The following is a 72,089-nucleotide window of genomic DNA, read 5'->3' on the forward strand; positions in this document are numbered from 1 at the left end:
TTACTCTTCCTTGTTGTTGTTACTGGATCTCTTGCAAGGTCAGATGGGATGCAGGGCTTTACTCCCCATGTTTTGTATCTGTGACCACAAAATATGCCTGACTGAATATTTACTGTTAATTCACATTGAAGCAAGCCAGTAGAATTGTGATTTCTGAAATATTGTTTCTTGAAAAAAAACTAGCAATATTAGCTGCCATGTAGCCTTCCTATTTCTGCTGCAGACATTAACTTTACAGTCCCAATGGTACAAATAAAAATAATTTAAAATGTAAGTATAACCAGTGGAAGTGCTTGTTACACTAAGACAGAGCATGCCAGACCATCCTCCTCCATCCTCTGCTGGACAGTTCTGCCTCATCATCTTAGTCCAGTTTTAAAAGGTCAGACTTCTATTCCAGAAGGGGTTTGCTCACAAAATAAACATTAAGGTGTAGGCAAATTAAGTATCAGGTCAAATATGTCTGTGAAGAGGGACAATATAAGGAGTTTTATGGTTTGTTCTTTGTAGTGTTTTTGAGGTTTTTTTATGAAAAAGGCATAGTACAGCTTTTAAATTTGACGAGACCCCAGGAGAGAAGGACTAACCTCAGTGCCGGAACCATAATCTTGTACAAATTTTAAGGAAAGAATAGTTAAGAAAATACTACATAGAGTCAGAAATCACAGGTCCATCTGTGGCATGCAAATACCTTCAGGTAGCTCTGCAGCATGTCCCCACCATCAGTTTGACACATTCTCTGTTTTGCCCATTCCCTAATTTTCCCATTCCCTGCCTCCCAACTTCCGCAGTGCGTCCTCTCAGGCTCCCCTTTGGAGTGAGAGAAACACCTCCCACCAGAGAAATTAACTTGTGTCATTGCTGACTGACATATTTATTTAGCAGAAAGGTAGCTCAGTTCAACAGAGAAATATATTGGATCTAAAGTTCTACTGAAAAACTGCTGCTTGAACAAAAACAAATGAGCTATCCCACAGGTCAGCAGATAATCTGTCACTCACTTATTCTTCACAGTGTCCCAGGAAGGTCATAAATCGCCAGGATATCAGTTCAGTACTGTATTCCCCCAGCCTCCACTTTCTGCTGGCTATTGGCTTTTTTCCATCCATTTCAACCCAGTGAAGACACAAGGAAAAGTGAGCATTGTGAAATTTTACACTCCTCTTCCCAGTCCCACCTCCTTCCCAGAGCTAAGTTGCATGACTGATTTTACAGCTTTCTCATGCCAGAACAGCACCTGGGAACATGTCAGGCTGGATTTTGAGGTAAAGATCCATCCCAAAATATTTCCAGGTTTTAATTCTTCAGGGGAAGGAACCATCTTCTTGTTCTGTGTTAGTATCTAACACCTTGCACAATGGGGGATTTAGGGTGGTTGCATAGTGCTTCAGTGCAAATGATAATAATGTGCCTGTGGAAATATAGTTCCTTCAGCTACTTTTTATATAGCATTCTTCAGTGTGCCTCTTTGGCTTACACCATACTTGCAAGTAGCTGGTGCATAGGAATAAACAGATATAGAGAATAATTGGTGCTAAGGACCTTGTGTCCGCAATGCCTATCTTTTTGGGGGTTACCTCAAACTAATTCCAGTGTAGTCCCATAGACTTAATGCACATTAACAAATGGAATTCATTAGGTGTGACTGCAGAACACAACTTCTATATTTGTCTCCTCTGAAAGAAATCCAGTTTGCGCTTCCTGAGCCCGTTCTTGCAGTGCACGCCACAACCCTCTCAACACACTGGTGTGAAATGCAGCTGATGCCCTCTCTGAAGCCCCTTGTGTTTGCTAGATCCTGTGTGTGACTGAGGCTCCTCCATGGGTGCTGTTTGCAGAGAAGCAGTGCGCTAATCTGCTGTGCCAACTAAATTCTGCAATGTATAGCTAGGATGCAAATCATTTGCAGATAATCAACAAAAAAAAGAGGGAGAGAGAAACATATGCCTCTCTTAAAGAATTCTTTTTTTTTTTTTTTTTTACACAAACAGCTTTCTCAGTGAGTTTGTCTGATATAACCCTCAGGGAACTTGAAGTCTGTAGCAATGTTACACTTGACTGTAAATTCAGATCATTTTCACAAAGTGGGGAGTTTTAGGTGGTCTTTCAAAATGAAGTTTCAATATTTTTTTCCAGAGTTGTGTTTGCAGGTGATGGCCCTTTACCTACTAACTTCTTCTGTCCCAGCATACACAGCTCAGAGTCAAAAATGCTGTCAGTACCTGCAGTTTCATTTGCAAAGCCTGTCTGAAGTGGGTAACTGCTTCATACGTTTGGGTGTGTTTAAATTACATATCAGGATACAGATTAAAGATGGCAAATGGCCTCTTGCCAAGATACTTTAAAAGTCAGATCATATTTGTGAGAGACAATTATAAGGGGCCCAATTTCCAGAAAATGTGACACTACTGGCAGTCATTTTTGGAACCTCAGAGTTCTCTTCTCCTCTAAAACAAAAAGCCATGGCCCATTTTTTTATTTGAACAAGTATTTGAATAAGAACAGCTGAAACTAAAAGGTATGCCATATCTCATTTCTCATTAAACTGACCACTTGATTTTAATTACCCAGGAAAAAACATGACAATATTTTCCCATGGAGGAGGAACCTTCCCATCTAATCAAAGCAGCTGGAAGCTTGAATTTAAATATGCACAGCTGATCCAGAGGGATATTGTTGATAAGTATTTGAGATGAGAATCTGGGCTATACAGTTTGATCTGGTTCTTGGGGTTATCTGTCTAACCATGGCTGCATCTCATCCTGTCAGGCAGTGGTTATCAAAGCCTTACGTGCAGTCCCAATGGAAAAAGTCAACTGCATGTATTATCTTCATTCCAAGAACCAACTCCAGATACACAGAGCTTTAATAAGTAAATGATTTTTTTCTGCCCACAACTCAATAATTAATACCTCCTCTCAAAAAATTAATTCAGGCTGCCTTCACATGACAATTTTAGACTCTGTGTTCTCATCTCAATTAACATAAAGCCACTCCTTGCTCTGTGCATTTAGGTCATCCCATCTTCACCTGCTTTTATTCTCCTGGTATCAGTAGAATTAAGTTAGATCCACTTCAGATATATGTAACTAATGAAAGGCCCTTTTCCTGAGTAAAACTAAATGTATCCATCTTCCTTCCCAATAGGAATGTGGAATTCACTTGTTCCAGTTTCAGAACTGTCCCTATCACATCTCTCCACAGAGCACTGTCAGCTGGTGCCAGCTACCCAAGGACAGATACTGCTTTAAGTGTGAGAAGAACAGAGAGAGTCTCTTCAACCATTACATTTTGAGGCAAAGAAAGGGCACAGAGCTACCCAGGGTCTTGAATTTGTTTTATTTTTTTTTTTCACTGATGAGACTAGCAGCTTAGCCTGCTCTTTATCACCAGCCACTGGAAAAGAGCACATTAAGCTTCTGCACAGGATGTCCAACACCTGAACCAAAACTACAGTGAGGAAATATTTATGGGGAATATCTCAATTTGCTTCCATCCACTGAGCCTTTTTACACAGATACTGCTTAATCATGCTTAGGCACATACAGATTTACCAAGGGGGTTCCTATTCCCATTAACTCCAGCCAACACAGACCTGCTTCCATGCTTTGTCCCAGGTCTGTTGAGATGGCAGCTGTACCCATCACTTGCAGGATGGACAGAAAGACATTACAGAAGGGAAAAGCATCCACTGGTCTCCCACTGAGGTCTGGGAGAGATATTTTTGTACCTCAGACCTCCTGAACTAGAGAAGCTCATGTCCACTCTGCAGTATCTGTGCATGGAAGCAGGGAAGGCAGCACCTCCCCCGCCCATTCTCTCTGTGACACTGTGGTCACTGTCCTTGCCAGTACCACACAAGTAGCAGTGGAACAGGCTCAGGGATGTGTGCTTGTGAAACCCACATGGAATCACTACTACTGCTCAAGACTACTGCTCACATCCTCACCAACTCCATGTTGAAGCATCTTCTGTGTCATGGTGTCTCATCTCTCTGCTGCTAGGAAGGAAGTGCCATGAATGATTGAAGCAGAGAAGTGTGAGCAGCTCCCTCCCAGGTCTGTTTTCTTCTACAGAGCATGCACTTGTGGTTTGTCTTGTCTTCTCTGTCTCCCTCTGCAGTGGTGTTTTCAGAAAGCAGATCTCCCCCCTCAAGAATTTGCCCTGCTGATGCACAGATCCCAGTGCTGTACATCAGAACACTACTGCATGCTGCATTGGAAGTGGGGTGGCAGACATCTGCCATCATCTTCCAGGGGCTGCAGTTTATGTTTTTGCCCCAATATCAATCAAAAGTGCTATTGGCATTCTTCATTTATCAATAACTGCATTTTGGCTATTAATTCACTAAAGAGAGCCAATAAAAATTTGATAATTTTTGTCCTATTTCCCCCCACAGCCCTATCTAGTTTGTGCTTCCCACAGGATAAGTACTTTCTCTCTGATAAGCTGCATTGGCTCACAAATTAAACCAAAAAAGCTCTTTCATTCTCTATACACTGTACATAACCAGGAGATTTGGAGAAGAACAGGAGAGGACAGAGAGGTATTCTCTCTTTAAGTCTGTCCATCAGATACCATTAACATGTGTCAGATACACTAACATGTGTCAGAACAGCCTCTGCAGCACATTGTGCTGGAGGTAGCCTTCAGGAAGTGCTTCTTGTTTGCAACACAGTGAGTGCTTTAGAATCCAGGTCTATGAGCACTTCTCAGGATGCCTTCACTTTCTTCTATGGGTGGACCCTGTTCTGCACTGTGCTCAAATATTTATAGATTACTACTATGCAGGAACTGCAAGGATAGATTGGCTTCCTCTTGAGAAAAGTGAGAAGAGCAGAAGCCCCACCATCCGTTCTGATCTCTGTGCCTGCGCTTGGTGACAGGAATAAGTTTTATTATGAAATATAAGAGCTCTTACCCCAGAACACGAGGTGAAGTGGCTGCTCTTGTGTCTCAGCTGAGACTGAAACCAGCCTGGAAAGCCTGAGGTCAGTTTCCCTAGGGAAAGGAGCCTGCCAGTGTGACATTTCCCTCTGGAGGGTGACTGCAGCACCTCAAGGGTAACCAGGGCTCTGTGGCTGTTTGTTTGTGCTCTGTGGTGCTGTGTCCTGCAGGGCGTGTGGAAGTCCATGAAATAATGATGAATCAAAGGGGTAATTAAAAACCACAGCGACACTGATCTGCTGAAATTTCAGAGGGAGTTCGGGGCACACAGGGGGACTGTCCATCTTACCTCATGCAGGGCCAGCTTGATTGGCCTGCTGAGGATTGCAGATGGAGAGGCTGCTCACCTGTGGCCGGGAGGGCTCCCAGTGCAGCAGCCCTACTGGCTTCACAAAGCAGCAAAACAGGAGGATGGGGAGTTCATGGTCACAGCTGCCACCCTCTGTCCTTGCAGAGAAGCAGAGAAATCATTTAAAGATACAGGTCTGTTTTCCAACCCTTGCTCTTTAACCCACAGGAGGCAAACCCCATATTTTTACATAAGGACTTTGCCCCTAGTAAGAAACATTAGGTTTTCAGAATTCTTTGCTGTATGTGGTCACTATTTAACATTGATTCACAACTAAGTCTTCTGGTTTAATCCACCTTCCATTAGTTTATTTTCTTAATTCAAATCTCCAGGGGACATTCCACATCAACCTCTACCTCTATATGGAATTTCATTTCATATTCTAATTCAAAACAAAATAAATGTGAACTAACTTGGGATCAATGACTTTCCCTCAGATAACAAGCTCTCTTTCTTCAGTTTGGACTGAGGGATCATTTCTCAACTGTAACTTAAAGTTTATGGGTTTCAAACTACTTCAGAAGCTGTCTTTATGTCAGAGCAGAGATAAATAGAGAGCTCACTAAGTTAACAGTGATGTCATAGTTTTCTTTGGTAGCTGGCATATTCTGTGCATCATTATATAATCACAGATTTCTACATTCTTTTTATAAATCCCAGCCTATTTTTCATTCTTTGCTTCCTCCCACTTCATTTGCTATTGGCGGCTGCTGCTAAAGTTCCCTTACCTCTTGGAAAGGAAGTAGGTTAAGAACAGAAAGGAGAACTCTATCAGATTAAGGCAAACGTGTGGGTCCTACTGAGAAATGATGCATCTTACAATAGTACCAGCAAAACAGCTTACTTTGAAGGCTGAATTGCTAAATATATCCAGAGACTTCTGTGAGCCAAAAGCAGCTGTCTTCTGCTTGTTTTCAGTTGTTAGACTCCTGATGTCCCAAAAAGCACAGCCTCAGAGAGGGTCAAAATTGATGCAATCAGGATAATAAAATCACTCTGACAAGGCTGCAGTGTGTAGTTAGTTTATAATTAGGAGTCTGCCCTCTCAGGTTAAGATCCTGTAAAGTTCCAGTGAATTGTTAAGCTATTCACAGCACTCTGATGCTACTAAACTAGGAAAATATAAAGTCCTAAAAATATCCTCGTGTAAACACATCCGAAATGGAAGGATGGGAAATCCAGACAAAATAGAAACCCATCTAAAGTTGTGTCTTCTACACTGGAAAATGGTGAGACATTGCAATATTTAATGTGAGGCTAGCTGACAAAGAAATATTATATTTTAAAATGAAGTGAATCAGAGTGTCAATTAAGATGAATTTTAAATATTTTAAGGTGATTTTTACAAATCACAGATTATGGTTTTTGTACTTTAAAACGGAAAGAACCTATTCTGTTTAACCTATTTTCTATCACTCTAAAGAAAAAAAAATATTCCTTGTAACTTTTAATCTGGAGGGAAAATTAATACAGATTTCTGATTTTGGGCTGTATATCTCTTTCTAGAAATTTCTCTGCTGAGATGCAGTTACCTGTCTTTCTAGAGCTGTTTGAATACCTCCAGACAAACTTCCCTTTTCTTGTCTAGAGGACATCTCATTTTTGCCAAGGTTCTTTAATGCAATGTTCACCACAAGTGATTACCTTACCTCCAATCCAAGTTGACTAGAAGGGTATGAATTTTAAACACATCTCCCCTCTGCAGTGAGAAATTACAAGTGTTTCCATAATTACTTACTATGAGGGCCAAAAAGTTGAAGTAGCATCAAAACCAGAGAAACTTACCACAAACACATCTAAATTATTGTCTGTACTAAGGTTACATTGAGCAGACTTTGGAAATCTTCCAGTCTGAAAAGTTCAATACCAGAACAAAATCCTGTGCAATCCTATTGTACTTTGACTGTGTTCAAGAAAAAAAAGATTTCAGAATTGTTAGTTTAGGTTTTTCAATTTCCTCTGGATCAGAAGAGCATCCTGTAGGTAACAGATTTTTGCTTTTCATGTGCATAGAAATGTAAAATGATTTCATTTATTATTTTATATTTATCATCAGTTACATGAACTAGATGCAGATCTCAGGCACCCAAATACAATTTCAAATGTATCCAGTACCTCCCTCACTCACCTAGCTAAGGATGTGAACTGCATTCTGATTTTTTGTGCAAAATTAACCGCCATCAATATTCAAAAATCCAGACTCAGCTCCCCAAATAATGCGAAACTGGCATAGAAATCACAATCTTTTTAAAAACCATCTTAAATATTGACTTTAAAATAAAATCTCTTGAACTTCTAAAGGTTCCTTTTTTACAAACTGTTCTTGACAAACAGAAGCTATAAATGGTGAGCTATAAATGCTCACATTGCTAAAATAAAATATGGAAGGGGTTTTTTTTAGGTCCTACAGGTGTTAAGTAACAACACCAAAGATGGTGGGATTCCTGATGCAACCTGGAAAATTGATTACACTGCCTGTTTAGCTGCCCACAGTGAAAGGTTCTCAGCATTGAGTTCTACTCTGCATCAATGTGTCCTGCTCCTTAGAGCAGAGTGGCTCAGAATTAGTGACCAGTTATTTAATTATCAGCTGAGCTCAGTATTTTGGGTGGTTTAAGTAGTGTGCTGTATCAGTTTTCTGGGCAGAGCTGGCTGAGGTGCGCTGAACATGCAGATTTGTCCCGTGTCCTCAGCCCACTGCCTGCTTTGAGATGACACACCTGGGTTCTTCCACTGGATTAGGGTGTGCTCACAGCTGGGCAGTGATTACCTCTCCTCTGAAAATGGCTTCAATCACTTAGTGATGGGGAGCTTTGCAGGGCCTCTAAAATACACATTTACACAGCCATATTCATTTCTCGGTAGCCTGAAAAAGATTTTTCCAAAGTTAAACATAAACATTCAGCTTGCAGGTGGAACCCATGGGACATGCTCAGTTGCCTGGAAAATCACTTTAAAAATTAGCATGTCTGCTCTGTAATATATTATGTGTGGTTTCTTTCTTGCCTTAGAAGGAATGTAAGCATTGAGTATAGGGCCCAGATTTTATTGTGCTGCACAAAATTGCTTTCCAAAAGGGCTGGACTGGTAAAATATTGTTTCACCTTTGCAACACCTCTTTTTCTCAAGAGGATTCCCCAAAAGTACCAGATTTTCCTGCTGAGTCAGCCCAAGTACCTGTGTTAATGGCCTCTGGAGAGAAACACCTCAACACATCCACAGAATGAAGGTTCCAGCTGCAAAAGTCAGAATTTCCATATACAATTTTCTTATATACTAACCAGTGTTCATGTCAGTTCCAGAGTCCCATGACAGCTCATGCCCCTATATTTTTTCTGTCACACTGTAGTTATAAACCAATGAGAAATAGCCAATGTCTTATACATTTTGGCTAAGGCAAAAAAATTAAATTTAAACATACAAAACCAAAATATACTGATAGTGTTTCAAAATTAAGAGGAAATGCCACAAATTAATAAACCTGAACCATGCCCTCTCCCAGATTAATATTAAGGTCATAGACAAGTCAATTAAATGCTCTCTGATTGAGAAAGTCCCCATCAGTGAAAAGGTTCCATAAAAATTTTAGAGCATGATAATATTGAGATGATACAGAAATAATGGTGTTTATTACCCATATTATTTGCATACCTTACTGGCTTTAGGTTTAACTAAGCCTTCACGCACAATGCACTGAGAAATGCATTGTCCTTCACTGACACAAACAGTTTGCAGCCTTACCAGACTGGAAATAGACAAAAAGCCTTATTCATCTTACGGCCATTATCCCACATGGAGTGAACTGAGAAAAGTCATGGAATAGCACCAGAACTGTGCAAAAATTTTGTGGATTGAGAACCATCATATGAAGTCCCTGTTCAGTGTTTCAGCTTCTGTTTCATTGAAATAAAACTTCCCCACAGTTTGGGTTCTTGGCCCTGCCCATTATGCTGCCAGCACAAACCATTTCACTGGTAAATGCCGTGGGTTCAACAGGTTAGTGGCTGCAGTGGCATTGGTGAGGATATCACATTTGCCATATGGAAAAGGCCAGTCCCCTTCTGGACTGCCCTCAGGACTGTTTCTGATCTCCATACCATCTCTGTGCTCCCCCATCCAACTCTCCTCCCTCAGGGGCTCTACAGGAATCTGTGCTCTTCCCCCTAAGGGATTAACCCCATTCCTAACTGACCAGAGCTATCCGTCTGAAGTCTGTGTGTCTTCATCCTACAAACATGGTTACTGGAGCCCACTTACACAGGCCTAGGGGAAGGACTGAGAAAGAGGTACACAGGTATCTTTGGGCTGATCTGTACTTCACACAGAGCACTGTTGTGTTTGACATATGTCTTAGGTGTGTCTGGAGTTATATCAGTGGAAACCTATGGTTCATTGCCAATCTGCTTTGGTCCTGGAGGAGGGGAGGTGGAAACAGGAGAGGGGAAAATACCCAGATGGGAAATGAACCTGTGCATCTCTCCTGGGAAAATGCATTTCAGTCATTCAAGCAACAGCCTAGCCTATGGAAAAAAAAAGATTGTTCTTTCCAGCTGTTATGCCAAAAGAAAAAATAAATTTAAAATGGAAAAGTGAATAAATTGAGCATATTTTTATCATACTCTTTCTTACAAATTACTTACAACATTCTTGTTTCTTTTGAGGAATAATTTTTAGTATTAAAGTAGTCATACACTTTTCCAAAAAGTGCTTCCTGAAAAACCGAAACCATTATTATCTTAAACTCCCACACAGTTTGTTTAAAAATATCTTTAAATACTATTAAAGAACAATAATTATGTAGGTTTATAACTTATGAGTAGGAAGCAGAAGCCATCAATGAATCATATTATTTCTCCTTGCTGTAACAACACCACCAACTACCACAATAACAAAAAAAGTTTATGCTCACTGTATACCTGTTTTGCAGGCATTTTCCTGCCTTGAAATCTGCATAATAGGTAAGCTGTGGTAAGCGTAATATGCTGTTTACTGCCAATCCATTGTGAACAGCCAGGCATGCTTGGTCTGGTGCATTGCTCCTCCTTTGGGTGCAGCTCCTTGCTGAAGCGTATGGTAGCCCTGAAACAGCAAATAAAGCTTCTACAGATTCTAGAATCTGCTTCTAAAAGATGCTGCCATATATACAGAGCTAGATATTCAAATTATTTTATTCTCATACAATATATTTTTTCTTTTTAGTTAAAAAGCAGTGGTTTTAGTTGTAGAAAATATTTTCAGTTGTATGCTGCTTTGTAAAGGGAAGTGACAATGGGACATTGGTGAGGGAAGAGAAAGATTGCAAAAGACATGAAAAAAACACCATGGAGATCAATATTTAATCTAGAATTATGGGTGTACAGTATGTACTGTGCATTTTTTAAATTTAACTTGGCTTTTACTATTACTCAGTAGGAGGGGAACAGATACTGAGAGCCCTGGATAGCAACCATAAGAAGCATGTTTAAATACACATATTTTCAGGAGATCTGTAAATACAAGAAGGAACGGATGTCATCTCTCCGATCCTTTTTCATGTTGGAAAATCTGAGAGCTTTACCTGGGAGAGTTAATTTCAGGTGAAGGAATTTGTAAGATAATTTCCCAAGTATATGCTGCATAGTATTACAGCACATAAGAAAAGATGTTTGTGTTACCCAATTCTTGAATAAAAAAACAATGTGCACATTGCTTTTCCCAGTGGAAATACTGATGGTATACAGAGTTATAAATAAATACTAAGTCAGGAATCTGTGTGGGAAAGCCCCCATCCTCTTTCTGGTTTCATTCAGGAAGCATGAAATGAAACCAGAATTACCCTGTGCAGGTAGCACAGACTAATTCTGCTCAAATAGTGCTAGAAGAAATGATGGCAGCTTGTATTCATCGTGATTTCAACAATGCTTTGAGTGTATGCATGCATATACATATGTAATGCCTCTCTTATAGGGGCATTTATATGGCACTTCTAGGCTTTTCTGAAGGCCTTTGAAGTTAGCTGGCCAGAAAGGATTAGGCACCAAGGGGAGGAAAATTATTTTAAGAATTTAAAAATTATGTTATCAGGTATCATCTGCTTGCTAATGAAGCTTCAAAGTTATTTCCAGGGCAGAATTCTGCAGATTGCTCCAGAGAAAGAGTTCAACGGTCTATCTAAAAACCTCATTCCATCATTAATGAGTGCTTAACCCCAGAATATTTGAACTTGGACTACATGACCAGTAGTCAATTTTTACTAACAGTTTTTTTTTTTTGATCCTGAAAATCTGTAGCCGTGTCATCAGCTCCTTCTTAATTATACCGTATTCTTTACATCTGTCCTGCTAAATAACTCTAATTGAAATAGCACCGGCGTGAATTTTCGTAATGTTCCCCCCAAGACATCCCGAAAGTGACTCACACGAGAAAACAGACTGAAGTCACAGCTGGAAGCACGTCAAGGATCATTTCCATTTTTACATGATTAATTTGAATTTAATATCTTAAATCAAAACCTGATTAATTTAAATAAAATTTTGATGGTGCCCTGCTTCTAATATACATTGCAGTAATTAGATTCAGCTTAATGTGATTTTTTTACATAATTAAAAAAAAGAGCAAGTCAAGTGTAACAATGCAGAGTTGGTACAAATCTGTCCATATATACACATATAATACACATGGGATTTTGTTGAGATGTTGCTCAGGTACAGGAAAGATCACAGCTGGGTGGCTGTGCTATAGCTCAGCTTATAGCATATATAGGATATTCCCCTTTTATTTCACTGCAATACGAATGGATGTTCTTAAAAAAAAAAGACAATAATACAGCTGAAATCACATTAAAAATAAGCAAAAATATTAGCAATGCAACATTCTAGGTCAACTTCTCCATTCTAGTTCTTCTCACATTCCAAACAACTGTGTTTGAAGAATTAGCTCCAAGTGAACATCTGCAGTGGACTATTTACAACAGCCCATGGGCTTCTGTTTTTCATGAGGCTTACAAAAATTCTTTATAAAATAAATTGTTACTGCATTTTTATATGGGTTCCCCTTGCCTGTTTCTGCTTTTGCACAATGGTCCTGTGCACTATGAAAGCCATAGAGGTAGCAAACAGCAGTTTTTATGTATTAGGAACAGATGAAGCTCGCCGTACACCACACACCTGACCCTGAGGCTGGTTATGATCAATGTTTGTGGCTGAAAATGTCCAGTGCTTAGCAAGCAAAGCTCTGCAAGGTGCACTTCAGGTAGCACTCACAGCAATATTTTAGGTGTTTCCAGGATCTTTGTAGGAGAAGAAACTATTACCATAATCTGAACAATGGATTCACCTGTAGGTGTAGATGGATTCACCTGGAGGTGTAGATGAAGTCACACAACAAAATTATTCAAGCAAAAATCATGGGGAATCTACAGATGTAGTAGAAATTTGAGGTTTCTGAAGTTGTCTGAAGGTTTATGTAAAATTTACTTTTTTTAAAGGAAAAAATATACAATTCATTACTGTAAAATTTTAATCTCTTAAGTAGAAAAAAAAAGTAATGCAAAAAAAACCCCCAAACACTGCTTCCCTGTTTCCCTGTCTTAAGTGACAAATTTGCTGATCAAATTATTCTTCAATAATTAGATCTTTCTTCAACAAGGTAGTGCAACATCAACCTGACTCTTCAGCAAGGAGTAATTCCAGTATATATCAAACCTCTTGATTTGAGTGGGACACTCCACCAGCTTTAAAATGCTGGGCATGTGCTTAGCTAGTAGTAAATCACTATTAAAGAGAAGACAATGATGGAGAGTGAAAAACTCCTTTCCTGCCTGGGGCTAACAGTTTTCAGGGAGGTGCAACTACTGCTCATCCTTTTATGAAGGCAAGTAAAGTCATTCAGGTGTATTTCATAGCACCTAGCTTTCCAAAAGCCTTTTTATACAATATGTTATAGATATTGTGTAATGGCACACAGGTAATTTTCAATTTTAATATTGATTTGAATAAAAAAAAATATTCCTTGTGGTGAAACTGGTGGAGCTGATAGTTCAGACAATTCAGATGATCTGGACATACTCCCTGTCTTAAAACTCTTCCCAGAATCAATGAAGAAAAAAACCCCAAAAACACAGCAGGTGAAAGGTCCAAGTCAGTTTTCAGCCAGTAAGGCCAGGTTAAATGCTTTTCAGCAGAAATGAGAAAAAGCCTACAGTAGAATTTGAAGAACTGGGCAAAAAACAAAGACACCTTTAGTTTTAAAACAGTCAGAGAGAAGGAAGGGAAACTAATTTACAGACAAATTCTGGAACCAGATTTAGCTGCTGCAAAAATGCTATGTAGAGTGATTTACAACTCTGTCTGTTCTTCAGGCTCTTAACTATCTCTTCACTTTATTGAAATTGTCAAAATTCTCATTTTCATGCAGCATCGGACCCTCACAAAGTCACTGTCACAGCAGGGGCTCTTACGCTATCCTACTTGGCTCCTCAAATTTCCAAAATACTACCAGTGGATCTCTGAAAATGTGTAGATACAAATTAAACTAGTTGATTTTGACCAATCAACACTTCCAGACTTCTGTGGATTTTGTAGACAGAAGCCAGTGAAGCTGAATACTGATTCCAAAGAACTTGCTTATTCATTATTCATTGCAGATAACTAATAATAAAAAAATGCCACCTTTTATCTTACAGCTAAAACTTTTGATGACAATAATTTTTTTTTATTCTAAATTTAGGCTTCTCTAAATGTCTACTACAATATGATCCAAAAATAACAGCATAGTTACTATCTGGGGAGAAACTACTTTGGAGCTTATATTCTTATTCAGAAGTTAAAGTCAAAACAAAATTAATCGTGAAGGTTTATCTATAATGTATCACCATTCATTTCAGAAAAAAATATCTTTGCCAGCAGCAGAAGGGAAGTACTTTCAAGCAGTTACATTAAACTATAGACTCCAAGGGGAAGATTACAGATCTTCCATATTCAGCAACATGAATCAAAACTCTTAGGAACTAGTCTAACTTTCTTTTCTTTTCTTTTCTTTTTTTTTTCTTTTTTGTTACTGCAAGGCAGCAGGGATTGCTTTTTGTATAGGCTATGATTTAGATGGCTAATTGAAAGTAAGCAGTGGTGAGCTGCTTCCTTGGTAAAATATTACCAAGACAATCTTATCTGAGTTTACAGAGTTATTTTCAATTTGTAAATGTTGTATTCATTTCTATTAGATAAAGCACCTTTAAAAATCCTAGACCCAGGCATGACTAGATTTCTGTTGCAACTGCTCTGCACTTTTTCACCCCACACAAATGCCATCCAACCCACAGATATATCTAAACTTCCTCTCCTTATGAATAGTTTTACTATTAAAAATAAGCTCAATCCATTTTATGGTAAATAAATTTAGTGATATACTGAATTCTCATAAATTTAAGTTGATGTCATCCTGCCAGATACCTGCTCTGCAAGAGAATCTCCCTCATTAGAGCCTACACCTCTTAGAATCTCACCTTTGCAGATTTATCTCTTGCCTATAACACAAAGAAAATCCTGGGCTTTGTTTCACCGTTATAATAGATGTAAATTAGTGTTTTGCCATTGTTTGTTGCTGTAATCATAGAGGCAAATATATATTCCTAACAGCTATCTTATTTTCAATTTGCAAAGCATACTGTGCTTAATCCCATGAGGCAGCCTGTGGTTCTAGATATGAATTTAAAAAGGTAATTAGACCTGGGGGGGATTGCAGGGAGATTGTCCCTGAGATGGAAAAAGCAGATTCCTGCCAGGTCCAGAGGGGTCTTTGATAGGTCCCAGGCTGGTCACAGTTCTTGTCCTAGTTTATTACTTGTTTCCATTGTGTGAAACAGCTTATTTCTTCATGTAAATGTAAATCATGTTGATACTAGTAGAAGTATTTTGTTGCTACTTTTTTCTTTTAATCCAGAAGGGTCACAGAGTTTGATTTTAGGGACTGGCAACAGGCTATGTTTTTCCCAATGATCTCTGCATTTTTTACAATCAAATAGATAGTAAAAGTGACATCTTGATAAAAGTTTCAAGGCATCTCTGGTGGGTGGCAGTAATTTTAAATATCATACAATCATCATTAAGTCATTTATGTAAATGAAAAGTACTTGGCAACTCTGTATGGCAAGAAATAGCGCCACTTTCTCTGCATCTCTGCTTCCTTTATCTCTTCTTTTCCCCCGTTGCTGGCTGTAGCATCGTGCACATTGTAGAGGTGAACTCTCCTTTAGGGCTGTGTGAAGAATTTCTGTACAAAATATCGGACACCTATGTGAGTCAGCATGTGAGGAGTAACTAAAGATGAGACAGAGTCAAATTAATCTGTCATGAAAAATGTCTAAAGGAATTTCTATAAGCTGAAATCAATGTGGTGTATTGATGAGTTAAACAACAAACAAACAAAAAAGGAGATCTGTAGATGTATATAGGTTTGGATTAGGTGGCTTCTTACCCCATTCTCAGTCTCACCATTTGAAACGTAGATCCAGATCTGAATTTTGGGGCATTAGCACAAGTCTGGTTTGTATCCTGCAAATCTCAGTTTGAGATGCTGACTGGTTTCAAGGAAGACTACAAATCTCCTTTAGAGGAAATGAAGGGTAAGAATCTGATCACGCACCCAGGCTTTACTTTCAAAAATTGACATTGTCAACGGAAGTCTTTCTGAGCAGGAGAAATAGAGGCAGTTCGAGCTAAACTGTTTTTGTTTGCCCAGATGTCTGATAACATTTAAGGGCCAGATTCTGCCCTCAAGCTGCTTTGGTAGGCAGTGTGAGCACTCACTCTTGGGAAGATTCTGTGCCTAAATGTTCTCACTTTTCAACACATTGTTACCCTCCCACATATCTATTCAGGCAGAAAAGCAAAATGGTGAACCTCCCTCAGGGGTTTTAATGCAAGTCTGTTGAGTCACCCTGTATTTTGGATTGAGTTGGGGTGTAGTATTAGGTTAGAAGGCGATAAAGATGCCAGGAATGTATGAGGAAAATTCTGTTCTCAGGCAAGTAGATAGAGCATAAACTCTATCCCCATATCTGTGCACAGAGGCTGTTGCTAAGCCTCCAGAGGCAACTAGCCAGTAGGAAATATTAGGCTGAGGGACCTAAACAGACCATTGCACAGCCAGTTGGCTCAGTGTTGTGTCTGCTGGGCTGTGGCTTCCCTGGTGGGAGTCTGGGAGTGTGCAGAGCTAGCCAAGGCTGCTACAAACAACTTTAGTGCATCATCAGTGTCCTTGCACTCTGCTGAAGCCATCAGTAGACACAGTAGCACAGGATTTACACATTTCCCTAGCTCCTTATCTTGTTCTTTGCCCACTGTGTCTCTCTGAGCAAAACATATCCAGGAAAGATGGTCCTGTGTAGTCCAAGCTCACATTTCCATACATAACATCAACTCTGCAAGTGTATTCTGAGCTGGAATTGTCTTGGAGCTTTACACCACTCTCCCTGGCAGAAAAGTGACATCACAGCTTCTGCTTTCTGACAGAACCTTTCTCTAAGATTTCATTGAGGATCACTTATGATAAACACCTCCCAAGAATGCTTATTAAAGAAATTAGAAACTATGGTGCATCAGGAAAGACACATGTTTTAATTGAATAGAATTATTTATTTATTGAAAGCCTGTATTGTTCATAATGCCTAGGGCACCAGTCTCTTTTGCTGGATTTTTACCAACGAATGCAACATTCATTTTAAGGGAGATATTTCTTACATTTTCCCAGTAATCAAGAATAGACTAGAGTGCTTCATAGCTAATAAATACCAGTGAGAAGCAACCTGGATGAAACTACAGTACAATTTGAGTAGATTCAAGTTCTCATTTAGTTGAAATCCAGGTTGGTGGCTTTGTGAGGGCTATACCTACTCCTACTAAAATTAAAAGAAATTTAGATCAGGATAAAAGTTTGGTTTTTTTATATTTGTACCTAGAGATAAAGTAAAAAAAAATATAAAGAAAAGCAAATTTCCCAGCTGAATATGTGACATGAGAACTGGTAAAACTGAGTTCTAGTAACCCTGAGGTCTGAAAATGCAAAAGGGAATGGATGAAACATGATTAGTTCATTAAGTCACAACTGGAGAGAGGTGATATCTCTAGTAACTGATTCAGAAACCCTAAGGTATTTTATAAATTCACTAAGAGTTAACTGTTAGGACTCAGCATGTATATGCCCCACTCAGAGGAGTTGCCACATGAGCATGTTAAGCTGTTTGCCTCAAAAAAGTTATCAGCTGCCCTTGATTTCCTACATGAAGGAGATTTCAGCATAGACTCACCAAAACTGTCTTGTATGCTTGAGACAACCAGCACCCCAATTCCACAATCAATCGTCTGGTTCCTTTTCCTTTGCCCAAAGTACAAGTATTAAAAGAATTAACCCGTAAATCCTACCTCTTATTCCCTATAGCTGCAGAATATCATAATACTCACTAGCAATCCAGCTGCATTCAGGCATTGGATATAATGAGAAGTCATGTGGATGAGGCTGGATGTTGTCTACCCCATTCCAAACCAGAAGGCCTGATCCTAAAAATGCAAAGGTGGAAAGCAGGCTACTGTGTAGCACTGTAGCATTTTTTTTCCCTCCTTACACTGTATTAAGGCTGGCTAAAGAGGCAGCCTCAGAAGTTAGGAAATCCCCAAACAATGTAATCAATCCTTCCATGCCTGTGGTGAGCAATAAAAGTTTATATGAAACCTACAGCACTTCACACTGAATGGCTGAAAAATAGCACACATTTATCAGAGTGCCTGAAAACACACCCCATTCTGGTGGAGCAAAGCAATCAGCGAAGCCATTCTTCACCTGACAGATTTCCATTCTGTTTTGCTAACACGCTATATTCAGTATTGATGTGTCTCTGTGCACAGAGCAGCGCAGCCGCTGCGGTGCTGGCGCAGCTCGTTCACACGGCAGCAACGTCGCCGCTGCTCCGGCTGCACCGTGAGGCTGCAGCTCCTGCATTAAAGCTGCACCCAGCAGTGCTGACAGACTAAAGGAGCTTGCCAGGGTTTCCCACAGAGGATTTCATTTTTTTTTTTTAAGGGGCTTTAAATCTGGCTGGTTTATTACAGACCACAGGTCCAAAAAGGGATGCTAAACGGATTAGGTGAAGGTGTACCCTCTAATTGCCCTAATCCAATCATTGTGGATGGGACTGGATTGCAAGGTGCTGCGACATTTTTTGGGAGTTCCCTAAACAGCAGTAACAGATTGTAGTGCCTGGAGACAGAGCACTGGGATGGCCCAGCTGTTGGTTTGTCCAGGTATGCTTCCTTACATTCTTCCATAAGGAATTAAAAATCACTTTAGAATCAGATCCATTCCCATATCAACATTCTAAATGGCTTTAAATCTCTAAAACTCTCAATTGGAAACATAAAATTCAACTAAGGATTTTCAGATCCTTTCTATGAACTTCTTTAGGATATATCCTTGTTTACCAACTCAGTGATAGTCAACTTGCAAAAGGTAACATCTGAGTTTGGGATGCTGGCATATAAATCTCATATTGTTAGTCTTTCTTACCAGATGTTTTCCACTTCTAGTCAGAAAGTGTGATTTAAAAAAAAAAAGCCACATTACATGGAATAGTTGCTCTTGGGAGTCTATTTAGCTCTAAAAGTATTTAAAAAAAAGAAGAAAAAAAAGAAGTAAAACAATTTTTCAGATAGTTAACTGAGCACATGAAAAACTTTGAAAGCTTCATTCAAGATAAGCTTAAAAAAAAAAAAACACCACCAAGCAGCTCGAGAGTTCTCTTTATAATAAATCCATGGCCACTTTCGAACTTCACAGTTCTCACTGTCCTGTACACAACTCCCACTCAGTACATCACAGCAACAGTACAGATGGAGTTGTGATCTTCTTTACTCCAAAAGCACAGTCTTGTAGCTAAAGAAGGATATCTGTTAGCAGCTCAGGGTCTATATCATAGAGCTGAGCAATTCTCAATACAGTGGTACATCCCAATTCGACAGGCAATTCATTTCTCTGCTTCCTCTGCTGCACAGTTTCTCCATCAAAAAGGTTCTCGACATGCAAAACACTCAGCCTTCACTGTTTTTACATAAAATTGATTTAAGTGAGCAGAGTTGTTTATCATTGAGCTAAAGATCAGCATAGAACCAGATAGCTTTGCAAGCTTTTGCTTTGCTTTTTGCTTTGCACTCCTCCAATTAAAAATAAAAATGTTAAAATTTCCAAAAGGACATTTCAAAACCTACTATTTGATAATGCAGAGTTGAGACTTTCTACAGTGATGGGAAAGAGAGGAGGGGGAAAGTCACCAAATTATAAAACACAGCTTTTATGTCTTCTGTAGCTGTGTTCTACTTGTGGTTTTGGCACTGGCCAGAGCAGCAGTAAAAGCTGGAAGTTGCTGATCACTAAAAAGCATGGCCATGCTATCTCCAAGGAATGGCAAAGCAAAGTAGGGATATGTTGATCTATATATCTCCTAGGTAACCACCATCTTGAAGATCATGAAACTCCTCTATTTATAGTAGCTGAGCACCTCACAATTTTAATGCAATTAATGAATATCCTCAGGCCATCTGGGTAAGGAAGAGCATCTATTATCTGTATTTTAGACATGGGGAATGAAGGTCTAGGAACCTACATCTCAAAAGTACTTAGATGCCTAATTTATTTCAAATACTTTTTTGTAGGATTTAGGATTCAAAATACATTTTAGGATATATACCCAAGCCTCAGAGAAACAGAGACTTGGGTATATATCTGGCATAGGTACTCCAAGCAGTGAGTTTGTGATGTATGGTTTTACATCTGCACTAATACATTTTGCTTTTTGCTTGTTGAAGTGTCTTTGGGACCTGTGTTGAACCATTTAGGCAAAAAAAAAACCAAAAATCCAACCTCTCCAAGAAATATCTGAGGTCACACAGGACAGCTGCGACAAAGGAGGTACTGAAAACAAATTGATCACTTTCTCAAAACTGTCCTCTTTTTCTGATACCAGAACAAATTTTTGGATTTTGTGCAAAACCTTTTGGAATTGTAATTAGAATTCTCAGAAAACCCCCAAAATTAATAGTAGGCAATTCTCAGTATTGCAACCAATCCCTGAGCACACTGTGAAGGGTAACTTGGGTTGTAATTGTACATCACAAGTTAATATTTCTGCCAAGGAGAAAGCCGACAGTCCAGAAGGGCAAGGGGAAGGAGCGGTCCATGGATGCACAGCTGCCCTTCGTTCAGTGCAGCCCTGCGTTGGTGTTTGCAGCCATCTCTGGCCTCCCATGCCACAGCCACTAGGAGGTGTGCTTAATGCATAGGCACACAGAGGGGGAAACCTCCACACCTGGTGAAGAAGGGATCATGTCAGCAGAGGTGGGGGGCACTCCGGTGAAGACAAAGCATGACACTGGTGAATCACTGGAACAGCTCATAGTAAGCTGCTGTACTTATTTTGTAGATTTGAGCTGATCTCTGGCTATCCTCATGTAAACTGGTTGTCAAAAATAGTCTCTGTCTACATCGGTGTGGAGAGGAGCGTTGAGGCAATTCATCATCCTCCCTTCTTACTTCATAGACACTCACAGATGATCAGACAAACATGGGGATTAAACTGCATGTATACAGATACTTTCTGTAAAAGGAATATGGGAAGAGCAGCATTCCCTGGAGAATATGATTGCAGCCTGACTATTTATGCCTGATAGGCATGTTGCTCCTTAATTGTAACTACACAAGGAATAACAACATTAAAAAAAAAATAGGACAGGCAGATGTTGAAGAATTTTTTGAAAATGGCTGTAAAAATTCCAGCTACCACAACAACTCAGTCTATGTAGCCATACTGCCATACCTATACAGCAATATATAACTGGAAGCCTTTCTTCTTCACCTTTTTAACATATATGCTTAAATACATAAGCACAAACACATAACCCTGCTTATCTGGGGAGTGGGTGGAGAGATGGGACTTTCTGTTACCCCTAACATTTCAGAAATCTTAAAGGTAGGGCATGTATCTTATTCTAAGGAGTGATGATTCCTTGATTAATTAACTATTCTCCTGTGCTGTTATTTTCTATCTGCTTGACTAATACACCTTATAAAAAAAAACAGCTGACAAGGAACCCAGGTAATGAATGTCCCCATCTTCTAATTGTGATAACTGTGCAAGGAAATCCACTTCAGGTTGGATTTTTTTGATGTTTCTATGCCTGTCTTTTTTTTAATTTTCCTTCTCCCTTTGCTGTTTGCACTAGGAAAGAGTGTCTAAGGAATATGTTGACTTGTATTTCTTTTTCAGTGTATGCTGACTGTACAAAGAGTTAAACATGAAATAAAGAATGAAAATAAGCACGAAAGACAACATCCGTTCTCATTTCAATTTCCTGGAAGGAAAGTGCGGTTGGGCAGATGGTGCTTTTTTGTTTTACTAACTGAAAGATCAGATGTAAATAATATACACAATATAGTCTATAAAGATCATTGAAGGTGAGGTTTCTGTGCACAGAGAATTGCTATACTGTGGAGAGTTTCTCACCCGTTAGTGATATGTCAAAGACTTTTTGATTTTAGCTTCTTAATTTTTTTTGATATTTCAGTTTACTTACTGCACCCTCTTTCTGCCTAGTCATATTTATTTCAAGCACTATATTCCAGAAGGTTGAGTTGTATGTGTCTTGATTCAGGCCCCTTCCACGAAGAGCCACAATATTTGGTCTCCAGTTGAACGGACAGAGGAGAGTGGCTAATAATTTGGCATCACGTGAGTCTCAGCATTTCTGTGTTGCTGTCTTTCTCCAAGCCCTGGCTATATTGTGTGCTACAAGAATTTGTTTTCTTTGTTGTTATCAAGTAGGATTTTTACACCTTTGGAGATCTTTAATTTGCTTTCCAACATGAAACATTAAATATTCTTAAAGCAGAGCAGAATTTGTGTTCTCTCATAAACAGAAAAAACATTTATCAAAGGAAAAAACTCAACCTTTTCTAAAATGTGTATGACTAAACGTGGCTCAACAAAGTCATAATGCTGTCTTTCTGACTGAAAGAGCAGAAAAATATACTGTGCTATGGCTGGAAAGAACACTGTGGTTTCATTCTCAGACAGATCAAAATGAGTGCTCTTCATTACCCCTCATGTCCTTTATTAAATTGGTGGGTCTCAGAACATATTTTCATGTTTACATGGCAAGAATACCTCTAATCAGCGCTGACAACCTAAAAACACTTCTGTGAACATCTTGGTAGGTTATTACCTCTCTCAGCCTCCCTGGTTCAGGGTAACCAGCGTGGATGAACTGAGAGCTTTGGCTGGAGCTCAGGAAAACAGGAGATTGTATGACCTGTGGAAGGAGGAGCAGGCCACTCAGAAGGACTAAAGGGATGTCATGAGTTTGTGTAGGGGGAAAATTAGAAGAGCCAAAGCCAACTAGAATTTAATTTGGCTATTGCCATACAAGACAATAAAAAATATCTCTATAAACGCACCAGCACCAAAAGCAAGGATAAGGAAAATCTCCATCCTTTATTGGATGCAGGGGGAAATATAGTGACAAAGGACAAGGAAAAGGCTCAGGTAGTTCTTGCCTTCTTTCCCTCAAACTTTGAGACGAGTTATCCACAGGCACTGAGATCCTTAAGATTTAAAGACAAGGATGGAGAGAAGAATGGAACTCCCGTAATCAAAGGAGAACAGGTCAGCAACCTGCTACACCACCTTGACATACACAAGTCAATGGAACTGGATGGGATCCACCCAAGGGTACTGAGGGAGCTGGCAGAATGCTCAGAGAGCCATTTTCCATCATTTATCATCAGTCCTGTCTTACCAGGAAGATCCCAGTTGGCTGCAAGCTGGCAAATATAACACCCATCTGCAAAAGTCAGAAAGATCGGGTAAGCTACAGGCCTGTGAGCCTGACCTTGGTGCCAGGGGAGGTGATGGAGCAGATCATCTTCAGTGTCATCACACAGCCCATACAGGTGATCAGGCCCAGCATGGGTTTGGGAAACACAGCTCCTCTCTTTCTATGGCAAGGTGAGCTGCTTAGTGGATGAGGGAAAGGCTGTGGATGTTTTCTACCTGGACAGAGTGTGCAGGTGGCCAATAAGGTCAATGGCACCTTGTCTTATATCAGAAATAGTCTGTCCAGCACAGCCAGAACAGAGCTCATACTCAGCAATGGTGGGGTAGCACCTCGAATCCTGTGTTCAGTTTTGGGCCCCTCACTACAAGAAAACATTGAGGTGCTGAAGCACCAGGTTTATATTCTAGAGAAGAGAATCTAAAAGTTTGGTCAAGCACTTGTGAGGAGTGTTTGAGGGAGCTGGGATTGTTCACCCTGGAGAAAAGGAGCTTCAGGGGGGACCTTATTGCTCTCTCCAGCTGCTGGAAAGGAAGTTGTAGCCAGGTGAGTGTCAGTCTCTTCTCCCAGGTAATGAGCTATAGGACAAGATGAAATTGCCTCAAATTGTGCCAGGGGAGTTTTAAATTGAGCATTAGGAAAATTTTGTTCGCTGAAAGGGTGGTCTATCCTTGGAACTGGCTGCCCAGGAAGGTGGTGGAGGCACCAATCCTGAAGATATTCAAAAGACATGTAGTCGTAGTGCTTAGGGAACATGGGCTAGTGGTGGACTTGGCAGTGATATGTTAATGGTTGTATTTGGTGTTCCTAAAGGTCTTTTCCAACCTTAAGGATTCTATGACACTGCAAACATAACTGCTGTGAGTTTTTTTATTTAACACTAATTTTTCTTACTAATCTTAAAATGGGTGCAGTAGAAGGAGGAAAAAAAGATGTTTTCTCAAAGAAAGAGTATCACTGTAATCCTCAGGAGAAATGACTCATATAAAATTATAGAACTTGCATATCAAATCAGAACAACCAGATCTGGGGAAATCAGAAGACATAGCCACTGCTAAGACTTCTGTATAAACCAAGAGACTGAGGTAAACCAGAGAACTGGATTAAACTAAAACTTATTTTTTAATGTTAATTAAAAATTAAATGTACACCAGTTATCTTTTTGTAAAACTGGTAAGGCTGAGTATAAACTATAAAACTGCTTGTCCTTTTGTGTTTTTTTAAATTTGTCTTGACAAAAATTTCTGCTTATTAACCTGAGAAAATTGCTGATGGTTGTGAGAGTTTCGTTGTGAGTTTTTTATTGTTTTACATTTGTAACTACTGGCCTCAAGTGCTTTCAGAAGCATTTTAGATCTCAGTATAGAAAAAAATGTTTTTAGCATGAATTGAACAAATAGAACTTCAAATTTTGATGAATAGAAACTCTAAAATCACTGTAAACAAAGAAAACTATCTTACTTTTTAAGCCACTCCTACATTTCAGAGGCTTTACACATTTTTAGGGTGCTTTATTTCATCAGTGCAAAGAGTATGAAAAGAAGAACAAAAGTATGTCTATGATGTTACTTCTGTAATATCAAGAAAGTGAAAGAAATAAAAAAGAAAACTGAAAATACTTCACTTAGTCTTCAGCTATACTGAAAACAAATGTGTGTTTGGAGAAAATATGCCACTGGAACTAAGATTTTATAGGTAAGAGTTTTTAACATTAAGTTGTAAGTGAGTAATAAAATAGAACAAAAATAAAAAGGAAATACTTCAGCTTGCATCACCTCCTGCCTTATAGCTTTCTTGAAGTTTGAAAATCCCAGAATGAGCTTTGTCTCCTTAAAAATAGCTCAGTAATAAATAAAAAAAGGAAAAAAAGTCAAATAACTGAAAGCTCCAAAGAGAGCTATTACCAGCTGAAAAAGAAATGTCAAAGCCCAGGCACTTCAGCCCAAACTCTGTCCTGCACCTACCAAGAGGTTTTGGTGCACTAAAGATGGGGCAGGCTTGCTGGGGGCCATGTGCTGCTAGCAGGCACTGCCAGAAGGAAGTGGGGCTGAGGTGTAAGTGGTGCAGACACTCACAAACAGTCAGGGTTTCACTCAGTTGTTCACTGTTTCCCACAGTTAAAAGCTGATGGGCTTGAAACAGTTTGGGGGTGATAAGATGAGCTGTAGTTGAAAAGGAAGGAAAGGCTCAAAACACCTGGGGCCAAACCTCTATCTGCCCGTTGATCTCAACTGGAATAAAACAATATCTGCAAGCCCAAGGTTTAACTCTCAGCCTCTCATATGCATTCTGAAACCCACAGAAAGTGACCATGAGATATTTCTGGCTTTCCTTAGAGACGTGCCCACAAAACCTTCACAAATTACACTGCCCTTATGGACAGATTTCTGTGCTTGCAAGATAGAGCTCTGTGGGTAACTAAAGCATTAGCACACACTTGCACAGACATTTATGGGTGGCACTCTAAACAGAGGAGGGCAGAGACCACTTGCAAATAAAAGAGAGCAATCTCAGGTTAAATTATGAACAGTTACCAGACAAAATGGAAGCAATGTACAGGCCCTGACAAGCAGTTGAGACTAAAACCTGTTGAACGAGTAAGACACTGAATGTCCTGTGGCATCAGAAAGTAAAAAATCTCATATCTCATCTCTCCTTAGCTTGAAAGAAACACTTCATAATGCAAACCCAAATTTTGTTCAGTGAGAGAGCCTGGATTGCCACTCTTCATTACTGCAGGAGTTGATGTAGAAGTCAACACAGTAATGTCTTTCATCTCTTGTATTATAAGAATTCAAATTCAATCTTTATTTGAAATAAAAATTTCAAGGCACAGCTACACAATGCCTTACAGTGTGATTCTTGGTTTCCTTCATCCCTTAACAGTCTTGAAAAGAGATACAGAGCATAAAATGAAACCCCTATTTTTCCCCCCAGTAGGCTGTTTCCTCTTACAAACAATAACAATTCACCATGTAAAAGTCACAACAATAGTAAGTAGAGTCCAATGAACATTTTGCTCTTCCTAAAAGCTTTTTTCTTTCCTTTGGAGCACTGATATATTTAACTGTTCCACAAAATCTGGGATCTACAAGTTTCAACCAAATGACACCTTTGCCAGTATGTTGAAAGCCCTTCTTAACTCACCTACTGTGGACTATGTCACTTTTTCTTCTGCTCTCCTCAGGAGTGCAGTGTTGGACTGTGGGGAACCTCACCCCTACTGTCTTTAACCATGATCTATGACCTGACAGCCACATCAGTCCACCTGGTGCTTGCTGACTTCTTAGTCATCAAGCTCTGGCTTCTGTGTCTGCAGAGTGCTCTTCAAGGTTTTCAGTTTGAGGGTTTGAATATTTACCATGTGTAAGTTGTTAAGTGCAGTACCAGCCCAGAAACACTAACTTTCTAAACACGGCCTTTGAAATGCTGTGGTCACGCATATGAGCCTGACTCAGTAACTAGTGGTTAGTCTTATGGTCAACCGACTGTTTCATAGGAAGTCCCCTGAGGAGACAGGTGGCCCAGTGGATGGGCTGTTCAGTTTGGTATAAAAGCAACAAAAATCCCATCAGTCTCAGCAGTGATCAGAGCAGCAGAGGAAACAGAACAACACATGAAGTGTAGGGATGGAGACATCACAAGTAATCTGACTGGTTTATACTAAGAAAGGATTTGACAGACCTGCTGGGTTTCTACTTAATGCCAATCAAGTCTGAAAGGGACCACTTGAGCTCAGGTATTTATCTCAAACTGATTTGAATTATCCTCTCTTCTTGATTTTGAGAGTCCAGAAGAGAATACCATGAAGAGGGTGTGTTGACATTTCCTACATAAAACAAAATTAAATCCATTCAAGTCAAGGAAATACAGTGTAGGTGATAAAAGAATCAGGCCCTTTGAAATGACAACAGAAATAGAGCTTCATTCGAGCTATATGTTCTCAGAAAATCTTTTGGGAAGTGAAAACCTAAAGAATTCTTCTACATCACTCCCTTCACAGCAATTAGGACCAACAAAATGCATACAGGGCATATCATACATATTATTACATCTTTTTCTGCCTAGTCACTATAAGCTTTATGTTACTTTTGCAGACATGTTAGCTAAAGAGCAGCATTTGAGGTCAAGTCTGGATTGTCCTTTTTATTAGGCTAATGCTGCACATATGAAAACTTATTCAAACAAAATTGTCTCAAATTAGTACCAGCACTTAAATGATCATTGCAGAAATCACAGGAAAGAAGGATAGTGCTTACCAAAACCCCAAGAAAGTACTTCAGATTGTTTTTCTTTCATTGTCAGGCAGCGAGGGTCAAGTGAACTGCATTATTTGCAAATATCCACCTTCTCAGAATGTCAGAAGCAGCTGTAGCATATCCACTAGCAGCAATTTCCACTTGGCTCTATCCAGAGGGGAGAAAATTACCAGGAGCTGCGTTGTTTATAATTCCCTCAACCCTGAGGGTAATTCTGTTCACCAATTACTTGAAATTAAAGTTAGGTAATTTGACACGTCTGTTTGATACCCGACCACAAACTCTTAAGCAAACCAAAGAGTTGGATAGTTTACTTCCAAGATCTTCCACAGAATTTCATTATTGAAACCATGACAGGAAAGGAAAAAATGAGAAATTGTACAGACTTGTGAATCAGTAGGGATTGGGGATTTTTGGTCACTGTTGCCCCATTAAGAGGTCCCGATAGATCTGAGAAAGAGGAAGTTGGAAGGCTGTTTTCCTCCTGGGATGAGGGTTCCCATTTAAACATAGCAAAGATTGTAAGAATTGAACAAGAAGCCTCCAAGTGCAATGTTTGACAGGAAAAGAAACCTGCTTTCTGTAGCAAGATGATTTCACACCTTTTGTCTTTGTATGCAGTAATAATGCTACCCAGAAAAGGATGTACACCTGCAGAGAGAGCCTACATTATCTGCACTATGTGTTTTTTGATCTCTAGGGCCAGTCATTTAACTTACATAGTTGAATCCTAAGCTGGGTTATATCTAGATTTGGAAATTTTTAAAGTCAGGCGTACCTGTTAAACATTTTATTGGTGATGAGTGTGTGCATACTCCATTTCTGTATCTCTTTGTGAGTAATGCGTTGGCTGCCAGGTGCTGTGACTGAACTGCATGACTCACTCCATGGATTCATTTTACAATCTGGTGAAACCAGAGGCTGGTAACACCTATCCTTTGTAAGAACTTTTTACAGGTTGTAATTCTACAAATGAACACTTTCTTTTTTAACTTTTTTTTTTTTTAACATAAAAGATTACGCTGATGAATTTTAAAAAAGTACAAGCTGACTCAAAATTCATTCATGTTATACTGAACTGTGTTCTAAACTGTTCAGCCAAACGTAAGAAACGAGCCTAGTTCTCATTTCCATCAAGGTTTATCAAGACTTATTTCAAAGCATTCATTATCCTTAAACATTATAAAACAATTGAACAAGAAATGCAGAGGTACTATCTTTTCATAGTGAGAAGACTTGATTTTTAATTGTGGAATCTCATTCTTGTTGGCATAGCTTCCTATTTGGAATGTTTAGTGCCAAATAAGTAGCAAGTGCTTTATTTTTAAAATCTGAATATGATTACCCTTTCAGCCATATTCTGCATTTCATTTTTACTATAAAAGTTGTTCGTTGTCCAATTTCAAGCTGAAAAACTATAAAAGTCCATTTTGACTTCGCTACAGCAGAACTAAAAGATTTTTTTGAACTAAGATTAAATTGATATACCTTGAGCTTCTGTCATTGTAATATGACATTAGGAGCATAGTCAAATACTGGTTTTGACTATAAGTGTCCTACTAAAGTAGTAGTCTACTGCAGAGTGCTTTTTGATGTATCAAAGAAATGGTACTATCTTTCAAACAGCATTCATATTCTGCTATCATCAAGGCAAAGTAATAGCAGGACTAAAGCATGATCTTTTTTTACAGTTTCTAGAAGTCAGTGCTATAAGGGATTGCCTAGCCTTGCATTAGGTATTCATGTTTAAATGAACCACAGATGGGCTCTCCAATCTACAAACTCCATTTATCAGATTTTATCCTTTTCTCTGCCTTTTATTTTTTGGATTCTTTACCCTCTTCCCTGCTGCTATTGCTATAGCTTCCCTAATGACAGGCTAAGTAATTTATTTTTCTCTTTCTATCTTTCTTTTCCTAAAGTTGTGATACTCTTACTGGTATAATTCACAAATGTTTTGTAATGCTGATGGCCATGAGTCCATCATTCAGTGGCTAAATAGCATTTTACTTTATTATCTCTCAACATGTCATCTCTCATATAGTCCTAACTTAAAAGACTGGTGTTTGTTTTTCGAAACGTCTTGGTTAGTGGAAAAAATGTCTTTGAACAACTCTTAATATTTAAGGTTCTGTTATGGTTATGTATATGGCTAACAAAAAACACAAAAACAAGGAGCAGCATTAGTACTGAAGGAACAGAGCTGGACAGTACAGTGAATTGTCAAAGTCCAGTGAGATGTCTAAGACAACATAAGAGAAGTTTTGCTTTTTTTTTTTTCTGTGAAACTTTTTTCCCCATTTTTCTTCTGAAAACAGCTAGTTTCCATCCTAGGAATAGTGAAATGGATCCTGACTTTTCAAGTTTTCTCTTTATGCCTATCTAGAACAAAATGTAGAACTCCACATTTACACAGTAATAGGAGAGAACTTCTAAAGGTATTTATTTCCAATAAGTGGAACAATAAATTTTTTTGATATTGTTAAATTGCTTCAGTAGAGAAAAAAAAAATCTCACTTATCAGTTTGATATATTGAATATATATCTGATCTAAAATGTTAGTACAGAATAAAACACAAATGTTAAAATGATAAATTTGGAAGACAAAAGCAGAAATGAATTATTTTATTTTGATATTAGTCACTGAAATATTTCCCTTAAGAAATCATTAAAATCAACAGGTTTTTATGAAATATTTAAAATAACACCCTTCTGAAAACAATTTTTTTATCAAGTCTATGCAGAAAACAATGTTATTTCCATTACTTTTTATCATAAATTCATGAAAGACATTGATAATAATATATTTGTTGCTAATGGGAAGAGCCAGTTTGACTCTTTTGAGAGCAGTAAAGTCCTCCCCACAAAGCAAACAGGTAATAGGATTGTGTAGCCATCTTCAAAAGTTCTCTTCTATGTATGGGGATGTTTTAAAACTGGGCCAACAAATAGTTCAAAGTTCAGTTGCTATAATTAGGGAAAGATCTATGTAATCCCAGTGTCTTCTCCTTCTAAATGCAGTCTGCAGGGATTACAAGGAGGCTTCAGTAAAAATGTGTATATACTGTAGATACTACAGGGGAAACATGAAATGAAATAAAAAAAACAAAACAAAACACCTAAGTGGGAAAAAAAAATTACTCCCTAACACAGGTGAAAGGCAAAGTTTCATATGTTAAACTGTTCTCCCATTGAGAGTCACCAAATGGAGTTTCCAAATGGACTGACTTCATCTGCAGAAACCATTAAAATTGACTGAAATTTTACAGCTGGTCAGAAAGGGGAACTGAGGGACTGAGAAAGGTGGTTCATCCCTAAAACCATAATGCCCTCTTGTCTGAGGAGGTCAGCCAGCACAATACAGAGCAAAGTCTAGGAACACTTCATGCAGGTTTGCTTTCACTCGTTCCTTTCGGCCTCAGAGAATAGCCGGTATCCATTCGTGCTGAGTCAGTTTACAGTGCCTGTGCATTATGAAACACTTCCTCAGCTACCCATCTTCTTCCACCCACTTTTAGATGCACAGACTGAGCTTTCCAAAATTCTTCCTTGTTGTCACACTGAATCGTGAGCATCAGAAGCACAGGCCTGAGCAACTCATAATGTGCACATAATGACAGTGGTTCTAGATACTCTATTCAGTGTAATAATAGTGTTGATTGCTGATACTGGCTCAGTTGACACTGTATGTTGCCAAAATTTGTTGTCACACCAGAAACAGGAAGAGAAAAATTGGGAAGAGGTGTGAAGAAGGAACCTTCTGTCCAAATTCAAATCACATAATGCTATTATCAGTGGAGAATAACAGTGAGAGACTGAATGGATCTGCTTTGGGTGGCTGCTAAGGCAGAAAGCACCAGAGAGGGATGTTGGGCTGCACTTCTCTGAACGGTGCTGCTTCTGCAGCTCACATTCCCTAAGTTATGGCCCATGATAGTGAAGACATGATGGCCTGGTCCCACTCTCCTGATTCACATTGTTCTCACATGCAGCCCTATTTTGCCTGCATAAATAGGGAGGGATTTCCAATTCCGTGGAGATACTACAAGTTTAGTCATGAAGATAATTAAGTCCTTTGGGCTTGAAATACCCAAATATTTCATACTTGAAAGAAATTCAGATATGGCTCTGAATGTCTGGACTACTGCCATCTAAACAATTTGGATTCATTTGAGGTTTAAGATTTGCTCCAAATTCCTCTTCACATCAATTAATCATTCAGATATTTACTCTTCTTATCGCTAGAGTTATAGAATAGCTAGAAATTCTGAGAAAGATACTATATAGCCTAGTTCTGCTGACACACAAAAGCCAGCATCAGTCTTAAAAATGTCAAATCTAATAAGGAAATATTGGTGAAAAAAAAAAAATGGAAAGAAGTTTTATTATTGACATCCTTTTCCAAAAGATAATAGAAATAGTAACTTGTCCAAAACACCTCACAGAATATCAGTGATAGAGCTGAGGAAGGGCTCTGCGATTGTTGTCTGTTTCCCAAGACAGCAGGAGACTTAGTCAGCAGATTGCCTTATCCCAAATATTTTGCAGCAAAAATTATTTCTTACTGTTATTGCTCACTGCAGTTAAATGAATAGATATCTAGCCTTTCCAGAACTTTTAGAATTCAAATACCAAACTCAAATAAATATAGTCCCTATAAATAATGGACATTAATGGAATGCTAGCTCAGGTCCTAAGGAACTTAGAGAAATGTAGGTACCTTCTGGTACTGCTGTGGTGGTCAGATAAAAGGGGCCTTGATACAGAAATAGGGACACTTGCTTGAACTCAGCCTTAAATGTCTAGAGATCTTTGAAACTCAATAGAAAGGCAGATAAAGAGCTGCATTTATCTCCAGGATCAGAGAGCCTCTGAGAAGTATCTATCTGACCCATTGTTTTATCTAAGTTTGTAATTTCACGTATATTTCTAAGTAACATAAGTGGGACTCATTCTTAGGGCTTTTTTATTGAATTTATGAGTTTATTTTTAACTACTAAATATCAAATCATTTACATTTACCAAAAATTTACCTGATAGTAACACTGCCTTGATTAAATCTTACTTTCTGTTTTGTTGTTTTGTCACTAAGAATTCTGAAAATCAGATGAAGACTCTGAAAGTAGAACTGCTACAATTGCAAATATATTTAAAAGCTTCACTTTCTTTCCTGAGGTCTGACTTTTGTGTCTGTAAGTGTGTGTGTCAGTAAAGGGGAGGGCGGAGGGTTCAACATGACCTGCGGTAAATATTATCAAACGAATTTTAATTAACAGCTCTGATGAGATAACAAGAGAGATTGAACCTCACCTCCCAGAACTGTATTAGTTTGCTTTTGTTGCTGCTGTTGTAAAAAAAAACTTGTTTTGCTGACACTTCGGAAATGATTATGACAAGTAAAAAGATACTGTCTTTGCAGAGGCAATTTTGGACTAAATTTAATCTGTTTTAAAAAGCTGAGGTGAAACAGTAAAGGAAAAAAAATAAAATCCAGATGAAGATTCTGCATTGAATTTTACTTATTCTGGAACTTTTATTAGTGCAGTGCCTGAAATAGAGTACAAAGATCTTCAGCTTTCCTCAAGGCAATGCAGAAGTGAGGAGATAGCTTTAAGACATTAAATGCAGCAAAACAGAACATAATTGTCATGGGGCAGGGGTGAGGGGTGTGGGGTGGGAGGCGGGTAAGGAAAAAAAATTATATTAATTTTGCCAAAAATTCAGTAAACAGCTCTGATAGGAGTTAGCTGTCTTGTGGCAAGCACATTCCTGGTGCTGGGTGCAGGGTATTCCCATCCTGCATTGGAAGGTGCTTATTAAAAAAGGAGAAAGGATGGGAGATGCAAATTATGGTTTATATGCACATAAGTACTTAAAATAAAAGTTCTTCTAGGTTGATACATCAGAGTGCTGCTTTTATGTTGATTTGTATTGCCTGTGATTGGAAATAATTGTACTAGTTTATATACTAGCACGGTAATATTTGATTAATTTTAATTTATCACTAACAGTGAATGTGTATATTGGTGCATATGCACCTGTTAAAATACTGTATTTGTGTTACTTCATCGAAAGGACCAAATATTTTTGAATGAATATAATAAGCCCTTACTGCAGCATGATTTCAAAACCTGAAGTGAAACTTGATTGAAATTTTATTGTGGACTTAAGGCTAAGTCTGAGCTAACTGAAGCCTGGATACTTTTCAAACCTATCCTTTTCACATGCCAAACATAGATAATTGAAGTGTAGCTTTCTCATACAAACACTTTTTTCAGCCCTCTACAAAATTCCTAAAGTAGTTACAATGGAAAATGGATAAATCATTTGCCAGCTTTTTTTTTTTTTTTTTTTTTACTTTCCCATAGTCTAATTTTTAGTCCTAAACTAGTACAAATCCATATTTTACTCTTGATCAATGTAAAACTAGAAAGACTGAAAGGTATAATTTGGATCACTTGTATTTAAGACTGCCAAATGAATACCTTTCAATTTTTTTACATAGAAGAATCTTCTGAAGTGCTATGTGATTCCATTTTCTCTCTCTCAAAAAGATAAAAAAAAGGAAAAAAGAAAAAAAAAGAAAATTTGAACTCAAAATTATCAACACTATAGAAACAGGCAAGAGGATGTCTCTGTCATATTTAGTTATTTACATTACTTGCTTATCCTACTAGTCCAGACATTAACACCTAGGTTTTGACTAATATTTTTATAATAATTTCCTGCTTCTCTAGTTTGTCTTTCAGTAATATTTACCTAATTCACTATAAAATGAAAATATAAGACAAAACCTCAAAGACCTTGGAAAATACTGTCCAGTAGGTTAGCAATTGAAAGGATTCTCTCTCCTTAAAAGATTAAATATGCCCAACTAATTCCTGTGACTATAAGCTGAGTCCTGCTGGTTCTGAACTAATCATTTGCAAAATTGGAGGGGGAAAAAAAAGTAACACAGGGAAAAAAAAATGGCTTCTGGTAGGTGAGCCACAGCAGGGCAATTAAGATGATGTGGCAGAGGTAGACATCTGCTCCTAGACAGATACAGTTCCACTGATGCTATCTATAGCTGCAATCCTTCTGAGAGATAAACAACAGGCGAGAGCAATGCACAGAAGGAAATGCCACGCTGAGAAAGAGGTGATCGTGTGGCCCCTGTGGTCTGAGAGACAGAGAGAGAGAGAGAGAGAGAGAGAGAGAGGCAGCAAGAGAAAAGGGGAGGGGTGTCATGGGGGGCCTGTACCAGGCACATGCAGGTGACAGCAGTCACAGAACAGGCATGCATCAAAATGCACAGATGAGAGATGTGTGAGAACTGGCACTGGAGGGGAGCAGAATTGCAGCAGAGATGAAAGCACAACAAGACCAAAGGAAGAAAGAGATGGAAAACCCCTTTCTAAGATCTAGACATAAAGTTAATCCAGACTGAAATTTTAAAAAAATGAAATAAAGAAATCATTAGTAGATGATTTATTCTCTCAGATTTGAAGGCTTGAAGGGTTTTTCAGAATTTCAAGATCACATTCAGGTTGCTTACCAAGTTAATCTGAACTATGTTCCCAAAGTAGATGATTACTTGCTGCTGTTTCATATTGCTCGTATAGCAATGCTCAGACACAGCAGAGGTGGTATTCCCTCTTTCCCTTGCTGGCAGGTACAGAGAAAGCCTAAAGGAGGGTGTGATATCTACAAACAAACTCTCAAGCCATGGATGGTCATTGTTTGATTTAGGACAGACTTGAAGCAACAGTACACTACACAGCAAGCTCCATGACCTCATTGGACACAAGCTTTCTAAAGACATCTGGCCTTCACTGGCCATGCCACTGATTCTTCATGTCTCTTGTTGCTGGGTTCCTTGTGAGAAGAATTTTGTGGTTCTTCTTTGTTGCCAGGGGTTCAGAGTCCTACCAAAACTGAGGGAGCATCCTTCCTCTCTCTAGCTTTCCTAATGGCAAAAATGTTTAGCATTCAGTTGACTTAGGAAATTCTCCCAGTTTCAAAAGCTCTCAGGAAAACTCACTAGAATTTGAGGCCAAGAAGTTTTCAGAGAATCACTGTTCAGAAGCCAATGCAGAAATACCCTGCTGAGTGCAGGTCCTCTGTCTCCTGTGCTGTGCTACCTTCCACTTCTGGGCTAGACTTGGGGCTTAGTTTATATCAGCAGAAGCTGAAGAACTGAAACACCAAAGTGTCATTCTGTCTCGTGTTGGAATCTCAAACCCATAATTTCAAGTTTTCGTAATGTCTGTTATTATAATTCTTCAGCCTGGTTACCCTGTGGTCTCATCCTGTAAAAAAACTGTTTCTTTTCTCTGTCTGTGAAGAGAAAAATATCAAACAGAAGAGCTTAATGTAAAATCAAAAGGTGGAGTGAATCACAAGCTCTCATGCAATATTGTGCTTTGGAGAGTTTTTAAAATTGCTACTTCTGAAAGCTTTTTACCAGGAAAACCTGACTCTGAAATGTAGTGTTTATCTTAAGATGGTAGAACTGGACTTAATGCCTTTAACAAGCAATTCTCCTAAGGCCAGATTTTGCTATCGTGACTCAGTTCATACCCCAGAGGGGATGATGAATTTAGATACTTCTTCTGTCCACTAGATGCTCATAAACAGACTCATCTCCAATGTATTCATTAGGGAAAAATGTGCAAGGCTTCCTGTTTGCTTAACTGCACTTTTGTCTTCCTTATTCTTCACACAGTGGGCATGAACATTCACGTGATGCAGCTGTTGGTTGTTGATTACTTATTTGGGGCTTTTTTAGATTCTTACTTTTCATTCTAGATCTTTTAAATTTCACATTCACTCATGCAAGCATCGACATTTCTTTCTGAGATATGTATCCTGGAAAACCTCAATCCTATGGATATTTTCAGGAAGTTAAAAAAAACATTAAGTGTAGAATTCTAGTCGACATGACTCGAGAAACTTAATTTTTAAATATAAGCATGAGATTGGATCACTAATTTATTAAAATTTCCCCTATATCTGCATAAAATTATCAAAACAGGAACGGGAACAGTATCAGCAAAGAACTAAACTTTTCTATTAAGGTGTGTGTAATGCAAAATTTCTGCTATTATTCATTCTGCGTTTCCAGTAACTCTTTCAATTATTTGGGGCAGCCAAAAAAGGTCTGGTCATTTGAGTTCCTCAGATAAAGTTATTGTTTTGGAGAATGGGAATATATAAAACAATTCTCTATAGAGAATGTCAGCTCCTAAGTTAGAGCTCTGCATAGCCAACAGAGTGTAATAATTTCTGGACATTAGAGGTGCTAATGTAGCTTTGTTATTTCCCATTTATTGACTCTTGATGAATACATTTGGTGTGCTTAACCCTGCAATATATTCTTTATTTATAAGAATTTTGATTTTAATATTGTTTCTGCTTTTCTACCTTTTTTTTCTGTATTTCTAAAAAAAATGTTTTAGTACAGCAAAGAAGCACTCTTTCTTTCTTTCTCTCCATTTCCTTTCCTTAATGCAGAAATATATCTGATTTTAAAAAGTTACGTGAATAACTTAAGATTATTTAAAATATATTTTTTGTATATTGCATTATTTGATTTTAACCCACTGAGCAACTTTCACAGAGCAGATTGTCATTCTGGCTGAATTTTGCCTTTTTGCTGCAGTCTATCACTTGAAAGTGTGTCCCTCCCCCACTCCAGCTATGTGTTGTAAGCTTTTTTTATCTTTTCCACCTTGCTAGAGGCATTATTAGGGCAGCTCACCTTTGACCAAATGGGCAGATGAACATTCATCCTCTGGAGCCAGTACTAGTGCTGTTTGGTAGATCAGCTCTCAAATGGTACTGAACTGTGACCTCTTCTTCTGTTCAAAGACTAAATACATAAACTTGAGTTTCCATTGGTGCCAAGCCTGGGAACCTGAGCTGCTCCCTAATCCCAGGTCTCGCAGCCAGCAGCACAATGGGCAGCTCACCATGCCAGCCGGCCAGCCTGAAAGAATGTCTTTATTCTCTCTTCCTCAACAAATTGCTTATTGTTTGGCCCACAGGCTGCTAGACCTTGTGAACTGTCCAAAACTTTATTGCTTTTCTATTAAACTTTCTTCTCTTTTCCCTCTGATTTTGCTTACAAATAAAATTAGTTCCTATTTTCATGTCTTAATAATCAAATTTCAAAGTATGTCTGCTTCTTTTAATTTTTTTTTTTTTGCAGAGTGTATCTGTCTCTTGGAAGCCTGTATGAACCACAGAAATAATAAAACCCTGCAGGTTTAGTCTCTTTAGAAAGAAGTTTGTGGAAATGTGAAGTGTTACTAGAATGAAGTGCTCTATATTACTGAGAGAAATAGGGAGCCAAAATCTTAAGAGCATTCTTAAGTTTCTGAAGATATGTACCATTTTTTTGCTCTTGGCATCATCTTCACTGTGGCTACAATGTGCTCGTTTTATAAAGAGTGATCACAGGACAAAACACTTTTTTTGGGGTCATTTTGTTTTGCAGTTGTTCAGGAGTAGTTGTCTTCAGAGGAAGGTAGAGCAGAGTGCCTAAGTTAATGCATTATTTATCTCTCAAGGTATTTCTGGAAGCACCTTTTGTTCTCAGCAGAAGTTTCTGGGAATGTGATTGCAGGATTGTGCAAGCTGGCACTAGGCAGAGAATTGGCAAGATAAGATATTTCAAAATTCAGCCAGACCCCCTACCCTGGGAAAAGAAGAGCTTCACAGGTGTGACGCCAACATATAAAGAGAGAAATCGCTTCATAAACATGGCCAAAAAGACGGGACTCAGAGCACCCCTGTTGCTCTTGCTCATCTCAGCAAACCTGTGCTGAGACACGTTCATGTGTTCAGTTGGCAATATTGTTCCTGTTTGGAGATAGGGAACTAGGAGAGGAATGTCCTTGTGACCAGTAAGATCAGCGACCAGATCTGATCACTTGGAGAGTGCTAATTAAGATCAGTTTAAACACTCATGCAGTTCCTAACCATTTTTGCACACGTTGCTTAAGAAAGACAAGGGAAGTGCTCAGCTTTCTGGAGCCACACATAGATCTAAGAATCACACAAATTTCTTACAAGTGCCAGTCTGTGTGGTGTGTGTGTGTGTGTGTGTGTGTGTGTGTGTGTATGTACATATATATAATTTAATACTCTTTCAAGTATGAGAATGGCAGCACAAGAGTAGAAGAATTGCAAAACTTAAATGTCCACATTAAACTGATATATGGTACATACCAGATGATATATATACTGCCTTATTGTTCAGTTGTGGCTCAGGAAGCTAAATGCATAATATAAGATATATGTATAGTCTAAGGGTCAAACTCTGTCAGTTACACGAGTGTAAATCAAGAGCAATTGCTCCGAAGTGACTGAAGTTTCAGTACCCTGGATTTACACAAGTGTTGCTGAAAGCAGAATATGAGTCAATATGTGTCATCAATACAGCTGAGTTAGTGGCACTGAGGGAATTTTATGATATGCATGCACCTAAATCCTTCACTCTTTTTTTTTTCTGTGTTTTATACAATTACATTTTATGTTTCAAATTTTGTCTACATTTTTAATGGAATAAGGGACTCAAATCCTGATTCTGTAAGTGAAATGTCCACTTCCCTCATCTAGCAAATTTTTTCAGTCTTGCTTCATAATGGTGGGATAAACATCTCAAATTCATGGAAGGATTACTTCCCTAACTTACATTTAAGGCCAGTCTTAGTTTATATAAATGCATAATTCTGAACCCCAGCAGAATGCTGCTAGGCTGGCTGGCTGAATGCATGCAGAAATGCATTCTTGTCATTTGCTCCATCCTGTTAGCAAGTGCACAGGCTTTTGTAGGACCAGGAGGCAAAGTTTCCTAGGCATGTAGAAAGCAGGATCTGGATGCAGCAGGAAGAATTGTGGAGCTGGTTGCAGTCAGTGGGTATGGACAGCTGGCAGCTAAAGACAAAATCAGCTGTCTTAAAAGATCACAGGACAGTCTTCTTCACTGATACATCCTGAAATTTTTATTGAGAGGTTCAAGAAGAAAAAAAGCTCTATACATGGGACACTACTTGGAAGATATAGTGCAAAACAAAGAGGTATAAAACTCATATTCTGTTGGGGAACTAGCAGAGTACCTGTCAGATACACCTGGTCTTCAATGACCTTATTTTACATGGAGAAAGAATATATGATTTTCTGGGTTGCAAGGAGGTTTTTAATTCTGAAAGGAGGTTATATGTTAAATATATGGTAGCTGTCTATTCAATAATAGAAGTCAAGTCCCTTACTTGGGAAGGCAGAATCTGGTATTCTATCACATAAAATAATGTCATTATTTCTCTAACATACTTTTAAACTGAATGTGTTATTTTAAATCATTTTTTATTATATTCTGGAATACCTAGAAAGATTAAAAAGCTCAAAAGTAGAATCCTCAGTATTCACATAATCAAAAATTGTTGAATTAATTTGAGACATACTTATGAAAAAATAAAATAGCCATTTCAGATTACAATGATCTACTGTGGGGGCTTATCAGTTCAAAAGCAGCAGAACAAACCTCCATGTGTGCTCAACACACACACACTCCCTTATCCAGTTAGAACAATATGTAGGTATAGATTTGGTGAGATTGTTTGATCCCAAAAGGATTCGTATAAGAAAAACTTCTCTTTCAGAGAAATGATCTCTCTAGAGACTGATAGTGATGATACAATAGGCTGGAGTTGCTATTATTAAAAAAAAATTACTACTTTTTCTGACTATGTTTCTTTTTTTCCCAGTGGGATTCTGATTCCAGACACTCAACTAGCCTGATATCCACTGGGAAAGTGATGACACCATAAATTATTTAAAGGTTTGAAAACCACAAGAACTACAGTATATAACCAGATTGGATTGACTTTTAAACTCTTTTGATTAATAATACATAAAGCCTTAGATATGTGAATTGGTCGAGTGCTAACCTGTTAACAAAAGGAGTAGAAGGGATGAATTCTATCATTTCTCATAAGTTATTCTACTTAACACATTGGCCAAACAAAACAAACAAATGGAGAGCTCTGCCTTAGTCTTAGACCTTTAATGCATCATCAATATTTGATGACTACCTAACGTCTCTATATATCTGGACAAAGATGATAATTTGATCACCTGGCTTCCCAATTTCAAATTTCCCAAATGCTTTCTCCTACATTAATCAAAACACACAAGTAGAGAGTAGATGAAGTTTCAATATCCTGGTTTGGTTTTTGCTTTTGTTTTGTTGGGGGACTTTTGACTTTCATTTTTAACATTGTTAACTACTTACAAGAGAGAAAAAAATAATTCTGTCTTCTGCAATAAATGAGGCTAGAATTTCCTAAGTTTATGATATTTTGTCCTCAGCAGCAGGATGAGAGTAGATTTGTGTGCTGCTTCAGACTGATTTCACGTTCTAACCTTCCGCTGCTGGCTCTGTTTTAATTTTTCCCCAGGTTCCTAACTTTTAGTCTCTTTCATGCTGCTTTGGGTGTAACTCTAAGAAGTGAAGTGTTGTTCTTTCCTCTTCAAGTACAGATGAAGGTGCATGGGACAGCCTGCATTTCTAAGAAACAAGAAAACTCTACAGACAGACCGAATACTTTTCTTCCAGGTTGCTCAACCCGTGCTTCAAGACACAGGTAATCCAGGGTAACTTGAGTATGATATGCTAGTTTGCACTAATAAGTGCTGTATTTTCTGGGCAGTAGACAGGTAATATCCCTCTGGATTATTTTCTATTATCCCATCTGAAGCTTGACTCCCTTAGACGTAGGAAAAATAGGAAATAAATCTTTATTGTTTTCTATTTCATCATTCCTGTGTACTTATCCTTTAATCATGTAATTCAACTCTCAGTTTCCTTCTGCACCAGACACTGCCTTGTCCTCAGATGCATTGTCCAGACACAAAAACTCCGATTAATTTTTTTTGCCTCTTGACATGCCCTCAGAGCCATCCTTTCTTAGTCCCTTTAACAACATATGTGTGTGGTTTCCCATGTCCCATTTTCACATATTAAAGCCTCTGTACTAGCAAGCAAAGTGCTGTCTATCCTCTGGCCTGGACCACTAAAGAATACCCCACCTTGTTTTTAAAATGTTAAAATCTATGTGAGATTAAACAGTGCATAAAGGAAAAAATCCATTTCAAATCAAATGCACACCCTAAAATTTTTTCAGTCCCTCTTCCTTGATTTGATTAATTATTTTGGTGTGAATTTCAATTGATGTCATAAGTGAAATTCAAATTAATTTATTATAAAAACAAAATTACAATGACATCCCAGCTCTGAGAAAGAAATAAGGTTCAATCTCTTAGTAAAATACAAACTACAGAAAATTGTAACAGCTCACAAATTATACCTGAATTAGATTTCAGTTATGATACCGATAATAAAAGTAAATTATTTATCAACATTTATTAAATCTTCATGGTTTCCATCACCTGACTTTCATATACACAATTACTATATGGAATCTGTTACCATATTCTGTTTCCCTTTCTCACTTTAAATGTCACCCAATTAGTTCATAACTCCCTAAAATATAATGGAAGTATAATCACATGCTATTAAAAATAATAAGAATCTCACCTATAGTTAATTTATATCGACACTTTTTTTTCCTTATACCTGCCATATCAATAATAGTGTAGGCACATTACTTTGCTAGCTGTCATGATTGTGCACACCACTTGAACAATCCATTCCCATTCTAAAATAAAATTCTAGCTACGGTGTTATTTTTGCACATTTTCTTAAGGCATTTTAAGATCTAACCAGGGCATTGAGACCAGCATATGACTTAACTAGAATAGCAAGTATGTTTCCCATAGTATCTTTCAGCTGTCATTAAAAAAAAAAAGAAATCCACATTTGTTTTCCATCTGGGATTATATGACAAAATGATCTCCTGCATCTAATCAATTATTTTTCTTCTATATCTTTTGTATTTTCCTGCAGAACTATTTGCAAGTGTAACAGGGAGATTCTTTAGAGATAATCTGGTGATTATTGCAAATTCAACCTTGGATGCTGTAGGCATTAAAAGATGAAAATTGCCTGAAGTCCACTGTTGTACAACAAAGCTGTACCTCTGGACTCCTGTCCTGAGGTGAAAATGCAAACCAGAGAGATATTTAGAATCATTTTGACAGTTCATAAAATTAAGCAGGGATTAGGGATTCTCTCAGAAATAAATAAATAAAATATAAAATGCCACAGGGCCCAAACAATGTTAATCACATCTCCTTGCAACAGGTATTACTGCAACCCACTTTTGGGAAGAAAAACAAGTTATATAATTATTTCTGGCATGTATTTAGCACTTATGATGCCAATTTAAAAATCTGACCAAGTTAAATTTAATACGAATATGTATGATACATACACATACACGATTAATGTTTAAACTAACCATTCACTTTAAGTTTATACAGTTATAGGTTCCTATAAAAATGTTGTATATTTGTGTATTCTATTTTCTTCTCAATTTTATGGATTAGCCCTGATAATACAGACACTTGAACATATGCTTAACTTTACATAATGAGAATGTCTTGCTGATTTTAGGATAACTCTTGATCTACATGAATTTAAGCAAAAGTCTAAGACTCTACTGGGAATGTAATCTGTGATGCCAGTCATTTGAAACACACATTTAATAAGAAAAGAGTTGAAATAACTGCAGCAGACACAGATGACTTTGGTTCCTGCTGTGTTGAAGGCAGGTAAGCAGTGAACACGGCTAAAATAATTCATAACAAAAAACTGTGCAGCTGCACAAAAATGCATTTGGGGTGAGCATGGAGTTTTACAGTTACCCTCCCAAAATTCCCCACCCACTTCACAGGCTTTTTAGTAGAGTTAAAAATATCTCATTTTCTTTTTCAAAACTGAAAGGCAACATTGAGATACTAAGCAACTGTGCTACTGCGCTTATGAGAGGCACATAAACTTTCCTTGAAAAGGACTTTATGAAAATGCATTTGCACAGATTTTATAATTAAATTTTATTAGATTAGTGTCATGTGTTGATATATTTGGATAATATTAAAATTAATTTAACATTTTCTAACAAACTAAAAGTCCAAAATAGACCTAGCTGCATTGCATTAAAAATAAAATTAAAATAATAGAAAGCTTAGAAATACTTTTCAAGTTTGACTATATGTTAAAATTTTAGCTACTGAATTTTAAACATATTTTTTTAATGATGCAAATACTTCTTTGTAATAGATGTTAACAAATTTCCTGACTCAAAATAGAAAAAAATAATCATTCTTTACATAGTATAGTTTAGGCATTTGAATTATAATTAATTTCCATCTTTAAAAAATTCTTCTGAAAATTATTTTTCATCCCACTTCACTCCAGAATGCTGACTGGAGCTAGAATAATACATCACACAAATGTTGATTTAAATATTTAAACAAATTCACTTACTTTGGATTTACATCCCCTTTGGGCTCTACTTTCCATGAACACTCTGATAAATAAACTTACTGTAAGGAGGATCTGCTGGGATGACAAATTATAAACAAAAACTGAGGAATACATGTGGGATATGAATTTTTGAATTCTAATCATCAATTGTTGCACTAACAATTAAAGCTGACTGGAGGACAATAATTCCATGCTACGTTAATTGTCAAGACTTCATGTCTTCGTGTCTAGTTTTGTTTGATTTGCTTTTGTTTCTTTTCCTGGAGAAAATGGTGTAACAGCCAGGGACACTAAAAGACCCAAACGGAAGTATTTTCTAAACCTGAATCAAAAGTTATTCATTTTCACCACTGAATTGTAGATGTGATTATTCAGAGTTAGCTAGAGGAGGAACATAATCCTGGGCTTTTTGTGTCCAAGGCCACTGTTAAACTACAGGGTTGTCAGCAAAGCCAAAAAGTCTATTTTGCTTCTTCTCATTCTCCAAAATATTTCCATTCAGTTGAATTAGGAAGGTAGCTTTCAGGGCTGAAAGGGCTGAGATAAACTTCTCCCATCCAACATGGGGGTATTCAATAATCACCACTCCCGAAGTGAGGTTGTGTTCCTGCCCCCTGTGAGGTCTGCAGGGGGATGTCCTCCACTGGGATTCATCCTGCACAGGTTGCCAGGGGCCCTGACATGCCTGGACATACCTAAGGACTCCCAGTCACACAGGGACACGCCGCCCATCCTGTTGCTTTGTTGATCATCCTGAAGGGCCAAGCATGGCCGTTCGTGTTGCAATATCGCTTTGCTCTGGAAGAACGGGACTGAGAGGAGATATAGGAAATAAATGCTACAGCAAAGAGGCTGGCCTGAGCTCCACATCTGTGTCAGCCACCTCTCTTCCCTGGAGGAGCCAGGGCTTGCACACAGCAACCTCTGAGCTGACAAGCTTTGAGGACAGACAAAGCAAGAGAAGTTTCATCTCTTCTCCCCACAATTTCCTCTGTCTGGGCTGGGTTCCCAGAACAATGAGCCTTTTCACCATAGCTTCATTGTGAGATGATACATGGTGATGCAAATAGTACTGCTGTTTGTCACTCACTGCACAGCTCCATCCAAATCATGATCATGTCATTCAGTTTCAATTCAACCAACATGAACTCTTAGTTTCATGAGGCAATTCATAGATCTCTGACCTTAAATTCATGCATCACCTCATAAATTCATAAGTGCAATATAAAAATCCATGTTCACAAACAGACTTTTAAAAAAAGGAATTAACAGGGTGTAGATTTGTTCATATGTGTGTCTTTTTTTTTTTTTTTCTGTCCCTGAATGTTAGGAGAGCCTTAAAAAGGCTTAGTTTGGATTTTATCCCTGGTTGGACAGGTAGCCATAGTGCCTTCAGCAAGCAGACCCTCACTTTTGACAAAGCAGCTGGCACATATCTAAGTAATTTTAGCCAAAAATTACATCAATAGCAAGTTCTTCTCCTTATAGACAGCTGGAAAGTGAGCTTTGATTTATTTTTATTTTTGTCCTCGGGATAATGGTTTCTTACTTACTAATGTCAATGGTCAATAGCATAACAAATCCTTCATCATGAGAATGTGTGTATCACTTTTCAACAAACCCTGGCCTTTTGAGGTGAAATGATATACTGCCACTTAGTTTCAAATTGACATCTCTCCTGGTTGCCAAGGCAAGTTAATTTGCAAATCAGCATTTTGCATGAAGCTTTTAAGCCAATCCAGCCAGGCAATGGCTGCCATTGCTGTGCAATTAGTGTCTAAAGCACTTAAAATTACATTATTAAAAAAAAAATCCAGAAAAATCAGTGTGTTTGTTCTGTATGTGGCCAGAGATTATGTTGCTGAATGAATAGCAGATCTGGACTTAAAAAATTATAGCAAGGCTCCAATCTGATTGGAAAGGAATGAAGAATGTGCACGTAATGACACTGGCAGACTTGAAATGAGAAATTTTAGTTTCACTGTTCTTCAGAAAAAGAAAATACACACCCCCTCATAATTAATTCACAAACTGCCTGACTTAGATACCACAGAACAGTAGCAAGTGACAGCTAGAGGAGGAGAAGGTAGTCGCTGCAATTGGATTTACATTCAGTTAAGGCAGGGTTTTTTGAGCACGGAAGTGAACTTGAAAATGGCCTAAATTTCAGATTTTTATTTAAACACTGTCAAAGACTTGCAGACTCTGGCTCTTATTTTGGTTTTTGAAGGCAGAGTCAAGAGAGAAGCATGTTTTGAGGAAAATATTCTTTTTGGAAGATATTTTTCAGTTGCAATTTCATCCATCTTTAAAAATGTCTTTGTATTTTTGGACCTCTGGCTTGAAATCTGCTAGGTACCAATGAAAAAAAATTAGATGTGAAAAAGTAAAATAGGGGCTATTTTAGAAGAGAGACTGTCTTTAGGCAGAAGGTGTCTGGAGAGATTAAAAATTAAAACCAAAAAAGCACCACACAGTTTGTAATGGACTAAATGTATTACACCTATTTTGATTTCTTTACATTGGATTTTTAAAACCTTATTTTAAATTTTCCATCCTTTTTTCTCTGGTAATTTTTTTTTTAATGTCAGCACAGATCTGGCCCTATATTTGACTTCACTTACCACTAAATATCTATCAGCTATATGCTGCAAAGGTTACAAGCTGTTCATTAAACTGATAGGACTCATAAAAGTATAAAAGACATCCAGTACCTCAGCTTTCCATGAGTCTGAGCACCTTTCTAGCTGCCTTACTAGCAAATTTACTTGCATATTGGACATCTTGGATAGACTCTGGCTGTGTAGAGTGTCTGCAGCAGAATTCAGGGAAAATTTCCCCTTCTATTGTTTTATTTGCTCTTGAAAAATTTTCATGAGATAAGGTAGGGGGAGAACGTGCATCACAAGTATCACCAGCATCTGTCCACTTATTCTCCAGCACATGTCTGGTAGCATTACACTGGGGTGTCAGCGTGAGCACAAGCAGGTACTGTAGAGCAGCTGACCCTCTGGATGTTCATAGACTAGCATGCCTCTTGATAAGCATTACATTTGCCTGTAGGTTTGGTCTCTGCCCATTCTCTCTTTGTAGTTTTTTTTTGTTGTTGTTGTTGTTTGTTTAGTTGGTTTTTTGTTTGTTTGTTTGTTTGTTTGTTTTTAATGTAGAATTCTTCATCAAACTAAATCCATAACCCAAGTGAGATGTAGAACATCATGAAGAGTGACTTGGATCATCTCCAGGAAAGCCAATTAACATAAATACTGTAGAAAAGGGTAGAAATTGAAGCAAATTGGGGCCAGGCTGTTTTTCACGTGGACATTTTCCCTGTAACAAACATAATGCTAGCTGCACTAGCTGGCAAAAGACAAGGTTTGACACTGTTGTAAGTCCGTGGGTGCTCAGTCTTTATGTCGTACTGCTGCACATGGTTGACATGTCAGGGATATGTGGAAAACAAACTGCCCAATCTCTCTGGGCCTAACAGTTTACAGACCTCAATGATATACTGTAAAGGTGGTGCTGTTGACTTCAAAAGCAGTAAATCAAAGTGCCACCAGAACGTGCTGACAAAATTAAGCAACCATGATCGAACAAGAGAACAAAAGCTGTTCTGTATAAATAGCTATTTCCTATTCAGACCTCCTAATATTTAATTTATACCCTTATTTGTCTTTTATGAAATTGCTTTAATTCTGAATGGGCAATAGGTTTATAAAGCAATTAACAGTACAATCATAAGGGTCTTTAGTAATGTATGTAGTTCCAAAACTAAGCTTTATAAAGAAGCATTGGATTTGATATCATTAAGAAAATCTTACATTTTATCAGAAGATTGCAAGGGATTGTTGAATAGTAGTTGATTCATGTTATATTTCAAAACTAACATCTGAAAAGGCCAAAAATATTAAAATGAGTTTGTTGGTTACAGATCTTTTAAATTCTGTCAGGTAGAATTTCCTTCATTCACTCACAAGGAATGATGTCTCTGTGTCCTGCAGCTCAACAATTCTTGTGATTGGTATTAGCGTGGATACAACCTGAAGGTATGAATCTGGAATCCAAACTCTGTGAACACCTTAATGCAGACCTTGAAAGTGTGACTTGATCCTGTTTATTTTCACTATTCACAAACCTGAGAAAAGGATAAATTTTAGTTTGGACCTAGATTTTATAGATTAGTATGTAAATTGATTAGTATGTACGTGTATCTGTTTTGCTCTAGAGAAGCACATGAGTCATTTGGTATTTGTGAGAATGCTTAAATATTCCTTCAGTTCAGAGTACACATTTATGTCTCATAGATAACACCTTTATCTTCATGGAGGAAATAATCTGAGGAGACCTTTCTTCACCAATAATCTGCCAAAAGTTACCCAGGCTACAACTTTTACATGAAAATGAGAAACAATGAGACACAATCCCCAGTCTGCTGAATGAAATTTAATGAAGATTAAAGGCTCACATTGCCTGCCCTGGTTGTTCCAGTGAAGATGTCAGCTGTCACTAGCAGCTCCTGATGCACAGCATATCTGAAGCTGATTGTAAGGGCCAGGAGCAGAATGCAGAAACCTACTGCAGTACCAGTAACTGCATACTGATCCACTCAGTCCAGGATTGGAAGTTAAAGAGAGGGTAAATAAACCCCCTCACAATGCATTGTCAATTTAAGTTGCTAAAATCTTTTCACTCCTTCTGAATCATTATTTGAAATACCGTAAGTAGAATCAAACTGTGTCATCCCCTGAACAAAAATTGAAACCAACCACTCAACCTCACACCATCATCTATTGATCTGCCACAAGTAGATCCCAGAGTTTCCTCCTGTTTGTACAGCATCTGAGCTTCTCCCAGTCTGCCTTTTTAGGTGATGGCATGCAAAGAGGAGCTTAGCAGAATAGCAAGGGAAAAATTCTGTTCCTCAGAGAAAATGAAACAGGACACAAGACAGCGTCCTAATCATAATACATCTGTGTCTGCCCTCACCCTGTGCCATTGCTTCTGTTCCACCACAATCAATTTTGCCCTGTAAAAAAGCATTTGAAATGAGCTTTTAATGTTATCCCACTTTTGGCAATGAAAACTACTCAATTGTCCTGGAGTTCCTGATAAGGAATAACAAAGCAAAAATATAAAAATACAAATAAGTAAAAATAAAATTTAAAAATTCCAACATTTTAAAATACCTTATAGTTCCCAAAACCATCTGATGTCAAAGAATTTGAAAACACCACCTCACTCTCATGATGTTCACAGAGTTCTATTTTGCTCACAAGGAGTGCATGGGTTAGTAAAAATATAGGTATTATGAGTGACAGTGGTCTAGCAGAAACATACAGGTCACTCTATACCATTTCTCTTCCTGTCCAACAAGAAATGCTAATTACAAACTCTCCACCCACTGATGTTTTAGAGAATAAGTTTGTGTGAGACTAATTTTCTTTCATAGTTGATCATTTTTTTATGTTTTCCTGTGCAGTAAAGAGAGAGAACTATTGCCATTAGACCACTTTTTCTACCATCTCAGGATGAGACTGGAAGTTGAGAGCTGCTACTCTACAGCAAATGAATGAGTTTCTACAAGCAATGTCACCACCTCAAACAGGCAGAGCTAGTGGTCTGAAGAGGTGATTATTTGCATTGCTAGGCTAGACATTGACACCCTGAATTCAAAACTGCCTGACCTTTCTCAAGTCTCCCTAAGGTTTACAAAGTATAAAATGATTCATTCTGACAAAATAGCGAGGGAAAACAGCAGAAAACTTCTCAAGAAAAGAAAGGTGTTCTTTATGGGTCAAGGATGTGGTACCCTGGTGTAACCCCAGCCAAAAAAAATAATAGCACACATAGTTCTTGCAGGACAGAAGGATAACTGTCTGTCACAATTAGCTAAACATGTACCTCTTCAATGCTGGACACTTCTCTCTTTCTTGTCTCACTGTATGCCTATGCTTTTTTGTGTGCTCTATTCCTCTTCACTGTGCCATCCCCTCCCAGGTTATTCTGTGTGTGCTTTTATCCCTGTTCCCAATTTCCCATGCTCTGCTGGCTCGGGTTTGAGTGGCAGGGAGGAATCTGCAAGCAGGTGTTGTGGAAGTGAAGCGTGCCATCCGGCCAGTACATTAGGTAAAGTAGCATTCCCCTGGGAACCCTAATGCTCACAACTGCATCAGCCCCAACTGTTTCTGCAAGAAGAGGAAGGGGCCAGTCCTGACCTCTTCTGACCAGATGTTTTAGAAATGCACCCATTTTTCAGCACATATAATAGCTGTCAATTTATCAAAACTGTAATAAGTATTAACAGAGCAGACTCTTTTGTTGCAACCTAGTAGTAAAATGCAAGAGAAATTAAGGATATGGAAGAGATTAGGTTTGAGTGCATGGGACCATATGCAAAACTAGTTTAAGAAAATTTTCAAGATACTCTTCTCTGTATAATAGATATGATATGACTGGTCTAGACATGAATGCAGAAAAGAAAAAGATAATTTTCATAATGATCTATGACAAAAATGTTCAGGAATCTGCACAGACTAGACAGAAGCAAAGAAGCAAGGCAGCTAATGTAAAAACTCATGCTGCAATGAAAGCAATTGAGTTACAGATTTTGAGGCTCATTTGGAAACCCTAAACCTTCTGCTTTGACCTGTGCAAGGAGGGAATCCACATTCCACACACGAGAGGAAACTGTGTTCATGTCCTTGTATCACTATCCCTTGAAATTACTGAAATGGGAAAGAAACATTTACAAAAAGCATTTCTAAATGAGCAAATATTCTGCTTTCCTTCCTTCTCTTACCCCTAATTTATAGCTCACCAAGAGCTCACCAATTTTCTTAAATATTTTTTTTTAACAAATACCTCTCCCCAGCATAAATATATGAAAGCAATCATTTGCATTATCATTTTAAAAGATGGGATTTCATTTTGTTTCCGATGTCCCAAAGGGGTAAACACATTTATTTTTTCTTTTGAGAATCAGTGGAATTACAGGGAGCTTGCACTCTAAGAAGTAAGAACAGAATGGGGTGCTGAGGGGTTTTGATGGCTAAAGCTTCTGCATTCCTGAAGCGCTTAGTCAGGCTTTTTCCTTCACAATTGTAAACAATAGCTTGCTGATAACCAAAATGCAAATAACCAGAATGCTGTGCTTAAAATTAGAATTTCTTTTTCTTACTGTGATGGTCTTGTTGAGCAATAAGGCTTTTTACACAAAATAGAAATACTGCAGTAATAAAAATAGTTATTAATAGTAGCTATAAGGCAAAGGTCTTAATTTTAAAATAAACTTTGTTCAGCATTATGGTTTTGCATTTGCTGTTTCTGACCAAATAAGTAAAACAGATTTCATTTCATCTTTTCATCTGTGTTATTTGAAGGAAACATTTCTTCTCACTGCATCTTTTGCAGTGTACAGTGCCTATCTGTGCGTACAAAGCATCCCATATGGTTGAAGTAGGCTGGAGGGGTTGCTACTAACCATATTTAAAAAAGCAGATGTTACTAATCCTCTAAATATTACCCCCAAATGATGTCACTTGTGACTGACAACAGTTGGGTTCATCAATCCCTTCCAATGTCCTTTTGCATGTCACATGTGAGGGAAAGCAAATTTTGACCAGAAAGCCTGGCTTTGAAAGGGCAGAGCATTTCATTATTGAAGCGTTAAGCTCCTACTTAGAGGCACCTATATACTACAGGCAAGAAGGAAAAGAAGCTTGCCTGCAAAGAGGCCATTCAGGTAAACTTTTAGGACAGCCGTTTCAGAGTCAGGCTGCATTGTGACAATTTGAGGTTTTTAGCTCAAAGTCCCTGTCTGTGCCATGCAGTAGACAAAGGCAACTTTTTTTACATTTACAAGAGGCTTCTTTACAGGTTTGCACAGGAATGTAAGCAGGTGCTTCTGCATACAAATCCAATGTCAGTTCCAAAGGTGGTTTTTCAGTCAACGGCACTTAGAGTAGTGAGTAAACAAAAAAGAAGGGTAGCATTGAACATTTTGACCACAACTGGCACAGAAATTAAATATCTGCTAGTAGTATTCCTGAAATAAGTGTGATAGCATTTTATAAGCAAGGTGTAACTTTTTTATGGCAAAAACATAGTGATTTTTTTTCATTATCCTTATAATTCCCCCTCATTACAAACCTCAGAGACTAGCCACCGGTTCAGATATGACCTAGTGCCTTTTCTGAATTTCTAGAAAGATACACTCACAAAAATTTGAGGTGTATCTTCATGAAGAATCAATTAATGTAGTAGTGCTTTATAAATATGATGTATCTCAAGTTCTGTTCTCTGTGTTCCCTTGCAAGACTCACTATAGGTCTTTCCCATCTGATTTTTTCTGTTACCATCCTAATATTCCTCCTTACAGGTAGTGTGCTTTGACAGCTCTACCTCCTTCCATGCACACTTCATGAAGATATTTTCTTTAATAATATTTTACAAAAATGGTTCTCAGATATTAAGAATTATGTCCACATTTTGGAAAGGGTTAAATAAGAGCACTTGCCTTAACACTATGGTATAAAACTGTGTTTTCCTTTTTATTTTTTTATTATTTTTAACACCTTTATCAAAGGTTTCATTACCTGTTTAGTTGCAAACACTGCATGAAGTCCTAGCTCTCTCAAAATACTTGGATAGAAAAACTTCTTCATTCCTAACTGGAGCACTTTTTGGCTAAAATGTGATCCAAATGCTCTATTACAGAAACTTTTGCCTGCACATGCAATTAGTACCCCTCTCTGTTTTTCTTTACAGACATCTGTTTCTCCACAGCCAAGGACACAAACTCTTACAAAGGAACATGACAAAGACATTTCACCCTCCTGTACCTTTTCATTGCATAAATAAGGTGTTTTGTTTGGAGGCAGATGTCTGGTTCTACAGTTGATGTTCCACTATTCTTATATTTATACTTTTTATTTATCAAATAAAAAGCAATTTTTATGCCTATAATTTTCAATAAGTTCTAATCTCATTTGTAAGAGTGTAGTGCAATTCTCTGCTCCACACTTACCTTGCAAAATTGTATTTTTGTCTTTCATAGCACATATGAAACATATTTGCAGTTTACTTAGTCTCAGCTTGTTGTCAGCATGGACTTCAACCATTCCAAGCAGAAAATGAATAGAAGTTGGGGAAAACTTGTGTGACTGGAAACAGGCACACATGGTTAAATGTCAGCATTTTGGTATGTCATTTACTGGTCAGACACTTCAGTGTACTGCCATCCAACAAACCTATGAGACATATTATCAAGGAATATATGCCAGCTCTTTTCCAGCAAACTGCTTGATGCCTGATGCCAAGTACTGGTGGGTGTGTACCTTTTTATGCTGTCGCTGCATTCAGCCTCCAGGGTGTTGCATGAAAGGATCACTGGATGTTAATGAATAACAAAATGTGTCATTTCCCCTTAGAATTTATCTATCTATCATATACAGTGAAAAAGACGTGTTTGTTTTCTTCTGCCTGTATTTACATGTGTGTCAAAATACATACTGTTAAACCTGGTCGCATGCTTAGCCAGTATGTTGTCTTGTTAGTCTTTTTTTCATTATTACTATTGCACACCATTGTACATCCCATTTCATATAAAAAATAAGTTCCCTGGTAAAATTAATTTGGACACAAAGATCTGTCTCTTCCTGGTTAGAGTAGCACCTTGTGTTTAAAAATACAATTTCCACAGGCAATGAACAGCTCTTAACCTGTTTAAGTACATTGTCAATCATGCATCAGCAACATGTGATAGAAAATAAAAATGTAAGAAGCATCATTAGAGATCCAAACCACAGCAGAATAAATAGTATGAAAAAGCAATTTATTACTACCTTGTAAAATAGGTATTAATGTTTGGAATGATCAAATTCCTTTAATGACATACTACTGTTGCCCAGTTTATATATTGAAATAAAGAGTTCAGATCTGCAGATGATTCTGAAAAAGTTTTGGGAGAAAACACATTCATTTTAGACACAAGCCAAAGCAACGCAGGAAGGTCAATCAAACAACCCACAAGACAGTATCAGGCCATTGAAGTCTGCACAAAACCATGGGAAGGCTGTTCCTGATCAGCTAAAAAATAAGTGCAATACACAACTTCTAGAAAGTAAGAATTGGAAGATGCTGTTTATTATAAGTATTTTCTTCAGTTCTTCTCAAAACCTTCTTGACTTATAGGTTTTATTTTTTAAGCATTTGCCCATAGGTTTTTCTCAAGTATACCATGATCAGAACATCAGGGCATGATAAAGCAATCTAAATAAATATTCCAGTGCCACTTTTGATATTGTTTTGCAGCTGCATAAAAAAATCAGCGTAACTCCTATATATGGGAAGAATAGTTGCAGGTATTAAGTTGCACAACATACAAGTAATTTTATTAGACAATCTAGAAATAGAAAAATATTATTTTTAATTTTCTTTGAAAATTTTAAAGGCTTTATGGGATACCAATATTTTCACAGGCAATATGTGCTGTTTCCTAGAGAAAAATATTTGGGTTTGAGTGCGTGCACAGTTTTAAGGAAAACTCAATTCACTGTGGGTCTTAATTGTGTTTTTCAGCAAACTGATTTAAAGTTCCCTGGGGCACACATACTGTAGGATTGTGACATATCACACCAGGTTAAGTCAAACTCAAAATGTTATGTGATATGACAGCGTGTAAAACACATGATTAACGCACCCATTGGGAAACTTGGCTTTATGAAAAATGGTGCAAAGGGAAACTTGGGGCACTCGCTGGTAAATTGTCCTTTTAAAAAATAATAATTAAAAAAAAAAAAAGACTCAAAAGTATAATACTGTGTTCGCTTCTGTTTGATACCTATATCTTTCTCCTTTGGATGAAACATCGCTGTCAAAGATCAACATATATTTGTGGTCAATGCAGAGAGCAAGAAGTTGTATTCTCTTAAAAAATAATTGATTTTTTGGCAGTTTAGAGTAGGACTATGATGAAGTACCTACAAAAGGTCCATAGACTATAATTTGACTTCCTGAAATTATAGCAGCATACTACACCTTTTGTACAAGGGATATAAAGGTATCCTTTGCCAGCACAGGGAAACCAGGTCTCTTTTCCTCCCTGTGTAGGAGTAACTGTATCTTGTGTACACATTTTCTGGACAGAGAGCACCAACTATTACAGACATGTCACGAAACAGGGCTATGAGAAACACCACATAGATTTCAGATTCCATTTACTTCCCCCTGCAGCACTGTACAGAAGCTCCTAAAATTGCCTTCCTTTGGGATATGTCAACCCCAGTGTGGTGCTGGGCAGCACAACCATTGGTCACTCTTCACTGATGCACTTAATAAGATATAACAAGTTTTTACACTTTTTAACAGTCTTTTGAAGCAGCAGACTACAATGTTATTTGACAATTTTAAAAACTGACTTTCTTTTGGAGGCTTCCCATCCTTTCCCTGCTCTTCTCATCAGGTTTGAATTGAATGGTTAATTTCAACTAAATTTGATAAGGATGGTGTTTCAAAAATAAGCTTTCTCTAAGGCTTGTCAAAATAGACAGTTGGCAGTGGACAGAGATTGTTTTGCATCCTTTCTCAGAGAAAAGCTTAAATACCTCTCAATCCTTATTAGACAAAAGAGAATCCACAGTGTCACTTACCTTCAGTACTCACCTGAATTGGAAAGCAAGCCCAAATTTCTTGAAACTCCTTCCTTTTATTGCTAAGTGTCTGACAAAATATTTGTTTTCTAGTTTACTACAGAACTACTTCTTGCAATGCAATAGAAAATGGAAACACAAGAAATCTGAGGTGCTCAAAAGAATCACAACCATTGGATCCTGTGTATCACAACTAAATACCAGAACACAGCCAAGCCATGAGGGAGAGCAGACAGATCATTTCCAACAAGGAGAAGACAACAATCAGTGTCACCCTGCTTATTTCCATCATCATTTGTTTCAGCTTGTGCTGACAGACCTGAACAGACCCCCAACTCTGCCAGCTGCTGAGGAAGGGTGACACACATCCTTACAACAGAGGAGGTGTCCAGCTTGTGCTCCAGCCCTAATTCTGCACTTGTCCTCTGAACTCTTGGCCCTGAAGGTGATATAGGGAAAAAATTCTCAAGCTACTAACCTTCCTGAGCACAGCTACCACAGACACTGTGGGCACTGCAAGCTCCAGGAAAAAGAAGATCTATGTTTACTGGAAGCAGGGGTGGATGGAGCTGGGCACTGAGGGGCTCTGTGTGACTCACTTGCCTATGACATGCTCCAGAGTGAGGTAAATTAAGCAGAGTTTTTGCAAAGGTTACACATCCCTTATCCATTCCAGTACCTTCAGATTAGCAGCAAAGTCCCATACTCAAATGCTGATTTTAGGCAGAAGATAAAACCTTATTAGTCCACAGAAAGAGAAAGGAAAGGTGTTAGACATATCTAGTACCCAATCTGGTACATTTTAAAAATAAACTAGCTTTCAATTCTGTACTTTTTGAAATTAAGGATCAAGTAAAACTTGAGATACTGGCACTTAGAGGTCCCAGGTCCTGCTTTGGCTGAATTTCAGAATCTGAAATGCTAGGACATTTTAAGGAAGACACTTGACGAAGGTGTTATTCACTAATAGGGTGAGTTTTCTACAATCTATACAGACAGTATAGATTCAGTTAAGGGCAGTCAGGGAGGGTGGGTGAGTATCCTTTCAGTGGGATCACTGGGGATGAAGGGCCAGAAAGAGAACCATTTGTGCAGAACTCCCACTGTTCTGTGAAAGATTTTGCGTTCTGACCTGAAGCATCCAGCTATTTTGGACTGAAGTTTTAGATCATGCTGAATTATGTTTAACATATTTGGAGGTCAAAAAGGAAATATTTCCCACTCTCTCTTCTTTGAGAATAAAATAAAGCATATGTCCTGTTCCCATCCTCCCACAAGAACAATGAAAGGGGCTTAAAAACCAAGTGCTGCAAATGTTCAAGCTGTTGATTGGGATGTGTAAAATGTAAAGGCTTTTATGTGTAAAGTAGAGCCTGCCAAAACCAGATTATCCCTTAAAACAATAGTAATAATAAATAATAAACATTTTAATTCATCAACTATTTCAGTTCTTTTTTTTTTAAGAATTAGCTTTTCTTCTGAATTCTGAAACAATATCCCCTCTCTTTTTTTTTTTCTCTTTTGAAATATATTTCCTTATGGGAACTTTTTGTAAGACAGTTTGGAAATTGTTCTATTTCAAAGGAGCCCATGGTTGTGATTGCAAAGAAATATCCCAGGTAAATTGCTTGGAATTGATGGTATGCTTGAAGTGATATTATAAGCAGTTACTGACATACATACACACGGAATAATAAACAAAATATATTATCCCACTTCAGGTCAATAATGATGTTTCTGAGGTCTAGATAATTTTCTGCAGAATGCTAAAGGAAATTATGGTGCCTGACACTCTTATTAAACTCTTTGCTTAAAAAAGCATACTTAATGCTCAGCCTGTTGGCGAAGCTAAAACCTTGTTCAAGCAAACATCCTTTGAATTCTGCAGGCGCAAGGTAAATGCTTCAAATGTTTTTGTCAGAGGCAGGGAGGAGATTGGATCTCTGTAAGAAAACACCGAGGCAGAAGGAGGATTTTGGAGCCTTGCTCGCCGGCTGCCCAGCCAGGCAGCAGCGACAGCAGCTCCAGCGCCCGCCCGGGCTGGCAGAGGACTCAGGTTCCTCGCCCTGAGCCACAGAAGCAGGGTGTGCTGCAGAGGTCACACATGCTGGCTTTGGGAGGAGAAGGGGGGGACAGGGGCTCTGCTCTGCGCGGCTGTTGTGTGTGTCTGTGTGTCTGCCCTTTTAATGGCCTGTTAGGCAGGAGGCTCAGATGATTTTTGGAGATAGACACTCAACACTCACTGCTTCACTGCTGCACCCTCACGGCAAAGCCCTACGGTATTTAACAGGGTTGAGACCACTTGGATTATAGTGAGATATGATATACTCCCACAGAAAGGATCTTTTTAAAAAATAATTTAAAAACAAAACCCCAACACATATAGATCTTAAAAACTGGTTTTGTCTTGTTAAAACATTTTAAAACCAACATATACATTTTCAGTGTAACATTTTATCTCTGCTCTATATTCCTTTGGGTTGGCTTAAAAATGCTTTAGACAAGTTATCATTCTCTGCCCAGTTATATTGGATTTTTCTGTGAGAGGCAGTTGAAGTGATTGAGTAGTAATAGAAATGGACATTTGCATTAAAGGATAAATAACCATGCAATTGTGCTGCCAGACCAAGCTGTGCTCTTGTGGACCTGATCCTTTCTTAAAACAGAGTGGGGCAAAAAGAATCCTGGCCCAGTCTTACTGAGTATACTGTGAGTATACCTGTTTCTTCCTGAGCCTGTGCTTTTGCTAATTTCATAAAGTGTGGTTGGTACTGAACAAACACAGTGAGAAAAGAGACCATATCCCAAAAGAACTTGCTATTTGAAACCGTAGCACACCAAAATATAAGCAATACATTATGCAAAAGTATCAATAAGAAATGCCTTTGATTTATTAGCATGATTGTGGAAATGGCAGGACTCACAGTTGTTTCTGCTACAGAGAGGCTTCCTCTAGTTTGAATGCGTCACTCCTTTCTCTGCTGGTCTACCAAGAGCTTCAGTATGAGCATGGAGGGGAAAAGGCTCACTACACAATTTCAACAATTTATTTCATTTTAGGAGCTTATTTTTTGTCCATTAATCCCAGGTCTCTTTCAAGGGAAGACACCAAATTGTGCCAAGATACTGCACGAGTTGTGATATTGCCAGCTCTTAGATGAGGAAGGAAAACAAGACAAATTATTTATTTTGGGACTGAGACACAAACTTTCCTGTAAACTTGTTCTCTTCCCTAGCTATCCAGTCAGTTTTCATAGCTTTATGTGATTAGTCATTGCCTTAAATACTGGGATCAACATCATCATTAAACATAGCTTTAAATACTGCTAATGTGAAAAAAGTTGCATTGAAGATAAAATTGGTGTCCAAGAAATATAAGCTTTATATATAATGGGGAAGTTTTTTAGCTGGAAACCATGTTTTATAATGTTGTTGGATATCTGAGTAGTTTTTGTGGAAGACTGTGTTTATCATAAAAACCTCCAAGATGTTCTAGGCAATCCAAGAGAGCAGACAAAGAACTCCAGGCCATGAAGTAAATGAAGTCTTATTAAAACCAAAAAGCAGGTCAGATACAATTCAAAAAAGAGTCTTGATTGAATATACTTAAGCCATATTCACTGATGGAGTATATGTAAGGCTTTTTCACATAAATGAGCATTGCAACCATCAAAACAAGCAACTGGGTATGTGAATCACCAAAAACCAGAGGAATTAATTGATCTGCTAATGTGCAAATGATTTCGAAGAGAATAACTGGACCTGTGTACCTCTGAAAGGAGGCTGGAAACCCTGCAGAGCTATAGAGCTATACATGCATATAAAACATGGGGATGGAAATTCAGATCTGTATTCAAACTTGACAAAACTGATAAATAATAGATTCTGTTAACTGAACCTAGGCTAGAGAAGTAACCACACTCATTACACACTCCTGAATTGAAGTTCTCCTTGCAAATCACAAAGCCTTGGCCCTGTCTGACTTTTCCTTGCCATGGGAGTTGATACCTCCGCATCTCACCTTTAATTCTTTCTGTCAGTATTCAGTGTCATGGACTGTACTTCTTTATATTCATGTCAAAGAGGGACTGGAGGAAAAAATGGGAAAAACTTTGGTATCAGCTTTCATTGTCCTACCTGAAACACTAGTTCAGATAAACAAGAATAACAAAATATTCATACCAGGTGTGCAAAAACTGAAACCTCCAAATTTTATTTTTTTTTTGCTTTAATTTCTTCCTTTTAATTCTGATGCACAGCAAGCTCCTTATTCTATCCATTTTTTAATTTACTTCCATTTCACAAATGGCTGTTCTCTTGTTCTCTGCTGTACCGTACATGAGATTTTTCTCAGCGATATGTTTCATTTCTGTGCCCAAAACCTTCTCCAAGGACATTTCTAGTGAGTGTTGATTCTTTCCAGACTTTTGAAAAGCCTGTCAGAACCAAGTCTTTGCTCTTGAGGGATAAGACTTGGGAAAGGCTGGCCCATCTGATGTGTTTGGTAAACCACAAGAGATCCCTGTTGCCCTGTTGCCCTGTTGCCCTGTTGCCCTGTTCCCCTGCCCAGAGCTTGTCATTGCACCATCTCACCAGCCCTGCCTGCTCCATGCACCGTGCTGCGTCCCTGCTGTCTGCTGGCCCCACAGAAAAGGCTGGATCACCAGCGTACAGCTGGCACCTTGATACCAGGGATTGGTTCTAAACCTGAGATTGCCATCAGAATAATCCTGCCTCAGGTAAATTATGCCCAGACAGCCTGAAGCTGACCTGGGTAAGAGATCCTGACCATCCACCAGAAGCATTGCCACTCTGTGTGGCAAGCAGTGATGTTTTTGTACAGCACTTCATTGATACTCAGTGGTGAGTATCAGTTTGGCTAGTGTCAGTAGATTTTGGCTCTAGGACATGGAGTGCCACAATGACCTACTCAACAGGAGTTCAGGTTTCAGGTGTGAGGTAATGTGGTGCCTATTCTCTTCTTCAGGCAGGAGAAGAGACATGAGATGTGGTTTGATTAGACTTAACTTTCATTAAATTGTCCAGGAAAAGTGTATCCACCTTACAGAGTAAAAACCCTTTCTCTCCTTAATCATTTGCAGAGCCAGCCCGGACCCAAAATCATTGCTGGGACCTTTGGCTTCCCTTGGTAATAGGATGAAGACAGCTGATAAAAAGGAACATAATTTCCCCCAAGAAACTAAATCTTTTACCAAGTGCGTCTTTTCTTTAGCCTCACCAGGGATCTTTTCCTGTGTTCATTTCCATCTCTGGTTTATTAAAGAACCACACCTTCTGTGGATGGGTAGCTGCACTGACCTCCTTCAAAATTATGAGAATTTGAATTTAACCTCTTGACCTGTCCACTATGTCCTTCACCTTATGGGAGGAAGGAAAAGAAATTAAAGATGACATGGATCCAGTTTGTTCCTGCTGGTGAGACAAAGTGCTTTGGCAGACAAACTGCAAGAGAATGTTGGTTTTTTCAGGCCTTTGAAGAATAGTGGAGATTTTGAAGCTGAATGGGTTTCAGGAATACTTAATAATGGAATACCATTTGCTAAAGGGAGAAGCCAATCAAAATGTAGTTGGTTTTCAAATGACACTTGTTATTACTTAGATTAAACAAAGCATAAATTTGGGTAGACATTCCATCAAGAAAAAAATAAAATCGTGACCATTTGTAAACTGGTAGTTCACACATTTTTGGTCTCTTTTCCATGAATTGATAACACGACATGCTTATGGAAATAGTGAAATAAAGGGCAGGATTTTTTAGGAGTACAAAAAAGATCAGCATTTATTGCAGCAGATTTACAGCTAATTTTTGTAGTACTACTGACACATCCTATCAAATTTATAGGTTTTCAAATATTATATTACTAGATTTTTGAATGTTATTAGTGGGTTTGCATGCATTGTATTATTAAATTTGTTGTTTTCTAATATGATATGAGAAATTGTTATGATATCAATCTTTCCAATACTATCTGAAATTTTATATCTTTATATCACGCTCCTGTTGTATCACAACCAGTAATAAGATATATGTATTATTTTTAGTATTGATTTTACACTGCAAAATTATCAGGTTCCCATAGTATTTATTCATTTTAATTGCCCCTAAGATTGCACTAAGTTAGTAGGATATTTATTTTGAAATGCAGAGGGAAGGGGAGGAATATTTTATCAATTTACAGAACTTATAAGACTGGAAATTCTGGAGTCATCACAACAGCTTACAGCAAAATCCTACTGTTATGCAATATGGTTGTTGGGGAGGGGGGAGTGGAGGGGAGCTGGCAGCAGAACCAGTCTACTTGTGCAGAACTGGGTAGAACAAGGCAGCTGGGGAGAGAAAATGTGCAGGGAAGGTACCCTGGGGTACCCTGGTGCTCTGCATGCTGCCCAGTGCCCAACAGGCTGCTGTTGGCCTCAGAGGTGCTGGGTGGAAGGGCAGCAGGTCCCAAAGGAGGCAGCAGGCTGTGGGTGGAAGGCCCTGCTCCATCCCTGCCCTGTGTCCCAGCACCCAGATGTATATAAAGCTATGGATTACTAGTGAGAACAGCTAAAGAGAACGTCTTCTGACACTTCTGTGCATTTTGTTAGTGCAAATATACATGGATGAAGATAAATCAATATTTTAGAAGTGAGTTTATATGTTGTCTTTGAATCACATTCAACTGACTATGTACTTCCTCAGGAGATACTGTTTATTCTTATAGAAATTTTCTAACTTTCACTTATTTATATTTTTAATGATCTCATACCACTGTTGTAGTGGGTTGACCCTGTCTGGATGCCAGACAGCCACCAAAGCCTCTCTATCATTCCCCTCTGCAGCTGGACAGGGGAGAAAAAATATAACAAGTATTCGTGAGTTGAGATAAGGAGACAGATCACTCACCAAATATTGTCACGGGCAAAATAGACTCAAATTAGAGATATTAATTTATTTTATTACAAACAAAATCAAAGCAGGATAATGAAAAATAAAGTAGGACCTTAAAAACACCTTCTCCCCACCTCTTCCTCCTTCCCTGCTCCACCTCCTCCCCTCTGGCAGCCCATGGAATGGGGGCTGTGGTCAGTTCATCACACATGGCTTCTGCTGCTGCCCAGGGAGAGGAGTCCTTCCCTGCTCCAACATGAGGTCTCTCCCATGGGACACAGTTCTCCACAAACTGCTGCAACATCGATCACTCCTCGGTAGGGTGCAGTCCTTCAAGCACAGGCTGCTCCAGTGTGGGCCCTCACAGGGTCAGAAATCCTACCAGGAAACCTGCTCCAGTGGGCTCCTATCTCCGCAAATCTGCAGAGAGCCTGTGCTCCAGCACAGGCCATCCACAGGGTCACAGTCTGCTCCACCACGGGTATCCTCCAGGGAGGGTGCAGATAGATCTCTGCATCTCCATGGACCTCCACGGGCTGCAATGGAAGCCCATTCCAGCACCTTCAGCCCTTCCTCCCACTCCTTCTCCACTGACCTTGGTGTCTGCAGAGTTGCTCCTCTCACGTATTCTCACTCTGGTATTGTCTGACCACAATACCATATGCTCAGTACCTTTTTTTCTTTCTTCTTAAATAAGTTATCACAGAGGTGTTGCCACCATTTGTGATGGGTCCGGCCCTGGCCAGAAGCACATCTATCCTGGAACCAGCTTTCATTGGTTCTGCTGGACATGGGTGAAGCTTCCAGCAGCTTCTCACCAAAGCCACTCTTGTAGCCCCCCTGCTTTCAAAAACCTGCCCATGCAAACCCAATTGTACTAAATATTTATGTTCTGGGGACCTTAAATGAACTTTGACAAAAGACTTTGGACTGAGTTTCTTTCCCTTCTGCATGAGTGTGAGAATATGCCCTACTGTCCAGATCCAAACACACACTGAAGTGTAGAACCTGGTGAAGGATCCTGTAGTCTGCAAAGTGAAAGAACTCACAAAAAACTATGTCCCTATGAAAAGATAACACTTTACCCAGAAATTCGTCTTTTTAAATTACTAAATAATTTCAAACAGTTTCAAAATTTAATAGAAACAATATGATGTGGCTCTTGATGTTGGCTTCTGCAATTAGTGTGTTATTAATTAAACTCTCAACTAATATAATGACTTGACTGTTGGAACCTCTCTCTGTATTTAAAATACATGCAGACTCTGGCTCCAATTATAAATAGACCATAATTCTAAAGGTTTAAAACTGAAAATTAAATTATTCAGAAACAAATTGTTAAACTTAGGCTATATTTCTAAGAAATTATCTCCGCACATTTTAATTTTATTGCATATACTATATCTAATCATCCTTTTTCACCAGGAGATTTTTTGCACTGTCCACATGCATCTCTCTATTAACACGTGTGCATGCACACACACACACACACACACACACACACACACACGCATGTGCTTGCACACTCTTACAGTTAAATATAACTTCCTGAGAAATTATCTCTGCATGTGTCTAAGCAGGGATAAGCTGGTCTGAGATAGAACTATCTCCTTTTTGACAAGCTGTTCCACAAACTCTGATTAGCCGCATGACACTGCAGATGAGGTCCAGTGCTTCTGCTTTCATTGAATCACCAGTAAAATTTCTAAAGTCCCAACGGACTTTGCAGAAAATTCATGGTTTGGCTACAAGAGATGTTTTTGTAACTCTCAAAAATCAGGTTGTTGTTTTCTTGTATGAATCAGCAGTTACTATGGGAGTCACTGCTCCTTTATCCACGTCCAGTAAAATCAATTTATGAAAGTGTTTTGCCATGCTTACCCTCTACTAATGACCAGACTTAACATCTGTTATGATCAGTGGAGAGGCTCCCAGGGACTGAAAAAATTTTGGGTTTAAGAGCTCTGTTTAAAGACTTACATTGTAAAGTCATTTGTCAGAGATCTGGAATCTCTGAATTAAAAGTGACCAAAGAGATTGGTGCTGTTCAGAAACAAGTGATACTGGATTATAAACTTGGCAGACTTTTTTGAGAACATTTGTTCAATCAGCTATAAAGTTATGCCAACCAGATCTATATAGAAAAATTTAATACAGAACATTTTGTTAGAAAAAGAGGTTTCAAGGCAAGTGACATTTTTTCCCCTCAAAGTGACATGAACATGATTAGGTTTCCTGTAAAATGAGAAAATGTTTAAATAAATTATTTTTAGACTTTAAGGCAGATGCTACTTAGTACTGATTGAAACATTCTGCATCATCCCAAATTACAACTTTGCATTTTGTTACAAAAACAATGAACAAATGAAAAGCAATAGAACATTTTAACCAATGCCACATTATAATCTGTCAGCAGATTATGCATGACTATTTTTGGCATGTATTGATATAATATAAGAAACTACAAAATTAAAAAATTATCTTTTACAAAAACAAAAAAACCCAAAAGTTCCCAAACAAAAATGGTTCTTTAAAAAGTCATTTTTCAAATTTTACTTTTTAAGAATCGGAAAAAAATTTTAAATATTGTTATTTTCCCATAGGTCAGAAATTTATCATTTTGGCCAGATTAGACATTTTAATTTTGGAATTTATCTAGCTGAATATTTTCATGCTTGATATTTGAAGATGCCAGAGAGGAGTTATGAATAAGGCTACTTCAATCTACTATTGGTATCTTATGATTTTGTTTTCAGGAAAAAGGAAAAAAAAAGACTAATTTAAAGCATATTTTAGAAGTAAGGAAATTTAACAACAGTCCCTCACTTGAAGGGAGAGCATAAACTAACAGCAAATCTTTATCAAAGTAAGGAACAAGTCTACTGCTATGAGCTGAAGTGCTGAAACTACTGAGGGGGAGTATGTTAGCATCTGTGGATATTATTTTTGTGTCTCCACCATCAAAAAGATATCTGCTTAACTGGGTTGCCAATACAAAGCCAAGCAGCCATAAGCCAGCTGTACACAGCTGCATGCATTCCTCCTGCAGAGCCATCTGCAGATTTTGCCACAAATCCTGTGTTGGCTCCAAAGGTTTTGTGCCCTTGGGGAACTGGGGAATTTCTGTGCCTCCAAGCACAAGTTTACTTATTCAGGCACAAAACACTGTTCTGTCACCAAAATATTTCTGCCTTCCATGGCATCCTGTCTCACAAACATTAATTGATTTTCTTCAGAACCTCAGAGGTGTTATTTTGTTGGGTTTTTTCATTGAAAATCCCAAGCAATTTAGGAGTATGCATAACTTCTATTCTCTCATTTGTCACCTTCCCAATGCTGCTTATATGTTGCAGAATGTGTGTTGTCAGATATCAGAGTTCTGGGTCAAAACTTTCCACTTCTCACTCACTTGGAAACAAGAGCCTGAGGGTCTTACCCATTTATGCTGATTTTATCATCTTGGATAGACTTTTCAAAAGTGCCCTGCCCCCAACTTTTTTGCAGGAGATGCTAATGTGGCTCCTCAAACATAATAGTTCTGTCACCTAGGATGACGAATCTTGACCCACCATGAGACGTGTTGATAACAATAAAAACATCCCATTGACTACATCATAAATGTCCTGTTAATTTGCCATGGACTTGCCATCTAAGATAGAAGAACCCACTCACCTGCCTTTTGCCATAAGAGCAATGGCTGTGAATTTAATCTTCAATTCTTGGAAAGGAAGTGTAGGAAGGACTTCCAAAGATCAGATAGCCTTTCCTCATGTCTCCAGGCAGGATCAATACCTCTATACCTCTATCATCTCATAGATAAAACAGAGATAGGATCATTAACTTCCTTTATTCTTAAACATCTTAAAGGACTTTTTGTGAACTGCATTGTAGGCAGGCAAACCTGCTAAGAATTAGTATAACTGTCAGTTTCAAAAAAAAAAGTTAACAATTGGATGTAATATTGTTCCACGTTTGTACACAAGAAGTTTTACACAAAGAATAACAGAAAATTTAAGGAGTATTTTCTCCACACATAGATAAATTTCACAATTTTTCATTCTAAGCATTTATAGGGATTAAGCGGTTTTGAGTGCATAGCCTACAAATACTTTTCTGAAGTACATTTAAAAATATTCATAATGATTAGGGAATAAATACATGTATTACTAACATTCATTGGTCCCTGGATCAACAACTCACCAGGGAAAAGAGCAGAGAAACATGAAAGCTTATTCAAGAAAGTTGCAGGGGGAGAGAAAAAAAACCTTAATGAATATCTAGTGCAGTTGAAGATGCTACAAGGATAAAAATCACCTAATTAAAAGATAATCTCTCTTACTTTGTAGTATTGGAGCAATAAATGACTGCTGAGATTGAGTAATCAACAAAGCTAAAATGGTTTCTTTAAACAATCTTCAAACTTGTTTAGCATGCTTGTGACAACACAAGGAAGATTACTCCAAACTCTCTGGTGATGTAAATAAAAACAACTCCATTGAAGTTGTTTGGAATGGCACTCTGTATGTCAGCACATATCTTAACCTAGTTTTCTTTACTCCCTTGAGAGGGAACTTACTTATTTTGCAATGCTATCTTGGCAATTGCGAGCTGGATATTCAAGAGCCTGGTGGAGGAGGAGCTGAAGTGCTGCAGTTATCAGGTACTGAATGAAATTCCAGCCCCACAACTCCACAGAGAATCTTCAGAGACCAGATTCCTCACATCAGATGCACAGGATTCATTGGCCTCTTTGTGAAGGGATGGAGTTCATAGCTGAGTGCTTACAGAGACACTTCTAAATTAACAGCAGAGGCTTGATATTCCAGCAAGGAGTATTCGCACATTCAATTAAAATCCCAAATATCTATGAAAATTTTAAAAGCATTTATGTCTTTATTTTAAGAAATGTCTTCAAGGAATCCAGAAATCCAAATGCTGACCTCTGCCTTCCTGAGTCAAATGGTTGTTATATACTGGTGGGAAATAATGGAATTATACAGAAAATACCTTCTCTGCAGTGGTAAAAAGCCCAGAAACCAGTGGGTTTCCATCTTTCATTTCTTAATTGAGGTGGGCGTATGCTAAAACATTAAATATCCCTTCAACCAGCTCTCTGAATTAAAAGTTTGCAGGTTCAGTCTGCCTCTAGTTACGATAGAATTCAGCATTGCATATTTTTTCCTTTATTTTCCTAACTAATCTAGACTTCTTTGCTCATAAAGGACTTGAAATCTCTTAATTATCCTATGTTTTACTCTGGGTGTAGTTTTATTGACATTTTACCTGGCATATCTAGTGCTGCCATATCTGTCCTATAGATGATTAGAGATTATTCTATCAGATTGTCATATCCTTTTTTTAAAAAGGGTCATTTTTTAAATCATCTACACTATACAAAGAGATACTCTTTGATTTAAATGCTAAAACAATGACATTGTTCAAACAAACAAAAAACTGTTGATATAAAAAGTTCATAAAGATGAAAGTTCAGAGACTAAAACTCTGTGAGCCAGAGAGTGGGAAGGCAAAACTCATATTCTGTCTCCTGCTCAGTGTGTATTTACTTTAAACCTAACTTCAAGGTAGAAACTAAAGTCTCCTGGAAAGAGTAAAGAAAATATCTCTGTGTACTGCTTTCAAATTAGGTTTCCTTTAAGCAGACACTGCTACAGGTGCCAAGAGTGCGTATAACTCATGGTGAATAAGGTCTGTGTGAGCCTTAGCTGCGATCAGCAAATTCATTTAAGCACTCAGGTTAATACTAAGCTCAGTCATTAGCAGAGGATAATGCACTCCCAGAGACTCATTTCTTTGAACAAATGAGTTATGCAAGTAAATAGCATTTCAGCTATTTATATTATTCTATAAATGGCATCTTGACTACACCTTTTGCGTGGAGATGGGAGTACATAAGGAAAGATTTACCACTGTGTTTTATATTAATTGAACACTTTCTGGTAATTATAGACATCAGGATGTTCCCATGGAAACAATGGAAGAATCAATATGTTGGAATATGCCGTAATAGGGATGTAGAACCATAAATATGGTAAAAATCACAACCAAGTTCCTTACTTGATGTTCCTTTATTCCAAGTACGGTCTTTAACTTTGTTTGGAGTATTATTTTCACCTGAAATATCTTGGGCTTAACGAGAAGACAGTGTGTTGGAGATAAGCACTATGAAAACAGTAAGTTATGCCTTTAAGTTACTTTTCTGTTACAGTTTGGATTTACCAATCAATACAAATAATTCCTTTGAGGTTCCTAGCACTCATGCTGACTTCTTCAAACACATTCCAAACTTTAAGCACTCTCACAGTTAAAAAAATTACTTGTGTGCATTATTCAATAAATTTTCTAGCATGATATTCTTAAACTTCATCTCAAAGAAGCAAGAAGGAAAAAATGAGAGAAGGCACAAGATTCCTGTTGCTTACACTTGTAGGTGACAAAGGGAACAAGAATTCATGGAATTCTTGTGGAATGAGGTGAGAAAGCAGTGACCACAACACTGAGATTTCCCAACAGAAATCATTCCAAGAAACTTAAAGCCCTCCCACCAGACATTAAGTTATTTTTGTTATTTTTTGGTGGAGGCTCCTATTTATAAGGAAGTTGAAACACCTGATACAATTTATGAATTTTTTTTTTGCTTAAGTTTCCTCAGGTATTAAGAAAATATTAGGCAAGCACAGAGCTTTGTGTTTTTGTTTTTTTTTTTTTCTTTAACTTAGTGGATCAGTAATCTGGCTCACTGGATTTAGATAATCTGAAGATATAAAAGAACAGCCTGAGATAGGAAACTGAGGCACAGTCAAACCCTAGCAAAAAACTTGAGTTAAACCATATGCTTTTCTTACAGTTAAACTCTTAGTGCAAAAGGGAAGTTCCCATTTATAAACACATGGCTTTTAAGCAAGTAAAGAATGGGATAGCATGTGCACCAAACAGCAATTTAATTAAAAGGATACTCTTTAGCATTTTAAAATACAGAAGCAAACTTTTGAAGGGGTACAACTGCCAAAACAAACAAATGAAAGGAACCATAAACCTGGCAGTGAGTCAATGAATTATTTCCTGCAAAAATGTGATAATCCTTTTGTTGTGTGCAGCGTTATCTTTAAGTATCAACAACAGTGAATGCTATTACAGATGCAAAAGCTAGGCATGGTGGGCTGTCTGTGGGAATATGATCAGATCAAGGTTGAAGCTAGTCCATACTAATGACAGTTATTTAAACGATCTTGTGTGAGCTTATTCTTTTAAATTAACTTTTGACCGCAGTCAGATGAAGACCAAAGTTTCTGGTACAGCTTAATTTTGTTAAGATGGATACTGACAGACAAAAAAAAGGCAAGAAAACTGACAGTTTCCCTTGGAAATTTTGAAATCTGCAAAGCATATGACAGAGAGGCCCAGAAGAATAATTCAGGTATACCTAGCCTTGTGGCCAATGTATCTTGTGGCCACTTGACCAAATGGCCCTGGACATAATCATGTCCCTGTTGGATTCTGTTTCAATATTCCTACTGAGGATAAAAGAGTTATGATTTCACCCTACTTGTGAATGTTAGCTGTCTGGAAATAAATAGCTTTTTGCATTAGTTTTATCTTTGTTTTTCTTTCAAGGAAGCACTATTATTTTTGAATAGCATTAACAAACACAAGGACAGTAAGTTTCAGTAGTTTGAAAACTTTGACTCTTGCTACATATTTTACTTAGAAATACAAACTCCTGCAGACCTTTCCAACAAGTCCTCTAATCCCTCTGCTCCCTCCACTGGCTTCCCACAGAACGCTGCATTCGTCTGAAGGTCTTTATTCACAAAGCCTTGGATCATATTATTAAAAGATCAGTGAAATAGCAGTCTCTGGACTGCCCTTGGCAACTTCATGCCCCTGGCTGACTGGGTTTCTCCATTAGGAAAATATGGAGTTGTCATTTGTATAGAGAAGGGAACTTCATACAAAACTAGTGCAAACAGAACCAAAAGAGCCTCAGTTCGCCATCTTCTCTTCCTCATTAACCTCACCTTTTGTAATGCACATGCGCACACACACACACACAGAGCCACAGAAATATTTTTGTGGATTGAAGTTTAGCAAATATAAAACAATGCACTCAACTTTAGAAACTCATCTGTCCAGAAGAAGTGGTATATGCTACAGTATATTCCTTTTACACACTCTTGTAAAACACACAGTGTGTATGATGCAAGTTGGTAGTAAATATGACATGAGAGCCTGAACAGAAGAAAGTAAAGGAAGACCAGGTGGAAAAAGATCAGCCAGCTGGTCTGTCCTTCTGCTCCAGTGGAAAGTCCAAATAAAGATGAACAAGTGCTTTTACAGTAGGCCCAATCCTGACCACAGTGAAGTAAAAATTTCCAACTCAGCATCCTTCCTGAAAGAAACATCTTGGACACCCTTAGTCTTCCAAGATTGTGTACAACAGTCAGTAATCAAGCATTTTCTGTCTGCTAGTGAGAAGAGGTTTTAGCAGACAACTCCACGCAGAAAAGGTTCAGCTTTGTAGATAAAGATCAGGTTTGCTGTACCAAACAGTAGGGTCAGACCCTGGTCACAAAGATCCACACAAAATGAGCATCCAAAGTGTTGACCACAGTAAATATTCTACTTTGTCTCAATAGAAACTAGCAGTGCTGTGAGCTTCAGAGGTCACAGGTTCTAATTGAGCTTGTCTCAATAGTTTCCTCCTCCTTGTCAGTAGCTGGACAAAAGCAGAATTAATGCCTAAACCCATCTGTATTAGTTCAGTATTGGGAAGGGCCGTTTCCATGAAGCCATGGGATACACCTTTGGGACTAGGCAGGGTGCTATAACAGCCAGTGTGCTGAAGGCAAGACACAGAGACCTGGGGTCAGAAAAGGAGTTGGTTTTGTGGCTACAGGCCTGAATGAAGTCATGTCTTCCCTGAAGAGTTTATGTACAGCCTTGCTGTTTTTGCCATCTCCGCTTAAAGTGAAAAGAATTGGTATACTTACTGTGTTCTAATAATAGTTAAGTCTTCACCCTTGGTCCATGCTTATATGGCCCAAATCTCATGTAGATTTTGACATATGCTTCATTTGGCACGTTTAAAACATCTCATTAAATTCAAGGGTTTGATTGGCAGTGCCTGGAGCTAAAAGCATCTGTGTGTCTGTAAGACTTGGTGCAGCACGTTCTCAGGACAAGAGCTGTCCCTCCCACCGTACTTGGACAGCACCTAGCCCAGGGAGTCATGCCGTTACAATGGAATTAAAGCAATGATGTGCAAGACCATGAATTGCTCTGAGTTTGCCTTCCAGTAAGAAACTGACCCCATCTCAAGTTCCCAGCATTATCATAGAGCAATGGAATGGGATTATTGTTTCCTCTAATTTGAAAATTGATGGTAAGACCCAAATGCTCCTACTCAAACTCATTTTGATAGGTACTACATAGCAAAGAATAATTTTCATTTCTTCTCCAAAGAATTAATTGTCACTGTTGGTGGCATAGGCACTAACCACTACCATCAGCTGAAAAGTTTATTATGGATTGCTTCTTGAAATAAAACATAACTTTTATTGGAAGTTTAAAGATAAATAAAAACAGCTGGAGGGAAAATACTATTAAATACTCTGATGAGCCCCATGATGTTCCACTTAAATAAAAAATTCCTCTTGCCTCATTTTAAGGGCTCTTGTCTGCTGTGTTAA

This window comes from Camarhynchus parvulus, chromosome 5 (genome assembly GCF_901933205.1).
Source record: "Camarhynchus parvulus chromosome 5, STF_HiC, whole genome shotgun sequence".
Taxonomy (NCBI): Eukaryota; Metazoa; Chordata; class Aves; order Passeriformes; family Thraupidae; genus Camarhynchus; species Camarhynchus parvulus.